The sequence below is a fragment of the Zingiber officinale genome, chromosome 1A, assembly GCF_018446385.1.
Source record: "Zingiber officinale cultivar Zhangliang chromosome 1A, Zo_v1.1, whole genome shotgun sequence".
Classification (NCBI taxonomy): Eukaryota; Viridiplantae; Streptophyta; class Magnoliopsida; order Zingiberales; family Zingiberaceae; genus Zingiber; species Zingiber officinale.
In genome coordinates this window covers 162,758,006-162,830,094 of record NC_055987.1, presented here as the reverse complement: position 1 = coordinate 162,830,094, position 72,089 = coordinate 162,758,006, and the positions used below count along the sequence as shown (strand labels likewise).

The 72,089-nt window shown below is 39.0% G+C and overlaps 2 protein-coding genes across 3 annotated transcripts; both read left to right on the top strand.

The window, feature by feature from the left end:
- Window positions 1-36,238: 36,238 nt before the first annotated feature.
- LOC122038236 lies at window positions 36,239-43,189 on the top strand. 2 transcript variants are annotated; one of them, XM_042597883.1, is made up of 2 exons: window positions 36,239-37,004; window positions 38,439-39,326. In XM_042597883.1, the coding sequence occupies exon 1, from the start codon at window positions 36,321-36,323 to the stop codon at window positions 36,984-36,986; it is 666 nt and encodes a 221-aa protein (XP_042453817.1). In that variant the 5' UTR covers window positions 36,239-36,320; the 3' UTR covers window positions 36,987-37,004; window positions 38,439-39,326. The 2 variants fall into 2 exon arrangements, with proteins under 2 accessions (XP_042453817.1, XP_042453816.1); XM_042597882.1 differs by lacking the exon at window positions 38,439-39,326 and adding an exon at window positions 42,778-43,189 and having other exon boundaries at window positions 36,250-37,004.
- A 3,466-nt stretch (window positions 43,190-46,655) lies between these two features.
- LOC122038235 (transcription factor HY5-like) lies at window positions 46,656-52,901 on the top strand. The gene is made up of 4 exons (XM_042597881.1): window positions 46,656-46,839; window positions 46,911-47,115; window positions 47,219-47,375; window positions 52,656-52,901. Exons 1-4 carry the CDS (start codon window positions 46,755-46,757, stop codon window positions 52,737-52,739), a joined length of 531 nt encoding a protein of 176 aa, XP_042453815.1. The 5' UTR covers window positions 46,656-46,754; the 3' UTR covers window positions 52,740-52,901.
- Window positions 52,902-72,089: the final 19,188 nt, after the last annotated feature.

Below are 72,089 nucleotides of genomic sequence, written 5' to 3'. Positions count from 1 at the left end.
CTACCAGTCGACTGCCAAAACATGCAGTCGACTGCCCTCAGTGGAAATTCGACCGTTACATCCCAACGGCTCGATTCCATACGAACAGAGACATTCTGTTCGCTGCCAGTCGACTGCTACAGTACTGCTACAGTGGCGCTGCAGTACTGCTACAGTAAAACCCTAAAAACTAGGATTTTACTCCGAGTACAATCGCTCGTGCACTCGTACCCTCACCCTTATGACTCACTTGATGCTTCCTTTGCAGCTTTGACCTTTTACCTTCAAGCCTACTTCCTTTGGCTCTCGTCCCTCGGATGCATTCAAGCCTGCGGCTCGTCCCCAATGCCATCCTTCGCGTATGCCTCGAAGTCGCTTCCCTCGGCCCTTGTCCTCGCTGCCTTGTCCATGGTCCCTCAGATGCTCCATCCTTCACCAGACCCGAAGCCATCAACCTGAGTCACATGTGTATCCTGCAAACCTACACAACTCAAATACACATATCAAATACAAGGGTGAACCTAACTTAAACCCTTTGCCCAAACACCAAAACACATGGTCGCACGGACCATTGGGATTGCTCCAACAATCTCCCCCTTTTTGGTGTTTGGTAATACGTTTAAGTTAGGGAAAAAAAATAGCAAATAAACATGCTAATATATACAATGGACTTACGATGCCAAGGCTACACACTTGAACTTAGTCCGTCGAATGGTCTTACGATGCCAAGGCTACACACTTGGACTTACAACGCCGAATGGTCTTACGATGCCAAGGCTACACACTTGGACTTACAACGCCGAATGGACTTACGTTGCCAAGGTTACACACTTGGCAACCGCCGTAATAATGCATCATGCATTTGAACCTATCCCAAGGCTCTCCCTACACCTACGCTCCCCATGAGCTAGGATTTTTACAACGGGCTTTTTAATAACCTATCCCAAGGCTCCCCCTACGCAAAGGCACTTTCAGGTTTTCCCAACTAAACCTTACTTCTCCCCCTTTGCCTAACATCCAAAAGGTCCTCCAACAATATCCCAATTGTTGAAAACTTGTCATTCCAATTGACCCTAAACTCGTGTGTTTATCCCCCATGGATTTCATACACTTGTATGAGTTGACTTGGTCAAAATCCAGTGTTGAAAACAATTTCAGACTGGTATCAGTCGACTGCAAGAAGTGCCAGTCGACTGGTCGCTACTGGTTGAGCGAACAGAATGCTTCTGTTTCCAGCCAGTCGACTGCAACTTTTAGCAGTCGACTGGTGCAGTCGACTGCTAAAACTAGCAGTCGACTGGCACAGTTTTTCAGCCTTTTTCAACATTTCTGACCCAATTTCAGAAATGCACCAATAATTCCACAGACCTCCAAAAATCCCCAAATTTTGTGGAGAGGTCTGTTTTAGCCATGTCTACTTGGGAAAAATACATTCAAAAATGTATCTATCACCAATCCCAAGATTGACACAAAACTCAAAACTAGCTAAAAAGTTCAATTGAACCTTGACCTAAAGTCCTAGTTTTGGCTTCCTCTTGATGTATTTGCCCATATTAACCCACAATGCATCCCTAGCATTGGTTTATATGGCATTTATACATCCAAAACCAATTTTCATGCTATATGACCCCAATTGTCATATTTCTTGCATGAAACATAAACTAATTGTGCCAAAACCCTAGGTTTGAGACTCAAGTCCGCTCCAAACCACTTGGCACATTCCATGGCTTGTCTAGACTCCCAAGTAAAACCCCCTTGAGATCCATTGGCCATGGGTCCCAAATTGACTCTTTGAGCTCCCCCTAGAGCCCTTAACCTTAGTCACCTCCCTAGGTGACTCATCCACAATGGCTAGGCCACATCGGTCCAGCCCTGGAGAAGCTTGGTCTACAAATCTAACTTTCTTAACCTTGGACACTTTGTCCTTGGTTAATTTCTCCTTACCATTAAATGGTTTTCCCTTGCCATTTATTGACTTCTCCTTGCTATAGTCATATGCAACCCTAGCATAAGACTTTCCCTTAGCTTTGGAGGACTCTCTCTTGCCATGATCATTTGCCACCCTAGCACATGATCTCTCATTAGCCTTAGAGGAACTAGATCGGTATCCCAAGCCCGATCTATCATTGTTGGGTCTTTGGCTACCCAACATCATCCTTAATTCCTTAGATCCAACATTGAATCTCTTAAGGAATTGTTCCAACTTATCAAGCTTTCCCCTTAAAGCTTGATTCTCCTTCTCTAGGTTTCTAACCCTAGAGTTAATTTGTCCAAATTGGACATTCCTAGACCTACCCTTCCTAGGCATGTGTCTCCCCTTCTTGGGATTAATGCCTTGGGTCTCCTTAGGTCTATTGTTTCTAGATTTTTCATGCATAGATTTCCTAGGGTTTTGATCTACATTAACCCTATTCCTATCATGATATTTAAATCCAAAATTTTGCATGGGCATACAATGATAATCACAATCATTTCTCCTAGCATGCATGGGAACATGAAAATTTGAATTGCATTTCAAATTAGGGTATACCTCCCTTACCCTTGAAGCTCCCCCTTGACTTGAGCTCCTCTTCTTCTTCTCCCACTTCTTTAGATGCTCCAACTTCTTGAACTCTCCCTTCCTTGAGCATCTTGTGTGGTAGTGTCCAAGTTCTCCATACGTGAAGCATCTAATGTGCTTCTTCTCCTTCTTCTTCCTACAACTCAAATTAGATTCTAAAGGAATTGAATTGAGTTTAGGAGATACCTTCTTCTTACTCATTGGACACCTACTCTTGTAGTGTCCCTTCTCATTACATCCGAAGCAAATTATGTTGTTCTTTGACATCACTTTGATGGAGGTGCTTGCTATGTTTACTTCCAAGACTTCATCTTCTTCACTTGTCTTGGAATCTTCTTCAATTCTTGAGGATGTAGATGATACCTCATCTTCCTTCTCCTCCTCGGATATTGAGCGTGACTCAACTTCTGTTTGCTCCACCTCCTCTTCTTGAGCTACTAAACTCAACTCCTTGGGCTCCACATCCGATTGGTCCTTCTTCTCCTCTTGGACCACTTCATCACTTTCTTCGGATTTTTCTTCTTCTTGTTGTGTAGGCAAAAATTCCTCCCATGGAAATTTCTTCACTTTACTCCACAATTCATGGGCGTTCTCATATTTACCTACACCACTTATCACATTAGGAGGCAATAAATCAATTAAAATTGCTATTACCTTTGAGTTTGCCTCCGATCGTGAGGTTTGCTCCTCCGTCCAATGTCGTGTTCGGAGCTTCTTCCCTTTCTTGTCTTTAGGGACTTCAAATGGCTATTCCACCACCATCATTGTGTCCCAATCCGTCTCGAAGAAGTTCTTCATCTTCACCATCCAAAAGGTGATATCCCATAAGCTTCCTCCTTCGAACTTTGGCGGATCTATCAAGCCGGTCATCTTTGCTTCCTCGGTGGTTAGTCCGACGGAGAGCGGCCTTGCTCTGATACCAATTGTAGGGGATCGGTCGGCCGGCTTGAAGGGGGGTTGGATAGACGGCACCCCCAAATAATCGCCTTCTACACTATTGTTAGTATACGCAGCGGAAATCTAATACTAACTACAAATATTAATACAAAGAAAGCTTAAGACAAGAATAAGAAATGCAAACCAAGCTAACACGTTGTTTAACGTGGTTCGGAGATTAGGGCTCCTACTCCACGGCTGTCCGTAAGGTGGATGATCCCGATCCTTCGGTGGATTACTCCCCGGAAAACTTCCGGCTAGCTCAAACCTCCTTGTGGGTGGAGAAACCTCACCACAACCCTCACAAGAGCTCCTTTGATGCTAGGGCACTGGTAGACTACTAATAGAGATTAACCACCTCTATTTCGTCAACTCAAACCAAGCTCCTAAGCTTTGGTTTTATAGGCCACGGGTTGGAAAACCCCGCCTACCAGTCGACTGCCAAAACATGCAGTCGACTGCCCTCAGTGGAAATTCGACCGTTACATCCCAACGGCTCGATTCCATACGAACAGAGACATTCTGTTCGCTGCCAGTCGACTGCCCCAGTCGACTGCACCAGTCGACTGCTAAAACATGCAGTCGACTGCTACAGTACTGCTACAGTAGCGCTACAGTACTGCTACAGTAAAACCCTAAAAACTAAGATTTTACTCCGAGTACAATCGCTCGTGCACTCGTACCCTCACCCTTATGACTCACTTGATGCTTCCTTTGCAGCTTTGACCTTTTACCTTCAAGCCTACTTCCTTTGGCTCTCGTCCCTCGGATGCATTCAAGCCCGCGGCTCGTCCCCAATGCCATCCTTCGCGTATGCCTCGAAGTCGCTTCCCTCGGCCCTTGTCCTCGCTGCCTTGTCCATGGTCCCTCAGATGCTCCATCCTTCACCAGACCCGAAGCCATCAACCTGAGTCACATGTGTATCCTGCAAACCTACACAACTCAAATACACATATCAAATACAAGGGTGAACCTAACTTAAACCCTTTGCCCAAACACCAAAACACATGGTCGCACGGACCATTGGGATTACTCCAACAATGCTCAAATACTAGTCCTAGGGGAACATGATTTCTAAGGGGATTTTTCTAGGCTAAGGCTAAAGTTGTTTTGAAAAAGTTGGAAGGTTTTAAAACAAATGAAAACACGTTTAACCTAGAATTTAAAAGCAATTTTGAATTTTGAAAATCCTAGTCTATTAAATTAGAGTATAACTAATCAGATTTGAAAATGAAGATCAATAAAATAATATGTACTACAAAAAGCTATAATAGTGTCATAACAATGCTACGTAATAATCACGACTACTGAGATGATGACGTAGGTGGTCCGGAACCCATCGACCGAAGCAGTGCCAATATCTTAGTGTGACTAGCCCGGTCGTCCTCTCGTAGGTCTCATCACAGGTCGGAGATCTCCTGCCGCACATCTCGCCATAAATCAGAGACCTCCTGTCGCACCTCTCGTCGGAGATCGGAGACCTCTCGTCGTATGTCTCGATGAAACTCGGAGGACTCCTGTTGGAGGCTCGACATGGCTCTCTCTAGCCCGAATACTCGATCGGCTAGAGTGCGAAGAGCGGGGAGTGGGGCTCGAGCTGGTGCTGGGGCAGGAGCGGCCTCGTCAGGGAAGAGTGCGAGATAGAACTCATCAGCGTCCTCCTGCTGTGCGTCTAGGTCAGGCTGGTGCTATGCCTCCCTCTGCCAGGTCATGATGCCCTCATCATCTATATGAATACTTGTTGGTTGCTACTCGGAAAGCCTAGAGGTTCCACTGTACAAAAATTTTGTACAAAGGTCTGAACCTTTTCCTAGCTACCATGTGTTCTTTTAAATTAAATTTTGGATCGCCTGCGGAACTTAACACGTTTGATCCAAAACTTAATCTATTTGTTCTTTTAGGTTTTGACTTGGATCTCCTGCGAAACTTAACACGTTCGACCCAAGTCACCTTAAGTTATTAATTCCATTAAATATTAATTTCCATAATCGGTTCCCAGTACTGACGTGGCGAGGCACATGGCCTTCTTGGATATGGGAGCAACCACCACCGACTAGACAAAACCTTTTATAGAAAGCTAATATTTAATTTCCTAAAATAACTTTAGGTTAACCGAAAAGAACAATCAAATCACAAGGAAAAAAAACAAAAGAACACTATATCGAAAACAAATTCGAAACTCTAGAATCGTATGCCTCTTGTATTTAGTATTATTTCCAAAAATAACTAGTATAATGCGGAAATAAAAATTACTAGTTATACCTTTTAGAAAAACCTCTTGATCTTCTACCGTATTCCTCTTCTAACCTCGGACGTTGTGTGGGCAACGATCTTCCGAGATGAGAACCACCAAGCACCTTCTTCTTCCTTGCAAGTTTCGGCCATCAAAACTTCTTCTAGGATGAAGAGGTTCGGCCACCACCACCATGCTCCAAGGGATGCTAGAAACAAAGCTTTCTTTCTCTCCTTCTTCTTCTTCTTCTCTAAACTTGATCCGGCCACCATATGAGTCTCCACAAGAAGGATGAGGTTCGGCCATCAAAGAGAAGAAAGGAGGAGAGGATGGCCGGCCACACCAAGGAAGAAAAAGAGAGAGGAAAAATAAATAGAGTTGTTCCCCTTGAAGGCACCTCTACCCTCTCTTTTATAATCCTTGGCCTTAGCAAATAAGGAAATTTAAATAAAAATTTCCTTAATTCTTTTGCCATTGATAAGGAAAATTTATTTAATTAAAAATAATTTTTTTCTCATCAATAATGTGGCCGGCCACTTTAAACCAAGCAAAAGAAATTTAATTCAATCAAGAATTAAAACTTTCCTAATTTGTTTCCGGAAATTTTATAAAAAATTTATCTAATAATTTTCCCTTCATGATGGTCAATAAAAAGGAAATTTTATAAATTAAAATATTTCTTTTAAACATGTGGATAAAAAGAAAGTTATCTTTAAAAAATTAAAATCTCTTCCAATCTACAAATAAGGAAAGATATCTAATCTTTTCTTAATCCTTGTAGAAGCTTTATAAAAGAGATATTTAATTTTTAAACTCTCTTTTAAATCATGAACATGATTAAAAGGAAAGTTTTTACCAAAATTAAAATCAACCTTTTAATCTACAAATAAGGAAAGAGATTTAACTCTTCTCTTAATCTTTTGTAGAATCTTATAAAAGGAAAGATTTAAATTTTTAAACTCTCTTTTAAATCATGTTATCCACATGAGAAAAATTTTAAAAATAAAATTCCTTTTTATTTTAATAGGGTCGGCCACCTAAGCTTGAGTTCAAGCTAGGGCCGGCCACATGAATTCACCCATGAACCAAAACATGGCCGGCCCTAGCTTGGTCTCCAAGCTAGCTTGGCCACCTTAAGATGGGTAAGAAGGTGGGTATAGGTGGGTATAGTACTCTATAATTAAGAGGCTACGATGGGGACCGAGAGGAGGAATTGGTTTTGGTCTCCCGATAAAATTAAGCTTCCCGTGTTCGCCCCGAACACACAACTTAATTTTATCAATAATAATTCATTCCACTAGAGAATTATTATTGAACTACCGCACCAATCCCAAATTACATTTTTGGGCTCCTTCTTATTATGAGTGTGTTAGTCTCCTGTGTTTAAGATATCGAATGTCCACTAATTAAGTAAGTTACTGACAACTCACTTAATTAATATCTAGTTCCAAGAGTAGTACCACTCAACTTCATCGTCATGTCGGACTAAGTCCACCTGCAGGGTTTAACATGACAATCCTTATGAGCTCCTCTTGGGGACATTCTCAACCTAGTATCTCTAGGACACAGTTTCCTTCTATAATCAACAACACACACTATAAATGATACCATTTCCCAACTTATCGGGCTTATTGATTCATCGAACTAAATCTCACCCATTGATAAATTAAAGAAATAAATATCAAATATATGTGCTTGTTATTATATCAGGATTAAGAGCACACACTTCCATAATAACCGAGGTCTTTGTTTCTTTATAAAATCAGTATAAAAGAAACGACCTCAAATGGTCCTACTCAATACACTCTAAGTGTACTAGTGTAATTATACAGTCAAGATAAACTGATACCTAATTACACTACGACCTTCTAATGGTTTGTTCCTTTCCATTTTGGTCGTGAGCTACTGTTTATAATTTATAAGGTACTGATAACATGATCCTTTGTGTGTGACACCACACACCATGTTATCTACAATATAAATTAATTGAACAGCTACATTTATCACAAATGTAGACATTTGACCAATGTGATTCTTATTTCTAGATAAATGTTTATACCAAAAGCTAGGCTTTTAGTATACACTCTAACAATCTCCCACTTATACTAAAAGACTAAGCTGCTATATCTGCTGCCATACATCTGATTCCTAACCCTTCAACATGTCCATCAAAAGCTCTTGCCTTAAGGACCTCGGTGGAAGGATCTATAGGTCATCACCTGATGCAATCTAGGCAGCAACAACTTCTCCTCGTTTATACGATTTCTCGTATTGGGTGGTACTTGCGCTATATTGTGTTTACTTGCCTTTATAGACTTATGGTTTCTTCAAGTTTGCTACTGCACCAATATTATTACAATAAATTGTAATAATCTTTGGACAAACCAGAAATCATATCTAAGTCTATCTTGAGATTATTGAGTCATTCAGCTTTTATAGCTACCTCAGAGGCTTGCCATATACTAAGCTTCTATGGTGGAGTCCAGAAAAACACCTATGACTTTACCTCCTAAAGTAAACACAAAACCCCGAGGTTGACTTATTATTGTCCCTATCCGATTGGAAGTCAAAATCCATGCAACCCACAAGGACCAAATTAACTGTCTTGTAAGCTAGCATATAATCTCTAGTGCCTCTAAGGTACTACAATATATGCTTTACTGCAGTCCACTGTCCTTGTCCAGGGTTACTTTGATATCTGCTAACTATGCCTTTGGCAAAACAGATTTCTGATCTCGTGCATATCATACATTAGGCTTCCAACAGCCGTAGCATAAAGAACTGCCTTTATTTCCTTTATCTCCTTTGATGTCTACAGAGACATATCTTTAGATAAAGTTACTCCATTCTGAAAAGGTAAGAAACCTTTCTTGGAGTTTTGTATGCTTAAAACGAACAAGGATTTTTCCGATGTATGAAGCTTGGGATAAGTAAAATATTCTTTTCTTGCGATCCCTTATTACTTTGATCTCAAGAATATATACATTCTCCCAAGTCCTTTATATCGAATTGTTTGGACAACCATACCCTTACTTCTGACAACATTTTGATATTGTTTCCAACTACCAAAAATGTTATCTAAGTATAGTACAAAAAATACCACCATGTTTCCATCACATCTTTTGTATACACAAGACTTATCCAGTTACTAAATCCATAGATCTGGATTACTTTGATAAACCGGATATTCCAAGACCTTGAAGCTTTGCCTCAGTCCATAGACTGATTGAGCTTACACACAAGATGCTCTTAGCCCTTTACAATGAACCCTTCTTGTTGCTTTATATGGATGTTTTCTTTAAGACTTCCATTAAGGAATGTTGTCTTGACATCCACTTGCCAAATAGATAAAAGAATCCGGATAGACTTAAGCATGGCTACCAGTGAAAAAGTTTCCGTTTTCATCTAGCCTTGCTTTGAAAGTTTCTACCTTCCTGTCTATCCCTCTTTTCCTAATATAGACCTTTTTACACCCAAAGGCTTTTATACCATTTGGTGGTTCTATAAGCTTCCAGATTTTATTAGAATACATATATTCTAATTCTGTTATTCATTACTCTTTGCCAAGATATTGCATCTTTATCTTGAAGTGCTTCGTCATATGTCCGGAGATCAGGTTCATGTCCTCCAGGGATCGAGTCCAAAAACTCTCCCAAAACATAAATCTTTTTAGGTTGCCTAACAACCCTCCCACTATGATGAGGCACTATCTGTAATTGTGTATCATTTATGATACGTATTGCAGTTTCTTGTGATATTTCATCTTGTACAGTTGGTACTAGATTAGACATGTCCTTTATTATTTCCTTAAGAACAAATTTACTTATGGGCATGAGGTTTATTACATAGTCCTTTTCTAAAAATTGGTCATTGATGCTAACAATAACCTTCTGATTTTTAAGACTATAAACCTACTTTCATTTCTCTAGGATAACCCACAAACAAGTGAATTCCTGTCCAACTTATTATTGTCTCTCTTCAGCATATGTGCTGGACTACCCGAATCCGAATATGCTTCAAAATAGGCTTACACCTATTCAGCAATTCTATATGAGTAGAGAAGGTACTATGTTCACTTCCGTTTCCAGAGTATATCCTTAAAATGAATTTGGTAATTTTCTAAATAACTCATCATCAATCTACTTATTTCCATAAGAGTCCTATACCTTCCTTTTTCTACACCATTATGTTGGGGTATACCAGGTGTTGTTAGTTGGGATTGAATCCCTACTTCTGATAAGTGACTCCTAAATTCTCCCAAAAAGGTACTTGCCACTACGATCTCACCGTAGTGTCTTGATACGTTTACTTTGACGTTTCTCTACATCAGCCTCGTACTCTTTGAACTAATCAAAGCACTTAGACTTGCGGCACATCAAGTAAATATATCTCAAATAGTTGTCTATAAAATAGACGAGATATTTGAAAATACCTTTTGTCTGGATAGTCATAGGATCATACAAATCAGAATGAACCAATTCCTATATATCTTTGGCTCCCTACCCCTTAGACTTAAAAGCTCCTTAGTTATTTTCCTTCCAAGTAAGACTCGCAGGTTGGAAAGATTTCCACTACTAATGAACCCAAAAGTTCATCAGCTACCAATGAATCCTACTTAAGTTAATATAACCTAGCCTTAGATGTCAAAGATATAATTGGTTCATTTTCGAAGGTTGCTTTCTCTTAAGTTAGAAGATGTGTTATTAATTTCCATTTGTTGCATCATGGGAGTTATTGGATTATAAATTGTCAACCAACATACCAGAATAGATAACTTGCCTATTTTTCTTGATAACAACTTTGTTATCAAAATAGACACAATATCTATTCTATAATAGTTTAGAAACTGAAATCAGGTTCTTTCTAAACTTAGTATGTAAAGACAATTCCTAATAATCCAAATTTTATTCCTATTAGAGAATAAACCTCTCCCACTGCAACAGCTGCTACTTTTGCAGTAGTGCCCATGTGGACGGTGTTTTTTATTTTCATTTAGTTGTCGGGTTTCCTGGAACCCTGCAATGAATTGCAGACATGATCAGTGGCTCCCATATCTACACACCAAGTACCGGTAGATAACTCCACTAAACATGTATCAACTAATGAATAAAATACACCTATATTGTTCTTAGTTCTAAGAGGACAGTCTACCTTAATGTCCAAATTCTATTTCCAATCAATTATAATTGGGACCACTAAGTCTATCCTAAAGTATATCAGCTAGGGATTGACCATCTTCCTAAGAATCACAAAAATATTTGGTTAAGACCAACTCCTTAAAAATCCCCATGAATTTTGTATGCCACGTTAGTGTGGACGTATACAAATTCAAAGAGGAAATTTTATCATTTAATTTTATTATCTCGTCAACCTTACTTTATGACGAATAAAATTAATAGTTGGTCTATCTTTAATCAAATATTTGGTCAAGACTCTAAATTTAAAATAATATTGATTCCTCTAACAATACTATTTAAATTTACCAACACCTCAAAACACCGTGAATTTTGCATGCCACGTTAGTGTGGACGATACAAAATCAACATTTGTAAGAGGAGGGTTTTACCCATTAACTATCTTGTCAACGTAACTTTATGACAAATAAAATTATCTCAACACCGTTAATTTTGTATGCCACGTTAGTGTGGACGTATACAAAATCAATCATTTGTAAGAGGGTTTTAACCCTTTAATTTTATTATCTTGTCAACCTAGTTTTATGACAAATTAATAGTTGGTTTCATTTGGTCACACAAATAATAGCAGCTCCGATGGGAGGATACTATTAGATGTGTCTAAGTGTATACCATTACTTGACACTAAGTCCATTAATAAGATTATGCCCTTCCGGTTGGGGAAGATCACACGCTCTTAATTAACTTCCTATAGTCATCCAAAATGGAAGTCTTCTAGTGATCCGCAAACAAGCTCATCCGTTATGGAGGAAGGCACTCGGAGCCAACGCCAAGCTTGTTTGCATCACTTACAAACCAATAATAGAGACCATGGGATTTACTTAAAATCCCTCTCCCACTTAGTTATTTATTAATGAGAAATTTTAACTATGCTAGCCTACTAAACTTGTAAACTAACATGCACAGACAATATAAAAGCAATAAATAGAAAATCTAATTTTCAACTATTATGGCTTTTATCTCTAGTTGTCCTCCGTGTTGTCATCCCAAGCTGCTGCCATATTTGGCCACCGCCATCGGGTCTAGTATCCATCTTGCTCCTTGTTCCGCTGTGCCTCTGGTCCTTAGAAGGTTCCACGCTTTGCAAGATTCGATCTGCGACATAAATAGAATTTTACAATTTTGATCCTATATTCCATAAAAGGAATGTACATGTATCTAGATCAAAAATAAAATCCTAATAAAACTAAATACAGCTCCTGCTGTATTTTATAATACAATCATGCACACACATATAAATGCCCTTGACATGTCCAAGGGTCCAATCACACACATAAAACTATAAGCCATAATAGTTGGATCCTGCATCCACAAAGTTAGCACATCCTACTATTATCCTGCCTAAATTATGTATGGCATGTGCATAATTAAACTAATACCAAATACACAGAGGCAAAACCCTAGCTCTGATACCAATTGTTGGTTGCTACTCGGAAAGCCTAGAGGTTCCACTGTACAAAAATTTTGTACAAAGGTCTGAACATTTTCCTAGCTACCATGTGTTCTTTTAAATTAAATTTTGGATCGCCTGCGGAACTTAACACGTTTGATCCAAAACTTAATCTATTTGTTCTTTTAGGTTTTGACTTGGATCTCCTGCGAAACTTAACACGTTCGACCCAAGTCACCTTAAGTTATTAATTCCATTAAATATTAATTTCCATAATCGGTTCCCAGTACTGACGTGGCGAGGCACATGGCCTTCTTGGATATGGGAGCAACCACCACCGACTAGACAAAACCTTTTATAGAAAGCTAATATTTAATTTCCTAAAATAACTTTAGGTTAACCGAAAAGAACAATCAAATCACAAGGAAAAAAAACAAAAGAACACTATATCGAAAACAAATTCGAAACTCTAGAATCGTATGCCTCTTGTATTTAGTATTATTTCCAAAAATAACTAGTATAATGCGGAAAGAAAAATTACTAGTTATACCTTTTAGAAAAACCTCTTGATCTTCTACCGTATTCCTCTTCTAACCTCGGACGTTGTGTGGGCAATGATCTTCCGAGATGAGAACCACCAAGCACCTTCTTCTTCCTTGCAAGTTTCGGCCATCAAAACTTCTTCTAGGATGAAGAGGTTCGGCCACCACCACCATGCTCCAAGGGATGCTAGAAACAAAGCTTTCTTTCTCTCCTTCTTCTTCTTCTCTAAACTTGATCCGGCCACCATATGAGTCTCCACAAGAAGGATGAGGTTCGGCCATCAAAGAGAAGAAAGGAGGAGAGGATGGTCGGCCACACCAAGGAAGAAAAAGAGAGAGGAAAAATAAATAGAGTTGTTCCCCTTGAAGGCACCTCTACCCTCTCTTTTATAATCCTTGGCCTTAGCAAATAAGGAAATTTAAATAAAAATTTCCTTAATTCTCTTGCCATTGATAAGGAAAATTTATTTAATTAAAATAATTTTTCTCATCAATAATGTGGCCGACCACTTTAAACCAAGCAAAGGAAATTTAATTCAATCAAGAATTAAAACTTTCCTAATTTGTTTCCGGAAATTTTATAAAAAATTTCTCTAATAATTTTCCCTTCATGATGGTCAATAAAAAGGAAATTTTATAAATTAAAATATTTCTTTTAAACATGTGGATAAAAAGAAAGTTATCTTTAAAAATTAAAATCTCTTCCAATCTACAAATAAGGAAAGATATCTAATCTTTTCTTAATCCTTGTAGAAGCTTTATAAAAGAGATATTTAATTTTTAAACTCTCTTTTAAATCATGAACATGATTAAAAGGAAAGTTTTTACCAAAATTAAAATCAACCTTTTAATCTACAAATAAGGAAAGAGATTTAACTCTTCTCTTAATCTTTTGTAGAATCTTATAAAAGGAAAGATTTAAATTTTTAAACTCTCTTTTAAATCATGTTATCCACATGAGAAAAATTTTAAAAATAAAATTCCTTTTTATTTTAATAGGGTCGGCCACCTAAGCTTGAGTTCAAGCTAGGGCCGGCCACATGAATTCACCCATGAACCAAAACATGGTCGGCCCTAGCTTGGTCTCCAAGCTAGCTTGGCCGGCCCCCTATAGGATGGGTAAGAAGGTGGGTATAGGTGGGTATAGTACTCTATAATTAAGAGGCTACGATGGGGACCGAGAGGAGGAATTGGTTTTGGTCTCCCGATAAAATTAAGCTTCCCGTGTTCGCCCCGAACACACAACTTAATTTTATCAATAATAATTCATTCCACTAGAGAATTATTATTGAACTACCGCACCAATCCCAAATTACATTTTTGGGCTCCTTCTTATTATGAGTGTGTTAGTCTCCCTGTGTTTAAGATAACAAATGTCCACTAATTAAGTAAGTTACTGACAACTCACTTAATTAATATCTAGTTCTAAGAGTAGTACCACTCAACTTCATCGTCATGTCGGACTAAGTCCACCTGCAGGGTTTAACATGACAATCCTTATGAGCTCCTCTTGGGGACATTCTCAACCTAGTATCTCTAGGACACAGTTTCCTTCTATAATCAACAACACACACTATAAGTGATACCATTTCCCAACTTATCGGGCTTATTGATTCATCGAACTAAATCTCACCCATTGATTAATTAAAGAAATAAATATCAAATATATGTGCTTGTTATTATATCAGGATTAAGAGCACACACTTCCATAATAACCGAGGTCTTTGTTTCTTTATAAAATCAGTATAAAAGAAACGACCTCAAATGGTCCTACTCATACACTCTAAGTGTACTAGTGTAATTATACAGTCAAGATAAACTGATACCTAATTACACTACGACCTTCTAATGGTTTGTTCCTTTCCATTTTGGTCGTGAGCTACTGTTTATAATTTATAAGGTACTGATAACATGATCCTCTGTGTGTGACACCACACACCATGTTATCTACAATATAAATTAATTGAACAACTACATTTATCACAAATGTAGACATTTGACCAATGTGATTCTTATTTCTAGATAAATGTTTATACCAAAAGCTAGGCTTTTAGTATACACTCTAACAATACTAGCTAGGGAAAAGTTCCTAGCTCCTATAATGTCAAACTTGGTTATATAGCAGATGTCACCTCTGGTGACATCAATGCCCAAAGAGGACATATATGCTGTCAGAATGTGACAGTAGGGCATATGAACTCGCCCACTCGTCACATATCCGCCCGAGTAAATGATGGTGGAAAAGATTTGCAGGCTAATGTCAATATCTAGCCTATGACACAGAGCATAGAGGAGAAAGGAATGGAATGGGCGCATTATCGCGATGTCGCGAGTGCTCAGTAGTAGAATGCAAAAGACTAAGACCCTATAAAGGGCGTAGTCCTGGACTCGAAGGGTAACTAACCTAAACTGGGTCACTGTGGGTACTCGCTCGCCCCCAAAAAAATACGAATAAATCGTATCAAGAGTGATATACGAATAGGGATCTCCAAAGGGTAGCTCCCTGGGAGGATAGCACTGAAAGGGACAGGTAGACTCTCGTAACTCCAAAAACTCTCGGATGGCAGTGGGGGACAACGTGATATCAGTCCCAACTGCCCTAGTAGTATAGGTGAAGTCGTCTACTTTTACTAAGTTGTTATAAAATTCTGCACACAAACTTATGTTTACTGAGCTAGTACATTCAACAAGGTTCTGAAGGTTGTAGTGGTTGATGGCCTCCATAGCTGGAATGCAAGAGCGTAAAAAGAATGCTTTATCTATACAATTGGTCCTAATGGCCATGTAGATGGTTGACTCAAACTTAATCCTAAGCTCATCAGTGGGAAACCTAGGATCAATACTGGGAGTAGAGGGCCCAACACCAGATTTAGAACGTTTCCTAAATCATATAATAAAATAATTCTAATTAAAGAAAATAAACAGGCAATAATAAACTTTAAATAGAAGACAAGAATTTTACCGAGGAGTCATTGCTAAAGTAATTTTAGAACTGACGACCTCGGTTGATTCGCGACCGCGTATTAACCGTAGAACGAGAGAAAATTTTAATTTTGAATGCTTTCGCAATAAAGCTTGGAGAAAGCTTGAACGAAAGCTTGGAGGTGTAAAGGAAGGAAGCGCCCTGCCCCCTATATATAGGGGAGTCCGGGCGCCCGGGGTCAAGTGGGGCGGGGCGCCCGGATCCCCACCGGGCGCCCCGGGTCCGTATACGACTCCGGTTTTGAGTTTTTTTTTTAAATTTAAGTTTAAATTTTAAAATAAATTTTTAAGTTTAAAATTATGAAGTTTTAATTTTAAAATAAGTTTTAAAATAAATTTTTAAGTTTTAACTTTAAAATACATTTTTAAGTTTTAACAAATTTAAGTTTTTTTTTTAAGTTTAAAAAGTTTAAGTTTAATTTAATTTAATTTAATTTTAATTTTAGTTTTAGTTTTAATTTAATTTTGGTTTTAATTTAATTTTAATTTTAGTTTTAATTTAATTTAAATTTTAGTTTTAATTGAATTTTAATTTTAATTTTAATTTTAATTTTAATTTTAATGGAGTTTTAATTTAATTTTTATTTTTAATTTTATTTTTAATTTAATTTCAATTTTAGTTTTAATTAAATTTTAATTTTATTTTTAATTTAATTTTAATTTTAATTTAATTTAATTTAATTTTTATTTTATTTTTATTTTTATTTTTATTTTTATTTTTATTTTTATTTTTATTTTTATTTTTATTTTTATTTTTATTTTTAATTATAATTATAATTTTATTTTTAATTTAAATTTTAATTTTATTTTAATTTTATTTTTAATTTAAATTTTAATTTTATTTTAATTTTATTTTTAATTTATTTAATTTTAATTTAAGTTTTAATTTTAATTTTAATTTTAATTTTATTTTCATTTTTAATTTAATTTAATCTAATTTAATTTTAATTTTAATTTTAATTTATTTTAATTTTAATTTAATTTTTATTTTTATTTTTATTTTATTTTAATTTTGATTTTAATTTAATTTAATTTAATTTTAATTTATTTTTAATTTAATTTTAATTTAATTTTATTTTATTTTTAATTTAATTTTAATTTTAATTTTATTTAATTTTATTTTATTTTTATTTTTATTTTTATTTTTATTTTTAATTTAATTTTAATTTAATTTTTATTTTTTTTAGTTTTAATTTAATTTTAATTTTAATTTAATTTTTATTTTAATTTAATTTTTATTTTAATTTAATTTTTATTTTTATTTTCTTAGTCATCTCACCCGATCTATGTTTTCAATCAGAGAATCCTATAATTTTGTGAGATGAATTAAATTCAATTTTGGAGTTTGTTTTTAACTTGTGTTACATTCAGGTTTAGCTTTGGGTTCAACAAATAGGCGTTCTCTGGATAAACTTCTGGGTTATGGTGAGTCACTCGGGCATCATCAAAGTCACCATGCCTTCGAGGTTTTCCAAATAGTCCTATCCACTGGACTTAGTACAAAACCTTGGTCTAACTGGTTAGGATTCATAAAGGGTAGCTTCGGTCAGTTCCACTTAGCTAAATGCACCAAGTCGAAGTCATATCTTCCTAGACATGCATAGACTAAGCTTCCCTAACGTACTATCATCCAATATTTCACCAGTACCATTTTTCAAGTTAAACTTGAACCCTTTTTAACTAATCCTAATTACCCTGTCGGGTAGGTTGGTTATGGTTACCCTGTCGAGTAGGTTAGTTTTGGAGGTGCCAGCTATTCTGGAGCCTCCCCTTGAATTAATTACCATTTAATTTAACTTTGTTCTCGGTTTATGTCTATTTCTTTTATAATTAAATTTCACTTGATGATAGTTTACATTTTGTTAAGTTTTAATATGTTTAGATTTTAACCCTTTTGGTTCAGGTTTGTATTCTGGTTTATTTGATTTATTTGACTTTATATAATATATTTTATCTTTAGGGATGTAGTATTGATTAAGTCCTACTTGCGTGATTAAACATGCTTTCGGAACCCAAGCTTGTTTTGTTGGTTTGTGTTCGGTTATTAATGATTTAAAAGTTTTAGTTGAACTTGATTTGTAACCAAGTCCAGTTTTGTTGTAACTTGCTTTTTGATTGTTTAAAATTAAATCTAAGTTCTTTGACCTCGTTGTGAATTTTTCTAATATTTCTTTTAAATTATTAATTTCTATTTTTAGTGATAGATTCTCCTCCTCAAGTGTTAGATCTTGAGTTGGACTTGAGTTTTTGATTTGTTCCTTGAGGTCTTGATTTCCCTCGAGGAGTGACTTATTTTCATTTTCTATTTTTACTAATTTATTATTTAAGCAGGAAATAATTTTAAAAAATTTTCTATTTAGATTTCGGTATACCTCTTCGGAACCTTCGGAAACGAGTACGAACTCGTGGCTTGATTCGGGTTCAGACCAGTCTTCCGATTCATCCTCCGATTCTTCTTCGCGGGCCATCCACGCGAGGTAACACTGGTTCTTTTGTTCTTCGGCTTCCGATGTCGTCCCACATCGCTTTGAGCGCCTTCTTTTTGATCAGCTTCGGTTTTTCGTTCTTCAGTTTCGGGCACTCATTCTTGTAGTGGCCCTTTTTATTACATCCGAAGCACGTCACGCTCCTTGATTCGGGGGAGTTGATTTTCTGAAGGTCTTTCTTGCTGAAGCCCCTCTTTCTCCTGGTGAACATTTTCCTTACCAAGTTCACCAGGTGCTCTTCATCTTCAGAGTCCTGGTCAGAATCTGCTTCAGGCTCAGGCTTGTTCTTCTTTTCTTTGGAGGGACCTGCAAACAAAGCAATTCCTTTCTCGGCCCCGATGTTAGTTTGTTCGTGTAGTTCTAATTCACAAAACAACTCGTCTAATTTAAGTTTCGATAAATTCTTAGAAATTTTATAGGCATCTACGATAGATGCCCACAAACTATTACGTGGAAATGTGTTTAATGCATACCTTATCAAGTCCCGGTTCTCCATTTGGTGGCCAATGGCGTGGAGCCCATTGAGGATGTCCTTGATCCTCGCATGAAGTTGACTTGCAGTTTCTCCTTCCTGTATTTTTATATTAAATATTTTATTTAATAATAAGTCTCGTTTTGTTACCTTAGCATCGCTCGTTCCTTCGTCCAGCTCGATCAGTTTGTCCCACAGTTCTTTGGCGTTCTTATGTGGTCCGACCCGGTTTAGTTCCTCTCTGGTCAATCTGCACTGTAGGGTGTTGATTACCTTGTTTTATGTTGACGCCTTCTTCTTTAGGTCTGACGTCCAATCTTTTGGGTCCAGTAGATTTCCGAAACTGTCTACTGGTATTTTATATGGTTTGGTGATGCTCATCCACTGGTCGAAGTCCGTTTTGAGATAGACTTCCATTCTCTTCTTCCAATACGGGAATTCATCCCCGTTGAAGAGGGGAGGACGCACTGTGTTGAATCCTTCAAGTTGAGACATTTTAATCCTGCACACAAGTAAAAAAAGAGACAAGAAAAAGTCTCAAGAATTGGTCTTGGATTAGCAGTGTGGGAAGAAAAAGATGATAGGAAGATCTAAATGAGTGTTGCACCAATTTAGATAACGAAGAAAAGATTTTTCCAAAAAGGTAAGATTACCGGTTTGGAATTATGCGAAAAAAAATAAAAACAAAAAAAAAACTTAACAGAAAGTTCACCCCCTGTCTGATTGGTGGTTGCACCAAATCAGAGCGTTACCTACTTTGATACCACTTGTTGGATCGTAAGCGTTCAATAGAGGGGGGGTGAATATCGATTAAAAACTTTCGTTGAGTAAGCGCAGCGGAAAAGTAAAGACAAAGTAAGAAGACAAGGCTCACACAGTTTGGTTTTACTTGGTTCGGAGCCTGTGTCGACTCCTACTCCAAGGCCCGCACTCATCGAGTGCTTTCGTTGGGCAATCACTATCAATTCGAAAGATATTACAAACAAAGTACAGGAATTAATAGAATGAAAATACCGATAAACTGAAAAGAAGTAAACTGAAGACAGCGCTTTGTCGGAGTAGCCTCAAGGCGTCGCAGGAGCACAGTAGAGCAGAGAGTTCTGAGTTGTGTTTGAAGCTCCACCCCTGCCCCTTCTTTTATATGAAGCTCGGGGCACCCCGGATCCCTTCCAGGCGCCCTGGTGAGACGTGGCAGGTCCAACCAGTGAGCTCCACGTGGTGACGCAAGATCGGGATAAAACTTGCCTCCCGGGCGCCCGGATCCCTTCCGAGCGCCCGGACCTACGGGCGCCCGGATCCCCTCCGGGCACTCGGACCACCTTTCTCCATAAACTAGTTTTCCTGCAAGACAAGGTTAGTCCGAGGTAAATAAATAGTATATATCCTGCAAAACAAAGTGTTAACACAGTTCATAAGTTTGACATAAAAATTATGACTTAGATTCCGTCTTTCCAAGACCGGAATCTAGTCACGATCTCGACTTAGATATCCGAAATGGATCTAATCCGGATCGACGCCTAATGTTCCCTTCCCGGGAACACGTCCTCACAGTCACTCCCTTCCAGTGACTTACCTTCACTTACCTGCCAGACGTCCGGTCAGCCCTTCGACCCGTCTGGACTTCTCGCCAAGCGTCCGGTTAGCCCGTTGACCCACTTGGACTTCTCGCCAGCTATCCGGTCAACCCATCGACCTAGCTGGACTTCTTGTCAGACATCCGGTCAGCCCGTCGACCTGTCTGGACTTCGTCTGCACACTCTGTCAGAGTGTTAGATTACAATAAACCTAACTTAACCCGATTTGTCATTCATCAAAACCCGAGTTAGATCATTAGTGATAACCGCACCAACATCTGTATCATGATTATATATATATATATATATATATATATATATATATATATATATATATATATATATATATATATATATATATATATATATATATCATGTTCATCATTCATTGCATCTGATGACCATTGTTTCCCTTGTGGTTGAGAGAGTCATCGGTTTGGTTTAGCTCCGCATACTCAGCCACTCATGGGTAGTAGTAGCTGGAGCAGTTACCGCTCGTCCTGTCGTGCCACCCGGTCACGAGGTTTAGTGAGATCCGGCGTTGTGAGCAATCAGGGGCCCTGATGCTATGTAGTTAGATAACTACTTAGCATTCCGTCTGCCTTAGCTGCTTTATAGCAGTTTAGAGTATGAGGCTTGTACGGTTGTCACAGACCCAAGCCTCTCGGCCATACTGGGGTCGTGGTGTCTGGAGAGGTGTCGGTGTAACGCCCGAAAATTCTCAAAACTATATTAGAATTATGGTACGATTTTTCTGGAATTATTAGATATTTTTCCGGAATTTTCCGAGTAGCGGAAGTAGCAAAAATAAATAGAATCGTAAAACGGCCTAAGCGGGAATTGAACCCGAGACCTTCGGTTTACGAATAATGTTAGAAACCAGTGAACCCAGCAGGGCCGTGCTGAAAGGAAGGAGAACCAAATATATTTATATTAGAGTTGGGTTCATTAAACCACTTAATATAAATAATAAACTTAAGTGGGGTTTGGTTTATTTTAGAAGTTTGGTTCGGCAAATCTCTCTTCACCGAAGCCCTCACGCCAATTTCTCTTCCAAACCTCACCGCCGCCTCTCCCTTCTTCTCCTCTTCCTCACGCACGGCACACCAAGGCAAGGGTCCATAGGATCATCTTCCGGCGACGACTCCAACACGAAAGAGGTTCTTCTTCGCGAGAGGAACGCGAAGACGTGAGCGGATCGTCGAAAGGATCAGTTTTCTAGAAAACCTAGCGGATAGAATCGTAAGAAAACCTTACGATTGAGGTAAGAAACCCCTCACCTGCAGTATAATTGCTCTCGCTTGTTAGTTTTAGCGTTAGTTCAGTAGTTTTACAGTTTTCAGTTTTAGGGTGTGCTTTCAGTGCACACCAAGCATTCGGTAGAATGCCCAGTTCAGAAGGATGCACTAGTAGGCGTCCTAACAGCATGTAAAATGTATTAGAAACATTTTATTCAGTTATTTATCAGTTATTACAGCTTTATGGATCAGATATCCATTGGGTAGGCTCCCACAGTAGCCTCTAGGTTCAGATAACCTAGCTCTAGGTTCAGATAACCTAGAACAGCAAAGTAAAATAAAACAGTATTCAGTATTTTACTTTTATTCAGTTGGCACTGTACTTGGATCAGATATCCATGGGCTGGACTCCCACAGTCGTCCCTAGGTTCAGATAACCTAGTAACCCTGCTGGATTCGGAACTTGCAATCCCGGGTCTCGTAGGGATGCGCGCACAGTAAGTACAGTTGCCAGGGCCCAACAGCATGTTTAGTATTTTCATCTATTATATGTATAGTTTTCAAATTTGAAACCAGTGATGAGAACACTAATTTAGCTTTCAGTTCAGTTCAGGTTCAGTTTACATGATTTGAGTTTGTGTACAGATTTAGATATATACTTGACTAGTTCAGTTTCATGCTTAGTTTGTAAGTATGCCATGATCAGTTTAAAGCATGTTCGGTTTATATGTTATGCCATGCTTTGTGTGATACCATGCCATGCCATGCTTGCATATTCAGTATATTTTTCAAATAGCATGATTTAAAATCATATTTGCATCGTATGCATGCTTTTGTGAGGTAGATGGTTTCTTACTAAGCTTATTGGCTTACAGATACTACTTTTCTTATACTGCAGATACCGGTAAAAGAAAAGTGGATTAGCGGAGGCAGGAGGGCGATGCTACGATGATGTGTGTGTGCAAGGGGTCTGGAATAAAGATCCTTGGGATCTATATGCTTTTATTTCAGTTTTAGCACTTAACATGTCTAGTTTCATATTTAGTCTTGTTACTAATTGTTCTAGCTTAGTAACTATGTTTGGTTTAGCTTATCACGTTTAGAACATTGGTACTTATGTGCTTATATGTGTTTCCATTGTTTTAGAACTATTGTGTGATGTTTTGGCACGCCAAAGTGTCAAATCGTAACTCGAGTGAAATCACCATCGATCGGTCCCCGCACCGATCGTGGTCTGAAGCTGTACATCGATCGGCCACCGACCGATCCAGAGATATAAGATGCTATCAGATCTCCGGATCGGCCACCGACCGATCCGAGAGATACAAGAGCCTCGAGGAGATTTCAGTGCCCGGATCGGTCCGCACCGATCCAGACACACCGGATCGGTTCATCCGATCGATCCAGCCTTTGCCGGTTCGGTCCGCACCGATCCAAAGAAGGCACGTAATCGAGAAGTTTGATCGATCCGTGGATCGATCGGCAGCTAGCTGGGAAGTAAATTCCGAGTTCCTAGCTCGGATGGGAGATCAAGTATTCTCCTTAGCACGTGTACACCAACAGAAAGGGTCTTGAATCCTTCCTTATAACAGCATGGGTGTATCGGTTGTCGACTAACCGAGTCGGTTAGTGAAATTTTATTTTACCCAGTTTTCACACAGTAGCTTCAGTAGTTAATGTAGCGATCCGGCTCACGATTAGTACCCAGGAGTTGGGTCGTTACAGAGTGGTATCGAGCAGGTTCCTTACTTCCTACACACACATCAGCATTGTGCCTACAGCTTCCAAGTAAGAACATCTCTCACTTTGTTTTCAGCTTTCATATCAGTTATATGTACTTTCATGTTTGCTCGCATGTTGGTAGTTAATTAATTCATGTTTACAGTAATAGTATTTAACATGTTACCAGTAGTTAACTCTAACATGATAGCCTAGTTATATATATGTGTTCTCTGCTATTTAGAAAATGGTACGAGGACGTCCAGCTAAGAAAGCCGCAGCGACTGAGCCCCAGCATGAGGCAGGCAGTTCAGTGCCTCCCCCAGACCTTACAGCACTAGTGGCTCAGCTACAGCAGCAGTTAGCTGAACAGCAGCAGGAGATAGCCTCCTTAAAGGCTAACCAGCAGACTACTCCCCAAGTCACTCTAGTACCGAACCTCACGACTCCAGTAATCACAGAGGTTGTACCAACTCAGCCTGCAGTACCAGTCCCAGTAGCCCAGTAGCAGGGGCTAAGAGAGAAGCTTACCTTATCCAGTGGCAGAGAATTAAGCCCGAGAACTTCTCAGGCACCAGCGAACCATGGGATGCTCAGGCATGGTTTAAAACACTGGAAAGCACGATGGAGCTTCTAGACTGGCCGTAGCACGAAAAGGTGAAGTGTGCCTCCTTCTGTTTAACAGGAGACGCACGCATGTGGTGGGAGCGGATTAAATCGAGCGGCCAGTGAATCGGATGACATGGGCCAACTTCGAGAAAGAATTCTTCGAGGAATTCTTTCACATGCAAGTCACGAACCGACACTATGACGAGTTTATGAATTTCGTCGGGCAACCTATCGGTTGAGAGGCCGTGAAGAAATTCAACAGTTGGCTCGTCTGTCCCGAACTAGTCAGCCAGAGAAGGAACGAGTACGCTTGATGTCAAGATGCTCGGACCAGAGATCGCAGTGAATGTGGCTGGTGGCGTTCATAGGCCTCAAACCACAGAGGAGTTAGTGAGTAGTGCTCGATCACCGAGCACTATCAAGACAATATCTTCCAGCAGACAGGTTTCCACAGAGCCCAAGGGACAAGCTAGCTCGTGTACTCAGAAACAACAGGACATAGCTCCAACTGGAAGGGGAAACGTAAGGCAAGCGGACCCAAAAGGAGGACCACCGAAACATTCCAGACACCCAAGTGTGCTACTTGGGAAACATCATCCAGAGTTTGCCGCAAGGGTACGCGAGGTTGTTTTGAATGTGAGGAAGGGCACATGGCTAGCAAAGGTTCGAACAAGAATCTTCCTCACCTCACCGATACAAGACGGAGCTCACCAATACACCGATGTATGCACTTTAGATGGTCCACAGATCGGGCGATTAGAAGCCCCACACTACCACGAATGCCGTGATTTTCTCACCGACCGAGAGGACGAGCAAATGCCTCGACAGCTTGTCACAGTGTCGATCAAGATATTACAAAGATGATGCAACCGTTTTATTCGACATCGGGCAACCCACTCTTATGTATCCGGGTGTTTGCCAAAAAACACCTCCAGATACTCAATAGTCAGTTTCTGACAACACTACCCTCAGGAGACATTATGACATCTACACACTGGCTCAGAGCAGTGCCAGTCATTATAGCAGACAGAGAACTTTTTGGTGATCTGATAGTGCTAGAAATGACTGACTACGATGTCATCTTTGGGATGGATTTTCTAATCAGATACGGCGCTTCTATAGAGTGCCGTAAACAAAAGGTTATATTCCAACCTGAAGAAGGAGTACAGTTTGAGTACATAGGAAAACCAAAGAGAAAAGCCAGAAAGTTTCTCTCAGCACTGAAAGCACAGCAGCTAATGGATTCAGGATGCATGGGATTTTTAGCAAATGTAGTCAACACCAGCCAGGACAAGAACCAACAGCTATCAGAGGTTCGAGTCGTTTGTGACTACCCAGCAGTCTTCCCTGAAGAGCTACCAGGCTTAGCACCAGACAGGGAGATTGAATTTGAGATAGAGCTCATTCCCGGCACAAATCCAATTTCCAAGGCACCATACCGCATGGCTCCAGCAGAACTGAAGGAACTTCAGGAGCAATTACAGGAGCTTCTTGACAAGGGTTTCATACGCCCTAGTCACTCACCATGGGGAGCACCTGTGTTGTTCGTGAAGAAGAAGGATGGAAGCATGCGTCTATGCATAGACTACCGTGCCTTGAACCAGGTCACAATTAAAAACAGGTACCCTCTCCCCAGGATAGATGACCTATTTGACCAGCTAAAGGGAGCCACAGTGTTCTCTAAAATTGACCTCAGATCAGGATATCACCAGGTTAGAGTCAAGGAAGGTGATATACCTAAAACGGCTTTCAGGACCAGATACGGACACTATGAGTTCGTAGTCATGCCTTTCGGCGTGACAAATGCTCCAGCTACTTTCATGGACCTCATGAACAGAGTATTCAGAGAATACTTAGACAAGTTTGTCATCGTGTTCATCGATGACATTCTTATCTATTCAGGCACTCAGGAGGATCATGCAGAGCATCTGAAGACAGTTTTGCAGATCCTTCAGCAGAACCAGCTGTACGCCAAATTCACGAAATGTGAATTTTGGCTGGACCAGGTAGCCTTCCTAGGTCACATCATCTCCAAGGATGGTGTTATGGTAGATCCCAGCAAAATAGAAGCAGTAAGTAACTGGAAGAGACCCAGGAACGCCAGTGAAATCAGAAGCTTTCTGGGATTAGCAGACAGGATAGCCTCCCCACTGACAGCTCTCACCAGGAAGAACAAGAAATTTCAGTGGACAGAGGACTGCGAGAACAGCTTCAGTGAACTAAAACGGAGATTGACCAGTGCTCCTATTTTAGCTATACCAGAAAACACAGACAGCTTCGACATCTACAGTGACGCCTCTAAATTGGGATTAGGAGCAGTACTGATGCAGCAGGGCAAGGTGATCGCCTATGCCTCCAGACAACTCAAGGATTATGAGAGGAACTATCCTACTCACGACCTTGAGCTTGCAGCAGTGGTGTTCGCTCTCAAGATTTGGAGACATTATTTGTACGGAGCTCAGTGCAGAGTGTATACAGATCATCAAAGTCTGAAGTATTTCTTTACTCAGAAGGATCTGAATATGCGACAGCGCAGATGGTTAGAGCTGGTCAAAGATTATGACATAGATATCCTCTACCATCCAGGGAAAGCTAATAAGGTAGCAGACGCACTCAGCAGGAAGTCCAGTGCTACCTTATTATCTTTAGCAGCTATGTCACCACCCCTAAGGAAGGAGATTACAGCCTTTAGTCTCGAGCTTATAGTCGGACAGCTTTCCACTATGTCCTTAGCATCTACCTTGCTTGATGATATCCAGACAGCTCAGGAGCAGGATCCTGAAATCCAGAAAATCAAGCAAGGGTTAGCAGAATCAGAAAATGGAGAGTTCAGAGTGTCCGCCAGAGGGGTAGTGTACTGTGGTGACAGACTTTGTGTTCCAGATCAGGAGGAACTACGAAAATAGATTCTAGACGAGGCTCACAGGACTCCTTACGATGCATCATGGTTCCACCAAAATGTATCGTGATCTAAAGAAACGATTTTGGTGGCACGAAGCGAGATGTCGCCAGACACGCCAAGATCCGCCTAACTGCCGAGGGTTAAGGCGTAACATCACGACCGGAGGAGTTCTGCACCGATCCAGATTCCGTAATGGAAGTGGAGGATATCTCTATGGACTTCATAGTGGGATTACCCGAACCACGAATGGTTTTGATGCCATCCGGTAATAGTCGATGTGTGACTAAATCACCCACTTCTTAGCTATCGAATATCCTATTCCATGGAGCAGCTATCAGTTATATCTCAAGGAGATTGTCAGGCTGCATGGAGTGCCACGAACCATTATATCAGATAGAGATAGCAGATTTACATCACACTTTGGAAGTGTGTGCAATACCATGGACACCCGCTTAAAATTTAGCACCTTCCATCCTCGCATGATGGTCGATTGAGCGAGTAAATCGTGCACTCAAGATATGCTCCGAGCTTGTGCCCTAGATTTCAAGGAAGTTGGTGCAAATATCCGAGTCTAGCGAATTTGCATACAACAACAGCTATCGTGCCACTATCGGCATGGCACCTTATGAGGCACTCTATGGGCGGAGGTGATCACCAACTCCGGTATGAGAGTGGTGAATGTATGAACTAGAGCTTGCATGCATCTAGTAGCGTATACCACAAAGCCATACACAGATTCGCCAGAGGATAGAGACAAGACAGAGCCGCCAAGAGCTATACTTGATACACCACGCACCCTAGAGTTTTTAGTCAGATACAGCTCGAGTAGCTCCCATGAAGGGAGTCATGCGTTTTGGGAAGAAGGGCAAGCTAGCTCCCAGATATGTGGGACCATACCTTATCACGAAGAGAGTGGGCAAGGTAGCATATGAGCTAGAGCTACCTCAGGAGATGTCAGCAGTCCACAACGTATTTCATGTTTCCATGCTGAAGAAGCATATTCCAGACGCCACCCAGGTGATTGAGCCCCAGTTGGTACAGGTCCGTGATGATCTCAGCTATGACAGTCGGCCTATTCAGATAATAGACCGAGCAGTAAAGAAATTACGGAACAAGGAAGTACCATTAGTTAAAATCAGCTGGCAAAATCACACAGCAGCAGAGGCGACTTGGGAGACAGAGGCCAGCATGAGACAGAAGTACCCAGAATTGTTTTAAGTTCGGGGACGAACTTTTTATAAGGTATGGGGATTGTAACGCCCGAAAATTCTCAAAACTATATTAGAATTATGGTACGATTTTTCTGGAATTATTAGATATTTTTCCGGAATTTTCCGAGTAGCGGAAGTAGCAAAAATAAATAGAATCGTAAAACGGCCTAAGCGGGAATTGAACCCGAGACCTTCGGTTTACGGATAATGTTAGAAACCAGTGAACCCAGCAGGGCCGTGCTGAAAGGAAGGAGAACCAAATATATTTATATTAGAGTTGGGTTCATTAAACCACTTAATATAAATAATAAACTTAAGTGGGGTTTGGTTTATTTTAGAAGTTTGGTTCGGCAAATCTCTCTTCACCGAAGCCCTCACGCCAATTTCTCTTCCAAAACCTCACCGCCGCCTCTCCCTTCTTCTCCTCTTCCTCACGCACGGCACACCAAGGCAAGGGTCCATAGGATCATCTTCCGGCGACGACTCCAACACGAAAGAGGTTCTTCTTCGCGAGAGGAACGCGAAGACGTGAGCGGATCGTCGAAAGGATCAGTTTTCTAGAAAACCTAGCGGATAGAATCGTAAGAAAACCTTACGATTGAGGTAAGAAACCCCTCACCTGCAGTATAATTGCTCTCGCTTGTTAGTTTTAGCGTTAGTTCAGTAGTTTTACAGTTTTCAGTTTTAGGGTGTGCTTTCAGTGCACACCAAGCATTCGGTAGAATGCCCAGTTCAGAAGGATGCACTAGTAGGCGTCCTAACAGCATGTAAAATGTATTAGAAACATTTTATTCAGTTATTTATCAGTTATTACAGCTTTATGGATCAGATATCCATTGGGTAGGCTCCCACAGTAGCCTCTAGGTTCAGATAACCTAGCTCTAGGTTCAGATAACCTAGAACAGCAAAGTAAAATAAAACAGTATTCAGTATTTTACTTTTATTCAGTTGGCACTGTACTTGGATCAGATATCCATGGGCTGGACTCCCACAGTCGTCCCTAGGTTCAGATAACCTAGTAACCCTGCTGGATTCGGAACTTGCAATCCCGGGTCTCGTAGGGATGCGCGCACAGTAAGTACAGTTGCCAGGGCCCCAGCAGCATGTTTAGTATTTTCATCTATTATATGTATAGTTTTCAAATTTGAAACCAGTGATGAGAACACTAATTTAGCTTTTAGTTCAGTTCAGGTTCAGTTTACATGATTTGAGGTTGTGTACAGATTTAGATATATACTTGACTAGTTCAGTTTCGTGCTTAGTTTGTAAGTATGCCATGATCAGTTTAAAGCACGTTCGGTTTATATGTTATGCCATGCTTGTGTGATACCATGCCATGCCATGCTTGCATATTCAGTATATTTTTCAAATAGCATGATTTAAAATCATATCTGCATCGTATGCATGCTTTTGTGAGGTAGATGGTTTCTTACTAAGCTTATTGGCTTACAGATACTACTTTTCTTATACTGCAGATACCGGTAAAAGAAAAGTGGATTAGCGGAGGCTGAAGGGCGATGCTACAATGATGTGTGTGTGCAAGGGGTCTGGAATAAAGATCCTTGGGATCTATACGCTTTTATTTCAGTTTTAGCACTTAACATGTCTAGTTTCATATTTAGTCTTGTTACTAATTGTTCTAGCTTAGTAACTATGTTTGGTTTAGCTTATCACGTTTAGAACATTGGTACTTATGTGCTTATATGTGTTTCCATTGTTTTAGAACTATTGTGTGATGTTTTGGCACGCCAAAGTGTCAAATCGTAACTCTCGAGTGAAATCGCCATCGACGGTCCCCGCACCGATCGTGGTCTCGAAGTTGTACATCGATCGGCCACCGACCGATCCGAGAGATATAAGATGCTATCAGATCCTCGGATCGGCCACCGACCGATCCGAGAGATACAGAGCTCTGAGGAGATTTCAGTGCCCGGATCGGCCGCAGACCGATCCAGACACACCTGGATCGGTACCGACCGATCCAGCCTTTGCTGGTTCGGTCCGCAGACCGATCCAGCAAGGCACAGAATCGTAGTAAGTTTGATCGATCCGTGGATCGATCAACAGCTAGCTAGGAAGTAAATTCTGAGTTCCTAGCTCAGATGGGAGATCAAGTATTCTCCTTAGCACGTGTACACCAACAGGAAAGGGTCTTGAATCCTTCCTTATAACAGCATGGGTGTATCAGTTGTCAGACTAACCGAGTCAGTTAGTGAAATTTTATTTTACCCAGTTTCCGTACAGTAGCTTCAGTAGTTAATGTAGCGATCCGGCTCACAGATTAGTACCCAGGAGTTGGGTCGTTACAGTCGGGGGTGACCATGAAGCATGCATACGCAGTTATTATTCTTACATTTGATGCGCGGTGCATCTGCATTTGCATACATGCGTAGTAGATACTAGTTGCATGTGATTGTCGTTGTTGCACTTGTTTGAGATATAATTGTTGCATATGGTTGTCATGTTGCATACATGTCATTTATTTTACATGTATATATAGTCGTATTTATATTGCACAGATGTCACGGGTATGTCTGTTGTAGATCCTGTGAGTTTACTGATCTTTGTACCTTGCGTCGATTTCAGATTAGGTATGTATTTATCATTATGTCAGCAGTGGTTTGTGCAGTTTGTATGTCAGTTATGATTATGTCTGGTTATTACGTCAGGTATGTTCAGATGCATGGATTATGATAGTATGATCATGTTCTTTATTTCCTTACTGAGACTGTATACTTGTGATCTCCATGTTTTATTTGTAGACCGTGCACTGTCTTTTCTATTACCCGTTGAGTTACCTATACTCACCACCGCATGTATACATTTATGTTTTCAGGTAGCTTGTAGATGGTTGGTGTCGCTCGGAGTATCCTGTCTGTCGGATCCTACGTCACATCTGAAGACGATTTCACCTAGTGTTTGCTTTCTTTTGTATATTCTTTTCTTATTTTTGGCATTGTATTTGTGTTTAGCCATGTGGCTATCTTATTCTTTTGGTGTTGTATTTGTGTTTAAACCGTGTCGGCATGCATTGTATTTATTTGGTTTGGGTGGGCTTTCCTTCATTTTTTTCCGCTGTATTTTTAGTACAGCCGTGTGGGCTGTTTTATATATAACTGCGTGGTTGTGATTGTTTCATTCCAGCAGAGTGGGTTGTGATTATAACTGCGTGGTTGTGTATATAAATATTCCAGCCGCATGTGGCTGATGTATTTTGTTTGTATTGATGCTTCAGATTATCACTGGTACAGGGGAGATGCTACCGGATTTTTGTCTGGCACAGACTCCTTTGGGGGCGTGACATAGGTGAGGGTGTGTTCCTTGAAAAGGGAATAGTAGGCGTCGGTTCGACCTAGAGTTTCGACAAAACTCAAAGTCAGAATCGGGCAGTCAAAAGGTGTCAAATATCATATTATATATATTGTTTTATGTCTGGACTAACTTTATTTTGCAGAAAATAAGGCGCTGGAAAAAGCTGGTCCATGCGCCTAGAGCTGGTCCGGGCGCCCGAAGTCGGTCCTAGCGCTTGAAAATCAAAAGTTATCTACAAGTTGATGTGGCGCACGTTGATTGGTCGAACCACGTGTTCCAAGCGCCCGGAGGGGTTCTAGGCGCTCGGAACAACCTATAAAAGTAGGCTTCGACCAGGAGCTTCACAAAAAGATCATGAACAACTTTTGCTTCTTCGAGCTGCTTAGAAAACACTTCTACGATGCTCTAAAGCTCCGACGATGATTCTACTGAAGATCTCCTTATACAAAGTTGTTGGTATTCTTTAATTTTTAAATTACTTGTAAAATTGTATTTGTACTCTTTCCGACTGATTAGTGATTGCCCATCGAAAACACTCTCACGTGCGGGCCTTGGAGTAGGAGTCGCCATAGGCTCTGAACCAAGTAAATTCTTGGTGTTTGTGTTGTTTATCTTTATTTTCCGCTGTATATTTACTCAAAACTAATGAATTAGCCACGAGCGCTATTCATCCTCCCCTCCTCTAGCAATTAACGATCCTACACTCACTGGAAGCGCGAACACGGAAAGTGTTCAATCGAAAGAAGGAGGAGTCGGTAGACTGGTCGCCCTCCTTGGGAGATTAGAAGAGGAACTTTCACCTCGCTTGGATGGAGGTCTTGGAGATGATGCAATAACAAAGGTCTATAGAACGAAAGTTGCAAACTGAGAAGAAGCCTCCAGCCGGAGCCTTTTGCGGTGATGAATTATTGGTTCGCTAGAGTTGGCGAATTCTGACGGAATCGCTATTGGTGCCATGGAAGGCCGCTCGGGAGGAAGCTCAACAGCGTTAGCTGCCGCGTCGATTCCTGTCACTCAACTTGCTTTGCCTTCACTGGTCTACTCTTTGGAGGGCCCGACTGGCAGGCGCCCGTGGCTCTCCAGCTCGGCCACCCCCTGGACATTAACTTCCACATCACTTAGCTTGTTGGAGACACTGAGTAATGCTCTAAACATGACTTGGACTATCAAAAAAGAGCGATAGAAAGAGAAATGGCTTACCAAGAGTGCCGAGTAGCCAACCTCGAATGAGGCTCATCCCGAACATATATAAGATGCCCTCTAGTAGCATCATGTGTATATCATACTTCAGATCGGCCAACTGTGCAGCGACTTGGAGGCAGGTCGACTCCCACTAGTATTTTCCCAGAGCGGGGGCACTCGGTAGATCCATCTGCCAGCTGGTCAGAAAAGAAGGTCGGTCAGGGAGACGAACATTGAAGTAGTGTGACTTCCAACCCTTATTGGACGTGGGCATCTTATCAAAATACACAACACTCATTCGAGCTTAAAAGAGGAAGGTGTCTGACTAGGACAAAATAAAAGTAATGGAAAATATGATACAGGAGAGGAATTTCATTTAAATGGAATAGTATCACAACCTACAGACTTCAAAAAAGAAATGATGGATAGGAAAATGCAGACCGACATATCATTGGTCCTTAAAGAATGGAAGAAAATTATCGGGAGGAATGTGGGGACAATCGTAGGCAGAAGGAATGGAGATTTAGTGGTCATTGGGAATGTGATAAGTCATTCTCATCTGATCCACCTTGTCATCGTTAAAGTCTAACTCGATGGAGATATAACACAGCTCGGGGATAGCCGCCGATGGAGAAGGAGAGTGCGCCATAAGGAAGAAGATTAAAATAGAAGATTGGAAAGAGAAAAAAGAGGGGCACTTACTGAAAGAAAATCAAATGCGATGAGAAGAAAGCAAAGAGAAAGGAAGTCAAAGACAAAGGTGAATGCAGTGTGTTGAAAGAAGAAATACAGGGTTTAAAAAACCCTATCAACGATGACTCTGAGCCGTCCTATCAAGGGCTTGAGACAAGCCAAGCTTAATCTGAGCTGTTAAATTTGAAAAGGCAGTTATCACATCAAATCTAATAGTTGCCTGTCACATCACATATTCGGCAACAAAAGATCACGCCGCGTGACATCCAATCACAGGTGGCATTAATGAGGAATGGAAATTATCTATCGATAAATGATTACAAAGTATGTTTGGCACACTTTGCATTAATGGCGAAGGATTTGAGCAATTTTCAAGAAATCATGGTGACATCAGCAACAATTAAAAGACACTGAGCATGAGTGGCCACTCAAAGAAAAGGCCAGAAAAGAGTTAACAAATAGTTAAGTGTCGCATGCGTTTTATCTAAGCAAGGTTAACCCCGGAGTCTCCCGATTAGGGAAAAAAACAATTTCTTGAAAAGTTGTGCGAGCCGTGATTGTGTTAGCCGAGCAGTGTCTAGGATAACAAAACACCCGACCAGGAAGAAAAGTTGCAAAATATATTTATCATCCAGTCACTCGAACTTGCAACCTCTTTCAACTAGATTTAAGGGAAGGCTTTTGATATGATGATAAAGATGGACCCTCCAAAAGCTGGTCAAAGCAGTGAAAACCAACTGACGTAGAGTTCAAAGTCAAACGATCTAAATCGCAAGGCCAAGCATGCCATCTGAGCCGAGCGGACGTAGAAAGCCGACCGGATGTCAAAGGCCAACCGAACCATCTAATTGGTCGCTCTCTCTGCAACTTGCAGCCAGGGTTCAGAGCCCAATAGTAAGTTATCCAGCCCGCCGCCCTAGACGACCGGGCCTTATGTTCGATCGGGCATAATGCCCCCCCCCCCCCCCACAATAGTAGAGCCGAGTGGAGAACATATCGGTCTCTTCATTTGGTACAGCTGAGCTAGTGACGTCTAGGCTGAATGGCTTCCGATCAGTCTATAGCGTGACCCACATACATGTTTTATTATACTTTATTGAAAGTTTGTGCCGAAAAGGGCAGGGAACATCCCGCAAGCAAATCATACTTTAGAAGCATCTAACCTGTCACATCAGAGATTTGCGTGCTCATTTAAGGAAAGGTGTCAGAGACATTTTTTGACTTTGTCTTTTCTTAAGATGCTTTAGAAAACATGCACATGCTTTAGATACATGCGCAGACGCTACAGTGACAATATAAAAGGGGGTCTCCGTCTACCAACGAAGATATGCGACACTTCACTATTCGACACACTCTTCATTACTGTTCATTGCTACTATTTTTCTCCACTAAATTGGATACTGACTTGAGCATTGGAAGACCAACGTCGGAGACCCCCTCCCTAGCCCGGTACTAATGCTCTTGGTTTTACAAGATTGAACGGAGTCTTCTTCTAGTCAACACCAAAGTCACATTCCTAACTAGCCGTCTTCTTAATTTTCAGACATGATCACGATATAAAAGCCAAACAAATAATCCTCATCCGCAGTGACCAATTACAGCGCCTTAATTTATCTCTTTATAAATAGTCATGAAGTCAACAGTGTAGACCGCTGGATGATAAATTTTATCTTTTTGCCACAATTGATCTTTCGTTATATCTTAGATGACGGACTAAACTCCAATGCGCAGAATTCATCTATGCCTAATTCTTAAAACAATGCCCTTTCAGTTTTAGAAGAGAAATATTTTTTTCACAAAAATAAACTTTTTTTGTGTTCATTTATCGGTTTCATTTTTAAATTCAGGTGTATGAACCAACCGTGAGTGATCAATTTGACTATGAAAATTTTGATCGAGAAACACAAATGGATATTAATAAACGGTTTAGCATCACAGTGATTCGGACATCCTAGACATATAAGACACCTTTCTGAGTTTCAATTCCAACATCGTATAGGGTTATAATTTAGGCCTGCTGAATCGAATTTTGAGATATTTAAATTTATTTAATAAGATAATCGAGCCAAGTCAAACTAAGTTTAGAATGAATCAAGTCTTTAAAATAATTATTCAAACTTAGCTTGATCTATTTTTTATGAGCTTAAGATTCTTTGAAACTTATCTTGAGCTTGGTTCGATTAGATATTATTGAGCTCTCAATTCAAACTTGATTTGAAATTAGTTTAAGTTGAATTTGAGCTCGATTCAAACTTGATTCATCTAGATAACATCTAGATGTTATCGAGTTTTCAATTTAAACTTATTTAATTGTTTGAATGTATAATTATGTGATCCGACCCGTTTAGTGCTTTTGGGTCTGAAGCAAGTTACGAATAGGATTGTAAATGAATCAAGTATTCGTGAACAAGTTTGGTGTTCGGATTGGTAAGAGCTTGTTTATATTCGTTCAATATACATAACATTAATTAAACAAACAAGCTTGAACAACTCGTTAAACTAAACAAACAAACTTAAACATATATGTGTTCGGCTCGTTAACGTTCGCGAACAACATTCGTGAACAATATTCACGAACCATATTTATTAATAAATTTTTTTTCAATATGCTAAATAAATAAATAAAATAAATAAATTTAAATTATCAATCTTAATAACCAATCAAACAATTTAAAGTTTCAAACAATCAAACAAACTTAAATTGAGAGATTGATAACATCTAAACGAACCAAGCTCAAGCCAAGCTCGAACCAAACTCAAGCCAAGCTTGAATTGAGAGCTTAATAACATCTAAACAAATCAAGCTTAAGTCAAGCTTCAAATAAGCTCAAGCTCATAAAAAATAAACAAAGTCAAGCTTAAACACTCATTTCAAAAGTTTGGTTCATTTTAAGTTTAGCTTGACTCGATTATCTTATTAAATAAACTTGAACATCTCAAAATTTATCTCGGCTCGACTTATTTACAAGCCTAGTTACGAATGTGGCGTAAATCAAATTACACGGACCTATCCTAAAAGTCAGAACCCGATCCAAATCTATTCAGTTCAGTACCTGTCGCGGTCTCGCAGCCCGCGGACGTGAGCTCGAGGGAAGCAAGTCGACGATGGTGGCGGATTCGTCGATATGGGTGCACGCTTTGGTCCTCCTCCTCGCCTTGGCCGGTTTCTTCGGTCTCCGATCCTTCCCTAAGCACACCAGCTCCCGCCTCCGCCGCCCCTCTTTCTCCCTCCAGTCCCGCCGCCATTTCGTCAACGGCACCCAGCTACTCGGCCGCGCCCGCGCCTCCAATAACAAAAGCCACGGAAGCCGATCCACCCCTGCCCTCGCGCGCTCCGCCTGCGACGAGGCCGACCGTGCCATCGCCCTCGATCCCCGCGACGCCGCCCCTCACATCCTCAAGGCCCTTGCCCTAGACCTCCTCGGCCGCCGCCATCCTGCCCTCCGGTCTCTCGACACTGCCCTTGCGCCTCCGGCTTGCAAGTCCCTCGAACCCCGTGAGCGCGGCGACGCCCACTTCAAGCGTGCAGAATTCCACCTTGCCCTCAATCGCCGCCGCCGCCTCGATCAGGCCATCGCCGACCTCCTCGAGGCGGTTCGGCTGAACCCCGAAAATGGCAAAGCGTTCTGCGTTCTAGGTGAGTGCTACGAGGAAAAGGGTTTGCTGGATGAGGCGAGAACGGTTTACGAGACTGCGATTGGGATTGACGATTCACTGATCGTTGCCGATGAGGCACTTCGTAGGATGTCCTCCGCAAAAGTTGGGTCTTGATCGGCCTCAGCCACTCAGGTACCAAAACTCCCATTCCACCCTTTATTCTGTGATCTTCGCCGTTGTATCTTTGTTGGGTTCGAAGTATCAATTTGCCTTTGCAATAGTATTGCTCTGTTTCTCTTTGCGATTAGATTCTCGTCTACCTGAAAATTTCTTAACTGTTTAGAAAATTTGCGCCATGGCTCTCTACGTATCTTTGCTTGACAAATCATAAACAGTTTAAGTGCCTTTGGTGAAATATAGGGATATATTTTCAGGTTCCTCAATCGCTTAAAACATGGAATTTTTTCTTGTTGAATTAACCTTCAATTCTAGGTTAAAGATGGTGCATTAATGTTATTTCTATAATTACTTATATTAGAAATGTGTGATAAAATATTAAGTACATATGATATCTATGTTTTTCAGAAATATGAGATTTTATTTATATTGCGTTGCTAAAATATTGTGGTTAATTGAAGTTCATGCTAAATGTTGACATGTTTACAAGTTATAAAAAAAATTGTAGTTTACTTGATGGGAAAATAGGAGGAAAATTTGAAGGATTCCTGATGATTGCTTTCCTCACTAAGCTCTCTCTTCCAGGTCTCCATCCTTCCAAAGAGTAGAATTTATATACTCTTTTCCCTTTACCATCATTCTAAATCAATAGCATAGGAGTTGGTATTGAGAAACATGATTTCGCCTAGGACCCACATGTGATGCTTGTAGTCTTGATTAAAATCATTTTTTTCTATTATCAAAAACTAAATTTCAACTGTCAGACCAGACTTCATGTTCAATTCCATGTGTTAATTTTTTCTTGTTTAGATAGACCTTATTTTCATCTTGTACCTCTCAAATTCAGACTTTTTGGTGGATAAGTATCAGATCTCTTTAGTTGTCAAGCTAAGCTGGACTTTGTCCTGCTGAGATTGAGAACATGACTAAGGCTGTAAAATTGCTAGAAGATGCCTAAGAAAATTTATTAGGAATGACAAGTGAACTTTGCTCAATTAAAATTATTAGGAGCTATCTGATATTTTTTTTTCTCACAGATTAAGATGTAGTCCAGCGATTGATCTAGGCACTCACAGTAAATTTGTTGTTTTGGCGATTACTTTTGAACAAGCTCTTGTGAGAAGCACCAAATTGAGTTGTAAATCTAACATAGAAGTTCTAATCAGCAGTTTGATTAATAACACGCCTCTTTTTACATTGTGGCACTTTTGCTCTAAATTGTGCATGTTCTCATAAAATTAGTGGCATTTAAAGATAAAATATAGTCTTTTCTTCTGATTGCCCGATACATCCTCAGATACATCACTTTCTTAGATCCATTTCAAAGAAAATTTGACAAGATATTGAAAGTGGGAAACACATTCATTTCAAATAGTGAAATCTATTTTTTTCCCCCAAATGAAACTATTTTCAATCAGCTAAGCACTGCAACCTAGTTACATTTTGCAGTATCCTGGCTCATCCTTAAATTCTGAAGTATGCTGTGCAATGAATCCTTTTACTATTTCTTCCCGTGAATCTATCAAACAAAAATTGGTAAGCCAGCTAAATTATTCTCTCAAATCATTATTCTGTCAGCATGTTACATTAGATTGCATACTAGGAGCCACTGTAAGACAATACCATGAGATTGTAATTGCATTTTAATCATAAAAGTATTGCTTTGGAATTCAGCCACACTACTGCAGCATCCCCTGTAGCTTTCATTCTTGTAATACTAAAAAGTATGAAGTAATCTATTTGACACTGTTATTCCATCAATTGTCCAATTTTCTCGCTCCAAATATATATTGATCACTCAATCTATCATATTTTTCCCTCTTCCTGATTGTATTGTTTCTGTGTGAAGTTGGGGAAAAATGAAAAACGACCTAAAGCATAGGTAAATCTGACAAAGTTTGCTGTTGGAACATGTTGCAACTTACTATTTCAGACTGGTTTCAGATTTACTACTTTTCTGGAAACTTTGCATCTTGATTAGATAAAATCTGTTGCCAATTCTTTGATTATGGCTAAAGGGCCCTTTGATAAGAACTCGTGCATGATCTCGACTATGTTTTCAAGTACTTAGTTTGTCAAAAGTTTAGGATGGATAGGTTATGCAAGTTTTAAACAACTTAAGCATGTGTTATGTATACAGTGGAGCCACCGCATTATATGGTTACATATATGGTTTAACATGATTTCTATTGACAGTAATACAAATCATGATAACAAATGTAACAGATGTGTGCTATATAACATATCAAACTAGTCAATCTAATTCATATAAAAAATGCATTTGTGATTTAACAATTTAATCACCCTAAGCAACCATAATTTCATTATATATATATATATATATATTGTCTGACGCTTCCTGTGTGATCGTGAGCGACATTCGACGTGGGCGATTTGACGAGGCCAAAATTTAATTTTTTTAATACCTCTCTCATTTGCATGCAACAATTTTTTCTCTTTCCTCTTAAATTAAGATAAACAATCTCTCTTCTTAAATTAAAATAAAATTTTCGCTTCTCTCTCCTAGGATTGCATGCAACAATCACTGTGGTGTTGATTTTTAAAGATGGTGTAGCTACTACAACATATAGCAACTACTACACAATAGTTGTTACAACGTTGTAGCTGCTACTACGTTATAGCATCATTACCACAGTGATTGTTGCCTACAATAATAGGAGAGAGAAGAGAGAATTTTATTTTAATTTAAAAGAAAATAGAGAAAAGTTGTTGCATGCAGATGAGAGAGAGATTAAAAAAATTGGATTTTGGTTGTGTCAGATTGCCCACGTCGGATTTTGCCCACAATCGCGCAGGAGGCATCGGACATCATATCATCTCTCTCTCTCTCTCTCTATATATATATATATATATATATATCTTGATGGTGGAATGAGAAAGTACAAGAGAAAATGAAGGAAAAACGAATAGCTTATAAGGAATTATATATTTGTAAGAACGATGAAAACTTAAAAAAATATACAATAGCTAAGAAAGAAGCTAAAAAAGTAGTGAGTGAAGCAAAAAAATGAAACTTTTGAACAGTTATATCGAAAATTGGATACAAAAGAAGGGGAAAGAGACATTTATAGAATAGTTAAAGTGAGAGAAAGGAAAACAAGAGATCTTAGCCAAATAAAATGTATTAAAGATGAATGTAATAGGATATTAGTAAATGATGGAGAAATAAAAGAGCGGTGAAAGAGGTATTTTCATCAACTTTTTAATGAAGGTTTAGGTGACCAACTTAACTTAGGTAATTTAATTAGGTCAAATGAGCATAGAAATTTTAATTTTTATCATAGAATTCAGACGTCAAAAGTAAAATAAACTTTAAATGAGATGCATAATGGAAAAGCTGTTGGACCAGATGATATTCCGATAGAGGTATGGAAGTGCTTAGGGAAACAAGGTATTGAATGACTTACAAAATTATTTAACATGATATTGAAAACGAAAAGAATGTCTGATCAATGGAGGATATGTACTCTAGTTCCCTTATATAAGAACAAGGGAGACATACAAAATTGTGCAAACTATAAGGGTATTAAACTAATGAGCCATACTATAAAACTTTGGAAAAAAATAATAGAAAAAAGATTAAGGAAGGAGACCAGTGACAGAAAATCAATTTGGGTTCATGCCTGGAAGGTCGACAATAAAAGCTATGCATCTCCTTCGACAATTAATTCAAAAATATCGGGAGCAAAAACAAGATCTACATATGGTATTCATTGACTTAGAAAAAGTTTATGATAGAGTCCCAAGAGAAATTATATAGAGAATTTTAGAAAAGAGAGGTGTTAGCGTAACATATATTGAACTAATTAAGGATATGTATGAGGATGTAACGACCAGAGTAAAGACTTAAGCTAAAAGTTTCTAAAAAGATAGGGTTACATCAAGGATCAACCCTAAGTCCCTATCTTTTACACTAATTATGGATCAACTCATCAGGCACATCTAAGACATGTTACCATCGTGTATGTTGTTTTATATTGTTTTCGTAGATTAGACACGTGAATAAATAAAAGCTAAACTTGATTTTTGGTAGGAAACACTGAAAGTAAAATGTTTTAAGTTTAGTAGAATAAATATAATATATAGAATTTATGTTTAGCAATATAGTAGACATAGTAAGACAATTGCTAAGATAGAAAATGACGAGTTATGAGATTTCAAGTATTTAGGATCATTTTTACAAAATGATGGAGAGATTGAGAGACGTCTTACATAGAATACAAGCAGGATGGGTGAAATGGAGGAGAGCGTTAGGTGCTTTTATGTGACCGTAAAGTACCTCTTAAACTTAAAGGTAAGTTCTATAAAACGACGATATGGAGCTGAATGTTGGACTATGACTCGAGCACATGAGCATAAGATAAGAGTTGTAGAGATGAGGATGCTAAGGTGGATGTGTGGACATACGAAGATGGACAAAATAAGGAATGAGAGCATTAGAGAGAAAGTTGGAGTTGCATCTATTGAGGACAAACTCCGAGAGACGCGTTTAAGATGATACGGACATGTACTTAGACGATCAATAAATGCTCCAGTTAGACGATGTGAAACTATGATAAACATGCATATCAAACGAGGAAGAGGAAGACCAAAAAAGACTTGGTTAGCAACAATAAAACAAGATAAAATTTATTTAAATATAGATGATGATATAATAGGAGATAGAGCTCAATGGTGTAAAAGGATTCATACAGCCGACTCCACCGAGTGGGAAAAGGCTTGGTTGTTGTTGTTGTTATATATATATATATATATATATATATATATATATATATATATATATATATATATGTGAGCAGCTAGTGTTAATTTTTTTTTAGAACTTAGGGTTTAAGTTTTTGGATATCTTTTGAAGTTAGTTTAATCAAATTAGTAGTAACTTGGATCTTAACTGACAGAGGGTGACCAGCTTTTGGCACCCTCATTAGGCTGCTTATTTTAGTATAATGTGATTGCTTGATGAACCAAACTGTAAATGCATTATGCAGTCTCTCTGCTGCACATTGTTACACGGCTACATAAACAGCATATGTGGACATTTTTTATAATAATATTATTATGGATGGATAGATAGGTAGATAGTTGTCAGACTTGGTGGTGACATGATGTTGTGAATAGGATATTGATTGATCATCATAGGAGGCATAGTAGGGATACTTAGGAGTCATTGAGGAGCAAGGTTATTGGTTGGATTTACCCTTACTGGATGACAAATTTAATCACTCATAAGGAGTGAGTCTTGGAATGTGAACAGTGTGCAAGCATAAGCCTTTAGGTGTTAAACTCATTTATATGGGCAATTGCTTAAAAAAGCAAATGCGCCTCTTGGATGATACCTCATCTAAGGGAATTGGCCATGGAAGCAATCCTTCACATGTGATAAGGGAATTGGCCATGGAAGCAATCCTTCACATGTGATGTTTGAGGTCTTGATCCAAAAAATGTTTGTCTTCACTCAGATGAGCTAAGACCTGTCCATTACTTATAACACTTCACCTTGCACAAATGACTGGGAAGAGTTAGTGGATTGTATTCGTAACGATTAGCTTGCGCCTTGTGAAAGGTGATTACGCTTGTGCCTTGGTACAATGAAGTCTAGGTTATTATTTTACCCAGTTTGTACCTTGGATTATGAAGCCATAGACCCAATTTTTAAGTCGTGACTCAAGAAATCTCCTTCATCTGCAGTAAAAAATATCAGTAGTTTCAACAGTGGAGCCTTTTATCAACTACTAAATGCCCCTAAAAAAACTTTATAATTGTCCAGGTTTAAGAAGATGAGGCTTTGCAGTGGACTAGCACCAGAAGATTGATTTTTGCGTGGAAGAAAATTATGGGATGCTAGAGTTTGATATTGGAAGGCCACTTGTGATGCTCCTTCATGTAACTTACTCGGTGATTAGATTATTGTGTGTGCATATTCTTGTTCGTAGTAAAATTTGATATCTCGAGATAAATAGTAGCATATATAGTTACTTCACAAATTATTATTTATTTGTTATGCCAGTAGATACGCATCAGTCCAATTGTTTGTTTGTTTGTTTGTCTTTGTTTAAGCAAGGTTGTCGTGAGATGATTACTTGTAAATGCATCTAATTTTGATCACTATTAGGATGACGATGCATGTAATGTCCAGTTTGTAATATTATGTTGGTTCTTAAGGCCTTGTTATTCCCAAATGTAGACAAAGGAAAGAATTGTATTGCACAAGAGTCTACACATCTTTTCTTATTTATCTAATCCTTTGGTGGATCTGTTTTCATCCGCCCAAAATTGTGGATAATTAGTTCTCACCCTTCATACGGCAAACATTAAAATCCCCGAGTCTTCTCACAGTTTGATGGCACTACATGAGAATTATAGCAGCCATGATTTCACGTGATTGTCAAGTTCATGGCACGGCTGTGAGCTCACGGTGGCCTAACCACATGCTTATGGCCAGGCCACGAGCTAGCCTAATTGTGAATCAAGGCCATGAGCTCTAGCCTGGTTGCGAATTTATAGCCAGCCTTTATGAGCTCAGTGATCCTTTATTACTAGTAATTTTCTTTTGTCTCCCTTCTTTTTCTCTCCTTTGTTTTTTCTCTTACCTTTCCTCATATTTTTCATTATTTTTGTTGTTAATACAGGTCAATGGGTCAACGAATTATGTCATCTTGATTTCACGATTCATTACTCTAATCCTGATATGATCCTTTTAAAAAAGTATCAAAATTTTTAATCCAGATGTACCATAATTTTAAATGGGTTGATTCAACCCAACCCTGTTTAATTAAACAAAAATTTGACAGGTGAAACAATTCGCGTCTATGCATTATACAGGGTAAAAAAAGTTATAAATCGACGTAATAATGATAATAAATGACACAACTAATTTACTCCGCAAATGCCTAAGTTTCAATTATGATACAAGTGTATTTTTTTATTGGGACGGTAAATAAATTTAACTTGATAAGAATTTATTTGTGTTTATTTAATATAGAAAAATAATTAAATACATAAACTTAAATAACTCATTAAAAAATTATATTCAACTCATTAATATTTATAAACAATGTTCATAAATAGTATTGGTGAATGTCACTATGAGGTCTGGAGTTCGAATTTCAGTAAAATTTAGGTAAATATCTCCCTTATATGCTAGTCATTATTCTAAAGGTTAGTAGCCGCCCGTGATTTACCTCCTCCATATTGATCCCGGGGCAGATTGACGGGGGCACTGGGGGCGAAGTATTCGCCTTTTGCCCCTATGAATAGTATTGGTGAACAATATTTATGAATAGCATTGGTATTTCGACGCTTAAATCAGTTCTCGGTTCAGTGAAGAAAAATAGTAGAAAAATTATAATAGTGAGCGTATTGAATAGTAAAGTATCACGTACTTTTGTTTGTGGATGGATACTTTTACAGTGTCATCGTAGCGTCTACACATGCATCCAAAACATATGCACGTTTTCCAAAGCTCCTTGGAAAAAAATAAATCAAAAAGTATCTTTGATACCTTTTCTTAAACGAACACACAATTTTTTGACGTGACTGATTAGAACCTTTTAAAGTACTATTTGCTTTTGGGACAATTTCTATTGTCGGTGGTACAAATTTCCAAAAGAGTATGGTAAGGTGCATATATGGGTTCCACTACAGATTGACCGGGAGCCACTCAGCAGGGACGTCACCAACTCGGTTGCACTGAACGAAGCTATCGGCTTGTTCTTCACTCGGCCTTACTGTAGTCGGAGAAGCGTATTATTCCCGATTGGATCTAAGCTCCGATCAGTTAGGGAGGTGGACCATGCAACTTAGTATTTAGTTCTAGACCTCGATTGTAAGTTGTGGAGAACGGCCGCTCAGACGGTCCGGTCGGCTTTTCACGTCTGACTAACTCTTATGGCTCCCTCGGCTGACTTTGCCCGATCTGCATTCCATAGTCTTGTAATCCATGTGGCCTTGCAACTCCGCAGTCTCATAATCCCTATGGCCCTGCAACTTTGATCCTTTATATCAACCGATCTTCACTGCTTTAACCTATTTTGGGAGGCCGTGTTCGTCACCATATATCACCAACAATTCAATCCAAACTTCTAGTTAATTTATGCACCAATTTGATGAGTCAAATTAGTTTGTCAGACCCGTCGGTTGTCTTAGTCAGTTAATTTGCATATCAATTTAATTCGATTGTCTTGGACTCTCTCAGTCTCTCTCTCGCTTTCTTTCTTTCTTTCTTTCAGATCTTCTCCTGTCTTAAAAACGCTAGCCGCCTCAAATCCAAATCTAATGCTAAAAAAATGCACCTCGTCACGTGCACTGACTTACAATGGCAGACAAAACACGATAAATTAAGTAGTGCGAGAAGACTGCGATTACAAGGCTAATCTTTTCTTTTTGGATGAATTACAATTTACCCCCTGAGATTTGACTTAAGTACGAAATAATTCTTATGATTTTAAAAATAACAAAAAAACCCCTGACCAATAACATTGTAATATTATAATCCTTTGACGCTGGGAATGCACATTAAAATACTGATGTCATCATAAATTCCTTTTTTCTGGACAATAATACCCTTATTATACTGTGAATTTAAATCCGGGACAATACTACCCTTTAACAAAAGAAAGGTAATTGCAAAACAACCTCATATATAAAATCATTGGTCAATAATACCTTGGTCATTCGGATGTTTCTTAGTCTTGTCGATCGGACGCTACCCGGTTGACTACTTGATCGGGCGTTGCCCGACCGGAGACACCACTCCCAATCGGGCGTTGCTAGGTCAGATGCTTCTCGCTTTTGCAGGGCGGATATCCATTGGTCTTCTCGACTGGGCATTGACCGATCGGAGGCAACCTTCCTATCGGCTACACGAGCCCAGATCGGCTACGCAGGATTAGTTCATCAGGTTGTTTTGCAATTACCTTTCTTTTGTTAAAGAGTAGTATTGTCCCGGATTTAAATTCACAGCATAATAAAGGTATTATTGTCCAAAAAAAAAAGAATTTATGATGACATCAACATTTTAGTGTGTATTCCCAGCGTCAAAGGATTATAATGTTACAATGTTATCGGTCAGGAGGTTTTTTTGTTACTTTTGAAATCACGAGGATTATTTTATACTTTAATCAAATCTCAAGGGTTAAAATGTAATTCATCCTTTCTTTTTCCAAAAACATGCAAATTGTGTCGGTAGAAGTATTTTTAAACACGGTTTAAGGAATTTATATCTGCCTTCTTGTCGAAAAGTTATTTTTATTTTGCAATCAACGCAGAATTTAATCAAGTTCAAAATTATCGATCTCGTTCAAGTAACGTGCTGGCCATCCTGTTTAGTAGTCTTTGCCATAAATAAAACAATCTACGAGCATTTAATTTTGTCCGCGTCGAAAGGTCCACGCCGTCGTGATGAACCCATTCCCAGCCGAATCCACGCCCGTCCAAATCCTCTCCCCCGCTCCTGTCCGTCCTGCACCACACACCTCCCCCGATCCGACGCTCCAAAACTCGACGCGTTCTCGTCCCCTTCGCGTTTGGATCCCCGGCCCTCTGCATGGCTCCGCCCACGTCCACGCTCGACGGCCGATCGCCAACCGATCCCTCCCCCATCCAACGGCCATCCATCGCCACGCCTCCAGAACCTAAACTTCCCTCATGCCTTTACGAATGACGCAGCAGCAGCAGCAGCAGCAGCAGACGCTGATCTCGCTCTGCTTCTTCTCCGCTAACTAAGATTTGGAGAAATTAGTCAAAATGCTTCAAGAACAAGCCACGAGTTCCCTCCCTTCTAGCAGCGACAGATCCTCCAGCTCTGCTCCTCAGATGGACATCAAAGAAGGTGATTCGATCTATGGAGATTATCTTTGATTTATGTTTTAATTTTTATTTTTCTCTCAACAAACTGAAAAGGAATGGAGAGCGACGAGGACATAAGGCGGGTGCCGGAGTTGGGGTCTGCCGAAGCAGCCGGCCCATCGAGCTCTCGTCAAGGATCCAGTTCGGCAGACGTCATTGCGGGCCGAGCTCAGTCATCATCGGCCGGCCACTCCGGACAGCAGCTGATGACGCGGAAGGGAAGGAGCGCCGCTGAAAAGGAGCACAAACGCCTCAAAAGGTTAAGCGTATTAATTAATTATATAATTAATTAAACCAGTAATAAAAAATAAGAATTAGAAAATAGTTTATTGATGTTTATTTAATTATTTGCTCGATGAAAGGTTGTTGAGGAACCGAGTGTCGGCTCAGCAAGCGAGAGAGAGGAAGAAGGCGTACGTGAACGAGTTGGAGGCGAAGGTGAAGGATTTGGAGAACAGGAACTCGGAGCTGGAGGAGAGGCTGTCCACGCTGCAGAATGAGAATAACATGCTACGACAAGTACGTAAAAAATATCATTAATTTTTGTTTAATCACGTATTATTTTACTAATATATATTTATCATAATTATTGATGTTTAATATGTTCTAATTAAGTTGTCATGATTTAGTTGGATCCTGGTTCTTCTAATTAAGCTCTAATCCATGCATGTGCAGCCCTCTAAAGGCCAATTGCAACCTACAATAATCTCGATAATTAATTTAAAGAATAAGTTGGCTAGTAAAAAATAATATTATCATCACGTGATCTGGGAGATCAAATTCTAACTAGCTAGTAGCTGAATGTCTATCCTCTTTCTTATATTATTATATTATCCAAGATTAATAATCATCCGTGACTTACTTCTTATTTGTTAGTTTGGGGATATACTAACGGGAAACTGAAAATAAGCGAATCACCTTTTACCATTATGAGAACTAAATTTGATAGAACTTTTGGGGTCTAGAAAATAGCTTCAAAATAACTCTCGAAGAAGTGTCTCAATTGCCATTCCAACATTTGCTATATCACATTTCAAGCTGATATGGTGAATAGGAAAGGCCCCTAAGTAGGGTCGATGATCAAAAGCAGAGTATACGCCTATAGAGCCCTGCCCCCCACCATCTCCTGATCGGCTAAGGTATAGACCCTTGGAGCCCAGTTCCTCGTCTCTACTAGACACCTACAAGGCTTTGCTCTCCACCTTCTCCCAATCGGCTAAGGCTAATTAGACAACTCTCAGAGGCCCAACTCCCTAGCTATGTCGGACATCTACGGGGCCCTGCCCCCACCATCTCCCAATAGGCTAAGATCAATCAGATAAGCCCTCAGGGGGCCCAGTTCCCAGGCTCTACTGGATACCTACGGGGATATGCTCCCCACCTTCTCCCAATCGGCTAAAGCCAATCAGGCAAGCCCTTAGGGGCCCAATTCCACGACTATGATGGATATCTATGGGACTCTGTTCCTTAGCTTTTATCAATCCACTAAGGTCGATCGAGCAGACCCTCAGGGGCCCAGCTCCTCGACTATGGCAGACACCTACAGGGACCTAGCCCCCACCATCTCCCGACTGGCTAAGTCCAATCGGACATGCCCTCAAGGACCCAGATCCCCAGCTATGTCGAACACCTACGAGACCCTGTTCTCCACCATCTCTCGATTGGCTAAGGTCATCGGGCAGACCCTTAGTGGCCAAATTCCCTGACTTTGCTAGACACCTACAGGGCTCTGCTCCCCACCTTCTCCCGATCGCCTAAGGCTGATCAAATAGACCCTGAAGTGTCCAGCTTCTAAACTATATCAGACACCTACAGGGCCCTACCCCCCACCATCTCCCGATCGGCTAAGATTGATCAAATAGGACCTTAGGGACCCAGTGATTCGATTTGATAATTGTATATCATTATAAGGCTCAACTCCCCCTTAAGATATTATCATAGCTCATTCACTCCTTAAGGGAAACTGAACTCTCTTTGCCTAGCCCATCTTTTGACTAGCTGCTCAACGAGCCTCCTAGCCCATGAGTCCATCTCTCCATTAATGCAGCACGTGGATTTGTCAAAAAGTCAAAAGATTATATCCTCATATAGATATGCAATACTCTCCCATACTTATGATGTGACTGCAAGATACAGTGAAAACATGACAATTTGACAAGTTATTAAAAAGTGATATGATGACTCATTAAATGTGAAGATTATAAGAGGCATTATAAAGGGATCCTTCTCCGTTGGCATAGATAGGCAAGTCCAGAGCCTTTCTCTCATTACATCACTATTCTTCTTTCTTCTTCGATCTTAACTAGATCGTTAGAGTAGCTACAGCAGGGACCCCTCCCCTGGTCTGCTTACTGATAATTTTCTCTTTCCCCTCCTATTAGTGTTTGTAGGCATCCCCCAATGCTCTTCTCGTCAAACTCCCAACTAGCTTACCGACAATCCACAACTTATCACTTTCAAAAAGGATCAAATATGGCTTCGTCTATGGGAACCTCTCCACTTGATTTAAAATATGAAGATGGACAACGTCGAAAAATTTACAACAGTTACCTTATCACAAGATGATTTAGACTTATTGATAATGGCCAAAGCGCAAGTGCTAACACAAAAGCAACAAGCAATACAGTCATCCCTCTCCAAAGCGCTTGCAGCATCATATGAAGGACCACAAGCCACTGATAGAAGATCCAAGCCAAGGCAGTAGATTGAGTTCTCCAAGACCTTGTTCCAAGCACTTGCAGAGGACTCAGCTAAAGTCGAACGGTCCTAAGCATATTCGACAGGAGATTTGCCTCCCTGTGACCATAAGCGTGGAAAGGCCCTTGTCACTAATAATTCACCTGAATGGCTAAGCGTGCCCTTTAGTCGGGAAATCCTTGAAGATAAGTTGCCTATGCATTTCCGACCTTTGCGGTCGGAGAATATGGAAGCTCCACAGATCCTGAAAATCATCTTCATAAATTTGAAAACAAACAACCTTAACTGGCTCGACGCAGAGGTGGTTCGACCGGCTCTCTACTAGTTCCATCACATGCTTCAAAGAGTCAACCCACTAGCCTCCACCTCATTCACGTTATTGTCGTTGGCAGAGTTGGCTGGCTCTCATCTCAATCTCAACTTTACCTCGCTGGTTCAGCTCATCTGGCAAGAAGGAAAAAGGACCTCAGTTAGCTATAAAGTGAAATTAAGGTTGCAATTCCTTACCAAAGTTGAAGGGCAACCCGACTTTGATTGGAATTAGCACAAAAATGTAGAGAATGCTCTCTTTGAGCAATTTTTGGATATTAAACTTCAAACTGACCAATGTTTTTGTTTCTGATGCTAAGATGAAGGTGGGCTCCCAACGGTACTCTCCTAGACTAGCACAAGCGGCAGATCCATTTGCTAGCCAATCGGCTAGTATACGGGCAAGTCCGGTTGGATGAAAAAGTAATGGAGTTTCTAACCCTTATTGGAAGAGGGCATCTTATCAAAGAAAAGTGCTTTTATGCGAGCTTACAGAATAAAAACTCTCACCTCTAAATTTTTAGATAATAAAAAAAGTAAAAAACATGGGGGGTCAAGGGATACGATATAATCAAAATAGGATAATGACCGCATACAGTAATTAGATATAGTTTGGAGCCAATTGTTGAAGGAGAATACAAAAATATTGGGATATTTCCAAAAAGAAGTTGGGAATGGGGAAGTGAAGACCACCCAGAATCTGGTCCTTAAAAAAGGTGATATAGTCAGGTGGAGGAAGATAAGGACGATTGAGAGCATTGAGGATCATAATGTGATAATCCTGAGAAAGCTCAAAGGTGAGCCAAATCTGATCCACCTTCCCACCACTAAAATTAGAGAGAGTGGATGTGTATCATAAGGTAGGAATGTCAAGAGGAGCTTCATGGGCCATAATTCGAAAGGAGCTCTAAAGAGTTAAGGAGAACTTATAGACAAAGAAGGAAGTCAAAAGCCTAAATGAAGAATTGCAACAGCAGACAGTGAGTGCTGGAGAAGGAGAAGAATGTGTGAGCCAAAAACCCTAGACCAAAAAAACTTATAAACCTAGAAGGTTAAAGCTCAATCATCTAATCTCAAGGGCAAAAGGGCGGGCTAATTATCACGGTTGTCCGATTAAAAAGTCAAAATTGACAAAAACCTAATCATCAGATGTCAGACGTCTCTTCAAAAATTAAAAAATCAAGCATGGGTGGACCATGTGGCGGTATCATAGGAAAGGACATTTATGATAGAGGTAACTAGTGAATCATTGCCATGATATGCTATCACACATATTATTGCACATTACAATGCATTTATGACATATGACATGCTCCTTTTCAAAAAGGATAAGTTTTAATGGTAAGCACAACAGAGTGACGTAAGCTAGGATGGGGAAGTCAATTAGAAAATTAAAGATTGAAGAGGTCAAGTCAGTTGGTCCTAAGCCTCCTTTGACTAGACTTGAAGGGGAGACTTATGATACGATGAATAGGAAAGGGCCCCTAAGTGGGGTCCACAGGTCAATGAGACTGCAATCAAAGTCCAAGGTAGGTCAAAAGATGAGTAGTTGACCTATCGAACGGCTATGGAGCCTTGCTCCCTACCATCTCCTGATCGGCTAAGGCCAATAGACAAGCCCTCAGGGGCCCAGTTCTCCAACTCTACCAGACACCTATGCAACTTTGCTCCTAGCTTCTCCTGATCGACTAAGGCCAATTGGATATACCCTTAGAGACCTAGTTCTCCGACTCTCTGGACACCTACAGAGTTTTTCTCCTCACATTCTCCCGATTGGCTAAGGTCGATTGGGCATGCCCTCAGGGGCCTAACTCCTCGGCTATGAAGGACACCTACAGAGCCCTACACCCCCCCCCTCCCACATCTCCCATCGACTAAGGCCGATCAGACAAGCCCTTAGGGGCCCAGTTCCCCAGCTTTGCCGAACACCTACGAGGTTGATTTGCTCCCCACCTTCTCTAGATTGGCTAAGGTAGAACGGGCATGCCCTGAGGGTCCCAACTCCTTGGTTATGTCGAATACCTACAAGGCCCTGCCCCCCACCATCTCCTGATTAGCTAAGGCTGATTAGACATACCCTCAGGGGTCCAGTTCCCGGTTCTGTCGAATACCTATAGGGCTCTACTCCCCACTTTCTCTTGATCGACTATGGCTGACCAGATAGACCTTCAGGGGCCCAACTCCTCGACTATGCCGAACATTTACGAGGCTCTGCTCCCTACCTTCTCTTGATCAGCTTCTTTCTTCTTCGATTCTGACTTGATCGTCGGAGTAGCTGCACCTAAGACCCTCCCTTAATATGCTTACTGACGGTTTTCTCCTTCCCCCTCCTGTTGGTGTCTACAGACTACAGGTGTCCCTGGTGCTCCCCTGTCGAAGTCTTCTTCCCGTCAAACTCCTAGCCAGCTCACCGACAGTTCGTAGCTCATCGCTTCTAGACACGCAGGATCACAAACTAACTTGAAAATTAAATTACACAAGATCAAGATCCAGTAGATGCTCATTTTTGTTCAGTTGTTCGATTCAATTCGATTCGGTCAAAATTTGGAGAGAATCTTAATCTAGATCGACTGCTAGATCATAGTCTTCTTACATATTACAATGTCCTCACACAAGCAGTAGGTAGTCTGAAGTCCAGTACAAGTTACAAATTACCTAAGGACCAAAAACTTCTACCGAAATAAACATGTATAAAAATAATACAAATTTGTTTGATACATGTATTTATTTTATTTTATTTGGTTGATAATCCAATGAATAAAATGATATCGAACTAAAAGATTTTTTTGGCAGATACTGAAGAATACTACTGGCAGCAGGAGGGGGGCAGCTAGTGCCAGTGCCAGTAGCGTTAATCCTGACGGCTCGGCAGACTAATAATAATCATTACTTATTAAGTGATCAATTAACTGACGAATTTCAAGCGTAATTATATTAATTGAACGAAATATTATGACACCTTTCGCTGTTTGTAATTATATGTGTGTGGATTGTAATTATATATGGGGCAAAATATCTCAGGAAAATTTGGTGATTAAATTACTAGATTTAATTATTATCAGTGATAACCTCAATAATTTTGGACGAATAATGGTATAATTGTAATAGAAAACATTGTCACACAGTAAAGCCACCTAACAACTGCAACTTTGACAGAAAAAACATTTTAATCGTTGGAAACCTTCTTAATTTTTCTAAGACCTTAAGTAAACCAAATATTTGTGATAAAATTTGATCATTAATTTCGTTAAATTTTATTTATATTTGTTCCATTGGAAAAGTGAATAAAAAAAGTATGGAAAATAGACTCCAATCTATCTGGGAGTTTAGTCCCGAATTAAGAGTTTTATGACACAAAAACTGATTTATATTGAATTACAACATGTAATTTGTGAACATGGATGCATCCGCACATGCTCTAAATCCAGTTGCTCTTGTGTAGGGACGGAGTTAAGAATTTCATATCGAGGAGGCGAAATATATGTGTTTATGTTTAGAGGAGGTGACCATGTAATTACCTCCTATTCGCCTCTCTTTTATCCCTATTCCTATATTCCATACACTTGTTAATACTTAAACCCCTTTGACTCTGTCCCTGGTGGCAAAAGACAAATACGCTCGCCCCCAGCACCTTCGCCAACCCGTCCCAGGACCAACGCAGAGGAAGTAAATCACGGACGGCTACTAGCCTTTGGAATAGTAACTAGCACATAAGCCTTTGACTCAGTCTCTGCTCTTATGCAAGAGTGATCGACAGTTATTGCTCACATAACATATCTAACTTTAACCTATTTGTCATTCATCAAAACTCAGGTTTGACATTGGTGTCAACTGCACCAACAATCTTCTCCTTTTTGATGTAATGACAATCTGGATTAAAATTAGAAAAATAATGCAACAAAAAATAATAATATGAAAATGATTTAAGAGAAATAAATTGATTTTGAATTTCTATTTTATTCTCCTGATGATATCAGGGTTAAGTTTTTTTAGATGTTTCTAGATTTGTCTTAATTTTTTTTACTTAAACTCTTACCTTCCCCTTTTGACATTCATCAAAAAATATATAACTAAGTAAGAGAAAGTTTAAAACAAGGAAATAGAGCAAGTGAGCAACTCAAATATTTCAAAGAAATGTCAGGTCTATATTAGGGAGGATTTTTTTTCAATGTAAGTCCAACGTAGCCAAATATTTAAAGATAATTGTTTTAAAAGACCATTTTTCAAAATAGATATTTAAAAAGCATAAACGTAATTTCTACAGTATGTTTCAAATATTTTCAAAGTTATTTTGAATGTCTTTCCAAGTATTTTTTTTTAAAACATTTTGTAAGCATAAATTTTGGTAAGTATTTTCAACCTTTTTTCTTAAAGAAATTAAATCTAAATAATTTTAGAAACCTTTTTAAAAAAATTTGCAAAGCATTTCTTAAAGAAATATTAAAAATAAACTTTGCAAAAAAAATTTTGCAAACCCTTTTTCAAAATAAGTTGCAAAGCAAATTTTGCAAAGTAGTTTTTAAAGTGAATTTTCAAAGCAAATTTTGTAAGGTAATTTTCAAAGTTATAAAGTAAGTTTTATCTTTCAAAGTATTTGCCAATGAATTTTTCAAAGCAATTTTGAAGTATTTATTACTTTTCAAAATATTTTTAAAAAAAAATTAGGTAAATTTCAATTTTTTTTTTAAAAACCACCAGTTTGTAAAAAGTAGCAAAAAAAAGAAAATGCTTGAAATAAGACACTTTGAAAGTAGTTTTCAAATAACCTTCCCCTTAACCTGATATTATTTTTTTTTTAAATAATATTCATCTAAAAATTGTCCTTAAATGTCTAACTTTCAATTACTAACTAACTATAAGAATATAGCAGTGCTCACTTGGTTAGTCAAGTTAAGAAATCATGTCCAGCGGGAAATTTACTAAAAAGGGAATGTTTAACTTGATCAATGTACTTTTATATTTTTTGTCCATACTTATATCAATATACTGATATAAGTATAATAAAGTGATGTTTGATTTTAATTTATTTAGTTTTTGAATGATACATTGAATTCTTAGTTAAGTTAAGTTAATTAAACTTACATTATCAATCAAGATTTTTACATTTTATGCTCTAAGTTAAAGTCTTTTAATGTGTGCATCATCCATAACAATTGTGTCACACACTTGCCCATTGCTATGCACTCTACTTCAGTAGTAGATAAAACAACACAGTGTTATTTTCTACTAAACCAGATGATGATCTAAGTAGTTGATATCCACCACTTGTCTTTTTTGATCTAGTTTACAACCAGCATAATTTGAATCAAAGTAACCTAGAAGTTCAAAATTAGGTCTTCTAGGATACTAAATTCCTATATTTTGTGTGCCTTTCAAGTACCTAAAGATTCTTTTTACATTAGTTAGGTGAGATTCCCTAGCACAGGTTTGGTATCTAGCACACATAATAAGTACAAATAAAATATCAGGTCGACTTACAGTTAAGTATAAAAAGTTGTTATAGCACTCCTATAATATTTTAAATCTACTAGTTTTCCATTTGGATTATTATCTAAAGTTATGTTACTTGTCATTGGTGTTTTTATTTCTCTAGTATTTTTTATTCTAAATTTTTTAAGTAATTCTTTTGTGTATTTTTGTTGATAAACATAATTTTGTTGGTGCAACCTTAGGTCAAGGTTGACCTGGTTGACCAGACTCGAGTTGACTTGACTCGAGTTGTGTTTTGATGTTTGACGAGTTATGTTTGACAATGTTTGACGTGAACAGAAAAGTTGTATCTTGATGTTTTACAAGGATACAAGCTTGGGAGATTGTGGGTGCAACCCGTGGTCAAGGTTGACCTGGTTGACCCGAGGTGAGTTGACCTGACTCGGAAAAGTCCAAGCAGGGAGCTTGGCATGGGAAAAGTCCAAACAGGGAGTTTGGCATGGTGAAAAGTCCAAGCAGGGAGTTTGGCATGGTGAAAAGTCCAAGCAGGGAGCTTGGCACGGGAAAAGTCCAAGTATGGAGACTTGGCACGGAGAAGTCCAAGTATGGAAGCTTGGCACATGGGAAGTCGGAGAGGGCTCGGTAGCTCGTTCTCTGGACTGTGGTCAGAGAGGGCTCGGTAGCTCGTTCTCTGGACCGGATGGTGAAAGTCCTGGTGAGTGAAGCCAAGCAGTGGGAAAGTCCTGGTGAGCGAAGCAGGGGAAGGTCCTTGTGAGTGAAGCTAGGCGGTTGGAAAGTCCCGGTGAGTGAAGCCGGGCAGTTGAAAATTCTAGTGAGTGAAGCCGGTGAAAATCCTAGTGAGTGAAGCTAGGTGAAAGTCCCGTGAGTGAAGCCGCAGGAAAAATCCAGATGGATCAAGGCCGATCGGACATCGGTGTTGTGAAGGTCAAGAAGGTCAAGGGAGTGACCGGAATTGCATAAGAGAAAAGTTCAAGTGGGTCAAGATTGACCGGACACTTGGTGGGGAGTCTTAGCAGTCAAGGGAGTGACCGGATGCTAAGCATGATGTACCAACAGTCAAGGTTGACCGGATGTTGGTTTGAAGGCTTGGGACTTGGTTTGGGCAAAACCAAGCTCGATCGATTAGTGGATCGATCCGGATACATTGGTATCCGGATCATCCGGTGACCGATCAAGAACCAAACAAGAGTTCATCGAGTGTTATCTCGATCGGCACCGATCAGAAACAACGATCGAAGGCAAGAAGTTCGGAGAAAAAGGAAGGGATGATGCCGATCGGTCCTCGGCCGTCGCTGGATCGGTCCCGTGACCGATCAGGAGCTCTCTGGACCGATCAGAAGGACCGATCAGCCTAGGTCCTAATCGGTCCCCAAGACCGATCAGGATGTTGGACCGGGTTGGAGCCTGATCGGTCCAGAACTATCCGTTGGCTCACAACGGTCTTCTGTCTTCTGCTGTCTTCTGGCTTCTTCTTCGCAGGTGGATGCAGGTTATAAAAGGAGATCGAGGGCTGCTATAGTTTTCTTCTTCTCCTCCGAAGCTTCTGCTTCTTCTTGATCTTCTTCTTGCTTCTGCAAGTTATTGCTTCTGCTGTTCTAGAGCTTTGTTAAGCTCGCTTCCGAAGCTTCGCGTGAGCTTCCTCGACTTCTTCGACTGGTTTCAGCTGTTGCTGTGATTCTGTGAAGTTGGTGCTTCATCTACAGATTTCAGTCGACGACGAGAAGGCAAGCAAGAGTTGTTACATTCATCTTTATATTTGTATCTTGCTGTGCTTCTTGTACTTGTACTCTAATCTTGCTGTTGCAAGAGTTTGTGGTGAGGTTTCTCCACCCAAAAGGAGTTCTTATTAGCCGATTTTCCGGGGACTCATCCACCGACGGATTGATAGGCTTCGTCCACCTTACAGACACGCCGAGGAGTAGGAGTTTCATCTGCGAACCTCGTTACATCGTCGAGTTCGAGTTTGAGGTTTGATCTTTCCTTTTTGCGTTTCTATTTAGTTATTTCCGCTGCGCTAACCCTAATCGTAGGAAGAAACGTGAAGAATTTGGGGTCGGCTATTCACCCCCCCTCTCTAGCCGAGTACGACGATCCTAACAAATTTCTTTCATTTTTTTGTTTAATTTGTAACAATTGGTATCAGAGCTAAGGTTTGCCTCTGTGTGTTTGGTTTTTAGTTTAATTATGCACATATCATATATAATTTAGGCAGGATAATAGTAGGATATGCTAACTCTGTGGTTGCAGACTCCAACTATTATAGCTTATTGTGATTGTGTGTAATTAGACCCTCGGACATGTTAAGGGCATTTTATGTATGTGCGTGATTGTATGTATTAAATACAGCAGGAGTTGTATTAGTTTTAGGATTTTACATTTTTGTTTCGATCTAGATTACATGTATATTCCTTCGTAGAATATAGGATCGATAAATGTAAAATTATATTTCTGTCGCGGATCGTATCCTTGCGAGGTGTGGTACTATTGGAGGACTAGAGGCGCAGCGGAAAAGGAAGCTCGATCAACACGACAACATGAGCCCTAGGACAGGCGGCTAGAGTTGACGACTGCTAGGGCTAGCGGCACACGAAGAAAAGTGATGGAAGAGGTCATAATAGTTGGAAATTTATTTTTCCATATTTATTGCTTTTATTTGATGTGATGTGTGTATGTGTGCTTGCATGATAAAATTTCTCACCTTAAATAACTAAGTGGGAGAGGGATTAGTAAATAAATTCTACGATCTCCATTACTAGTTTGTAAGTGATGCAACAAACTTGCGTGTTGGCTCTGAGTGCCTCCCTCCACAACGGATGAGTTTGTTTGCGGATCAGTAGATCAAACTTCCTTTATGGATGGTTATAGGAAATTATTTAGGAGTGTGTGATCTTCTCCAACTGAAGGGGCACAATCCTATTTAATGGACAAAGTATCAAGTAATGGTATACACTTAGACACATTCAATAGTATCCTCCCCAATGGAGTCACTGCTATTTTTTGCGTGACCAAAGGAAAACCAACTATTAATTTTATTTGTCATAAAGTTATGATGACAAGACAATAAAATTAATAGGTAAAACCCTCCTCTTACAAATGTTTGAATTTGTATACGTCCACACTAACGTGGCATATAAAATTCACGATTTTTGAGGTGTTGATGAATTTAAATGATATTGTTTTGAGGAATCAATATTATTTTAAATTCTAAATTTTGACTAAATATTTGATCGAAAGGAAGACCAACTATTAATTTTATTTGTCATAAAGATAGGTTGACAAGATAATAAAATCTCCTCTTACAAATGTTTGAATTTGTATACGTCCATACTAACGTGGCATACAAAATTCATAAGGATTTTTGAAGTGTTGGTCTTGACCAAATATTTTTATGATTCTTAGGATTTCAAATGTTTTTTAATCCCCTAGCTGTTATACTATAGAATAGACTTAGTAGTCCCAATTATAATGATTGAAAATAAAACTTGGACACTAAGGTGGACTGCCCTCTTAGAATTGAGAACAATAAAGGTGTATTTCATTAATTGTTAAAATATGTTTAGTGGTGTTATCTATCGGTACCTGGTGTGTAGATACGGGAGCCACTGATCATGTCTGCAATTCATTGCAGGGGTTTTAGGAAACCCGACAACTATATGAAGGGGAAATCATCGTCTATATGAGCACTGCTGCAAAAGTAGCAGTTGTTGCAGTGGGAGATGTTTATCCTCTGATAGGAATAAGACATGGATTTTGAGAAATTGTCTTTACGTACCAAGTTTTAGAAAGAACTTGATTTCAGTTTCTAAACTATTCAAAGAACTTGATATTCTGTCTCTTTTGATAATAAAGTTGTTATCAAGAAAATAGGGAAGTTATCTATTCTGGTACGTTGGTTGGCAATTTATAAATCCAATAACTCCCATAATGTAACAAATGAAAATTAATAACACATCTTCTAACTCTAATAAGAGAAAGCAACCTTCGTAAATGAACCAATCATATCTTTGGCATCTAAGGCTAGGTCATATTAACTTGAGTAGGATTCAAAGGATAATAGTCGATGAACTTTTGGGTTCATTGGTGGTGGAAAACTTTCCAACCTGCGAGTCTTGCTTGGAAGGTAAAATGACCAAGAGGCTTTTTAAGACTAAGGGGTATAGAGCCAAAGATGTGTTGGAATTGGTTCATTCTAATTTGTGTGGACCTGTGACTATCCAGGCAAGAGGTGGTTTCGAATATTTCGTCTCTTTTATAGATGACTATTCGAGATACGGGTACATTTACTTGACACGCCGCAAGTCTGAGTGCTTTGATAAGTTCAAAGAGTATAAAGCTAATGTGGAGAAATGTCATGGTAAAAGTATCAAGACACTACATTGTAGTGACGAGTACCTCTTAGGAGAGTTTAGGAGTCACTTATCGGAAGTCGGGATTCAATCCCAACTGACTGCACCTGGTACACCCCAACAGAATGGTGTGGCAAAATGAAGGTATAGGACTCTTATGGAAATGGTTAGATTAATGATGAGTTATTAAGAATTACCAAATTCGTTGAAAGGATATACTCTGGAAACGATAATGAACATAGTACCTTCTAAGTCAGTACCCTCTACTCCCATAGAATTGTGGAATAGGTGTAAGCCTAGTCTGAAGCATATTTGGATTTGGGGTAGTCCAACACATGTGCTGAAGGGAGACACTGATCACGTACAGAAGTTCACTTGGTTGTGGGTTATCCTAGATAAACGAAAGGTGGTTTATTTTATAATCCTAAAGATCAGAAGGTCATTGTTAGAACCAATCCATGATTTTTAGAAGAGGACTATGTTGGAACCCCAAGGTGTTTTGATGTGATCAAACAAGTTAAGTTAGGTCCTGCGTTTGTTTAACCCTTGTGTCTAAGTGTGCAGGAGCTTAGGAACACAGGAAGTCGAGCGGAAGACGTGGCTAGCGAGAAGGACGGCACGGGAAAGAGCCGACGGGCTCGGTGCGTCCGAGGGACGAGGTGTCCGCGGAAGAGTACACCGGCGGACGAGAAGAGCGTGCGCGACGCTCGAGGGACGAGAAACCGGGAAGGAAGGCTGCTCGAGGATGTTAGGGTGTATACTAAAAGCCTAGCTTTTGGTATAAAGATTTATCTAGTAATAAGAATCACATTGGTCAAATGTCTATATTTATGATAAATGTAGTTGTTCAATTAATTTATATTGTAGATAACATGGTGTGTGGTGTCACACACAGAGGATCATGTTATCAGTACCTTATAAATTATAAACAGTAGCTCACGACCAAAATGGAAAGGAACAAACCATTAGAAGATCGTAGTGTAATTAGGTATCAGTTTATCTTGACTGTATAATTACACTAGTACACTTAGAGTGTATTGAGTAGGATCATTTGAGGTCGTTTCTTTTGTACTGATTTTATAAAGAAACAAAGACCTCGGTTATTATGGAAGTGTGTGCTCTTAATCCTAATATAATAACAAGCACATATATTTGATATTTATTTCTTTAATTTATCAATGGGTGAGATTTAGTTCGATGAATCAATAAGCCCGATAAGTTGGGAAATGGTATCACTTATAGTGTGTGTTGTTGATTATAGAAGGAAACTGTGTCCTAGAGATACTAGGTTGATAATGTCCTCAAGAGGAGCTCATAAGGATTGTCATGTTAAACCCTGCAGGTGGACTTAGTCCGACATGACGATAAGGTTGAGTGGTACTACTCTTGGACTAAGATATTAATTAAATGAGTTGTCAGTAACTCACTTAATTAGTGGACATTCGATATCTTAAACACAGGGAGACTAACACACTCATAATAAGGAGCCCAAAAATATAATTTGGGATTGGTGCGGTAGTTCAATAATAGTTCTCTAGTGGAATGAATTATTATTGATAAAATTAAGTTGTGTGTTCGGGGCGAACACGGGAAGCTTAATTTCATCGGGAGACCAAAACAAATTCCTCCTCTCGATCCCTATCGTAGCCTCTTGTATATAGAGATTTATACCCACCACATACCCACCTTCTTACCCAACCAATAGGGGTCAGCCAAGCTAAGCTTGAAGCTCAAGCTTAGGGCCGGCCAAGCCTAAAGGGTGGCCTTAAGGTGGTCGGCCAATAGCTTGGAGCCCAAGTTTAGGTGGCCGGCCACATCATATTAAAAAGGATTTTTTATTAAAATTATTTCTTATGTGGATATCATAGTTTTAAAAGCGAGTTTAAAAATTAAATCTTTCCTTTTAAAACTTTCTACAAAAGATTAAGAAAAGATTTGAAATCTTTCCTTATTTGTAGATTGAAAAGAGATTTTATTTTTAAGAAAAACTTTCCTTTTTGACCATGATAATAATTTAAAAGAGAAGTTTAAAAATTAAATATTCTCTTTTATTAGTTTCTACAAAAGATTAAGAAAAGATTTGATATCTTTCCTTATTTGTAGATTGAAAAGAGATTTTAATTTTTAGAGATAACTTTCCTTTTGGAAATTATCCACATGTTTAAAAGAAGAATTTTAATTTATAAAATTTCCTTTTTATTAACCACCATGAAGGGAAAATTATTGGAGAAATTTTTTATAAATTTCTGGAGACAAATTAGGAAGTTTTAATTAATTAAAACTCTCCTTGTTTATAGCTTGATGGTGGCCGGCCATGTAAATTGAGATAGGAAAATTGTTTTTAATTAAATAAATTTTCCTTATCAATGGCAAAAGAATTAAGGAAATTTTTATTTAAATTTCCTTATTTGATAAGGCCAAGGATTATAAAAGAGAGGGTAGAGGTGCCTTCATGGGTGATCAACTCTATTATTCTTCTCCTCTCTTTTCCTCCTTGGTGGCCGGCCCTAGCTTCTTCCTCTTCTCTTCTTCTTATGGCCGGCCTCTCTTGGAGCTCTTGATGGTGGCCGGTTCTAGCTAGGAGAAGAAGGAGAGAAAGGTGGTTTTGTTTCTTGCATCCCTTGGAGCTTGGTGGTGGTGGCTGGACCTCTACTTCTCTTGGAGAATTGTGGTGGCCGAAACTTGTAAGGAAGAAGAAGGTGCTTGGTGGTTCTCATCTCGGAAGATCGTTGCCCACACAACGTCCGAGGTTAGAAGAGGAATACGGTAGAAGATCAAGAGGTCTTTTAGAAGGTATAACTAGTAATTTTTCCTTTCCGCATCATGCTAGTTATTTATGGAAATAATACCAAATACAAGAGGCTTACGATTCTAGAATTTCGAATATGTTTTTCGATGTTGTGTTCTTTTGTTTTTCTTATCCTTGTGATTTGATTGTCTTTTCGGTTAACCTAAAGTTATTTTAGGAAATTAAATATTACCTTTCTATAAAAGGTTTTGTCTAGTCGGTGGTGGTTGCTCCCATATCCAAGAAGGCCATGTGCCTCGCCACGTCAGTACTGGGAACCAATTATGGAAATTAATATTTAATGGAATTAATAACTTAAGGTGATTTGGGTCGAACGTGTTAAGTTCCTCAAGAGACCCAAGTCAAAACCTAAAAGAACGAATAGATTAAGTTTTGGATCAAACGTGTTAAGTTCCGCAGGCGATCCAAAATTTAATTTAAAAGAACACATGGTAGCTAGGAAAAGGTTCAGACCTTTGTACAAAATTTTTGTACAGTGGAACCTCTAGGTTTTCCGAGTAGTAACCAACAATTGGTATCAGAGCTAGGGTTTTGCCTCTATGTATTTGGTATTAGTTTAATTATGCATACATGTCATACATAATTTAGGCAGGATAATAGTAGGATGTCCTAACTTTGTGGATGCAGGATCCAACTATTATGGCTTATAGTTTTATGTGTGTGATCGGACCCTTGGACATGTCAAGGGCATTTATATGCATGATTGTATTATAAAATACAGCAGGAGCTGTATTTAGTTTTATTAGGATTTTATTTTTGATCTAGATACATGTACATTCCTTTTATGGAATATAGGATCAAAATTGTAAAATTCTATGTCGCGGATCGAATCTTGCAAAGCGTGGAACCTTCTAAGGACCAGAGGCGCAGCGGAACAAGGAGCAAGATGGATGCGACAGCTAGACCCGGTGGCGGTGGCCAAATATGGCAGCAGCTTGGGATGACAACACACGGAGGACAACTAGAGATAAAAGCCATAATAGTTGAAAATTAGATTTTCTATTTATTGCTTTTATATTGTGTTGTGTGTGCATGTTAGTTTACAATTTTAGTAGGCTAGCATAGTTAAAATTCCTCATTAATAAATAACTAAGTGGGAGAGGGATTTTTAAGTAAATCCCATGGTCTCCATTACTGGTTTGTAAGTGATGCAAACAAGCTTGCGCGTTGGCTCTGAGTGCCTTCCTCCATAACGGATGAGCTTGTTTGCGGATCACTAGAACAGACTTTCATTTTTGGATGACTATAGGAAGTTAATTAAGAGCGTGTGATCTTCCCCAACGGAAGGGGCAAAATCTTATTAATGGACTTAGTGTCAAGTAATGGTATACACTTAGACACATCTAATAGTATCCTCCCCATCGGAGTCACTGCTATTATTTGTGTGACCAAATGAAACCAACTATTAATTTGTCATAAAACAAGGTTGACAAGATAATAAAATTAAAGGGTTAAAACCCCTCTTACAAATGATTGATTTTGTATACGTCCACACTAACGTGGCATACAAAATTAACGGTGTTTGAGATAATTTTATTTGTCATAAAGTTACGTTGACAAGATAGTTAATGGGTAAAACCCTCCTCTTACAAATGTTGATTTTGTATACGTCCACACTAACGTGGCATACAAAATTCACGGTGTTTTGAGGTGTTGGTAAATTTAAATAGTATTGTTAGAGGAATCAATATTATTTTAAATTTAGAGTCTTGACCAAATATTTGATTAAAGATAGACCAACTATTAATTTTATTCATCATAAAGTAAGGTTGACGAGATAATAAAATTAAATGATAAAATTTCCTCTTTGAATTTGTATACGTCCACACTAACGTGGCATACAAAATTCATGGGGATTTTTAAGGAGTTGGTCTTAACCAAATATTTTTGTGATTCTTAGGAAGAAGGTCAATCCCTAGCTGATATACTTTAGGATAGACTTAGTGGTCCCAATTATAATTGATTGGAAATAGAATTTGGACATTAAGGTAGACTGTCCTCTTAGAACTAAGAACAATATAGGTGTATTTTATTCATTAGTTGATACATGTTTAGTGGAGTTATCTACCGGTACCTGGTGTGTAGATATGGGAGCCACTGATCATGTCTGCAATTCATTGCAGGGTTTCAGGAAACCCGACAACTAAATGAAAGGTAAATCACCGTCCACATGGGCACTACTGCAAGAGTAGCAGCTGTTGCAGTGGGAGAGGTTTATTCTCTAATAGGAATAAAATTTGGATTATTAGGAATTGTCTTTACATACTAAGTTTAGAAAGAACCTGATTTCAGTTTCTAAACTATTATAGAATAGATATTGTGTCTATTTTGATAACAAAGTTGTTATCAAGAAAAATAGGCAAGTTATCTATTCTGGTATGTTGGTTGACAATTTATAATCCAATAACTCCCACGATGCAACAAATGGAAATTAATAACACATCTTCTAACTTAAGAGAAAGCAACCTTCGAAAATGAACCAATTATATCTTTGACATCTAAGGCTAGGTTATATTAACTTAAGTAGGATTCATTGGTAGCTGATGAACTTTTGGGTTCATTAGTAGTGGAAATCTTTCCAACCTGCGAGTCTTACTTGGAAGGAAAATAACCAAGAAGCTTTTAAGTCCAAGGGGTATGGAGTCAAAGATATGTTGAAATCGGTTCATTCTGATTTGTGTGATCCTATGACTATCCAGACAAGAGGTAGTATTGAATATTTCATCTATTTTATAGACAACTATTCAAGATACAAATAAATTTACTTAATGTACCGCAAGACTAAGTACTTTGATTAGTTCAAAGAGTACAAGGCTGATGCGGAGAAATGTTAAAGTAAATGTCACTATGGTAAGATCGTAGTGGCAATTACCTCTTGGGAGAATTTAGGAGTCACTTATCAAAAGTAGGGATTCAATCCCAACTAACTGCACCTGGTACACCCCAACAGAATGGTGTAGTAGAAAGAAGGTAAAGGACTCTTATGAAATAATTAGATAGATGATGAGTTATTTAGAAAATTACCAAATTTGTTTTAAGGATAAACTCTGATAACGAAAGTGAACATAGTACCTTCCAAGTTAGAACTCTCTACTCATATAGAATTGTTGAATAGGTGAAAACCTATTTTGAAGCATATTCGGATTCGGGTAATCCAGACATATGTTAAAAAGAGACAATGATAAGTTGGATAGGAGTTCACTTGTTTGTAAGTTATCCTAGATAAACAAAAGTAGGTTTATAGTCTTAAAATCAGAAGGTCATTGTTAGACTGATTTTTTAGAAAAAGACTATATAATGAACCACGTGCTCATAAGTAAATTTCTTCTTAAGGAAATAATAAAGGACATGTCTAACCTAGTACCAACTGTACAAGATGAGATACCACAAGAAAACTGCAACACGTATCACAAATTGATACACAATTACAGAAAGTGTCTTGTTGTAGTGGGAGGGTTGTTATGCAACCTAAATAGGTTCATGTTTTGGGAGAGTTTTTGGACTCGATCCCTGGAGGACATGAATCTGATCTCCGGTCATATGATGAAGCACTCCAAGATAAAGATGCAGCATCTTGGCAAAGAGTAATGAATAAAAGAATTAGAATATATGTATTCTAATAAAATATGGAAGCTTGTAGAATCACCAAATGGTGTAAAAGCCATTGGGTGTAAAAAGGTCTATAATAGGAAAAGAGGGATAGACAGGAAGGTAGTAACTTTCAAAGCAAGGCTTGATGAAAAAGGAAACTTTTTCACTGGTAGTCATGCTTAAGTCTATCCGGATTCTTTTATCTATTTGGCAAGTAGATGTCAAGACAGCATTCCTTAATGGAAGTCTTGAAGAAAACATCCATGTAAAGCAACCAGAAGTGTAACGACCCGCCTTCTAACTACTAGGCTGTAAGGCGAATCGCTACATTACTGCTAAGCTATACTGTGCGGAAAGCTGGGCTAATTAAAATTTTGCTAACTAATTACTGTACCCGTGCTAGGAAAGACAATCTATGCCTCTCGGATATTCTACTAACTGTAATCAGACATTTCAATCGACCCGTGGGTCGATTGGGCTATCGAAATGATCCAAAGATCATTCCAGCTTACTACTGGCACGGAAGAAGGGTTCTGGAACGGTCGGCTGACCGATCCACAAAGCTCAACTTCTGTTCAGGGCTGGATCGTTCCATCGACCGATCCCCAAACTATACTGCGACTCTGTACGCTACTGGATCGGTCGGCAGACCGATCCAGGTATGCCTGGATCGGTCGGCTGACCGATCCAGGAACCTGTATAACCCTGGGTTCGCTACTGTCCCGTGCTAGATCGGTCGGCAGACCGATCCAGGAATGGCTGGATCGGTCGGCTGACCGATCCAGGCACTCACAGTTCTCCTGGAGGCTACTGTACATACTGCGAATCTCAGTATGCTCTTGTATCGATACTGATCGGTCTCGGGACCGGTCAGATTGAGACTGATCGGTCCGGAGACCGATCGGCTTGTTCACTCGAGAATTCTGATTTCAGCACTTTGGCGTGCCAAAATTCCACATAACACCTAACTAATGCATCATAAACTATTCTAACAACATGTAATAACATTCTAGCATGAAAGTACTAATGTTCTAAGCATGTTAAGCTAAACAAGACATAGTTACTCAGCTAGAACAATTTAGTAACACGTCTAAAAGTAAAACTAGACATATTAAGTGCTAAAACTGAAACAAAAGTGTTTAGATCCCAAGGATCTTTATTCCAGACCCCTTGCACACACACATCATCGTAGCATCGCCCTCCAGCCTCCACTAGTCCACTTTCCTTTTACCTGTATCTGCAGTATAAGGAAAATAGTATCTGTAAGCTTAACGCTTAGTAAGAAACCATCTACCTCACTAAATCATGCATACGATGCGAATATGATTTTAAATCATGTTATTTGAAAAACATACTGAATATGCAAACATGGCATGGCATGGTATCATACAAAGCATGGCATAACATAAGCTGAACATAGAGCTAACATGGAAAACTAAACTGAAGCATAATGCTGAGCTAAGCTGAACTAAAACAAGCTACAATCAACTCAACTGATATAACTATTTTGAGTTTTGAAAACTAGTACATAGTAAGTGAAAATACTAAACATGCTGCTGTAGGGCCCTGGCAACTGTACTTGCTGTGCGCGCATCCCTACTAGACCCGGGGTTGCAAGTTCCGAATTTAGCAGGGTTTACTAGGTTATCTGAACCTAGGGACGACTGTGGGAGTCCAACCCAATGGATATCTAATCCAGTACAGTGCCGCTGCTGAAAGTAAAATACTGATATGCTAGTTAGCTGAATCTAGGTTATCTGAACCTAGAACTAGGTTGTCTGAACCTAGAGGCGACTGTGGGAGCCCACCCATTTGGACATCTAGTCCCATATAAGCTAGAATAAACTGATTTACTGATCTAAATGCTTCTAATGCATTTATCTACGCTGTTTAAAATGCCTAAGTTGCATTTTAGCTGGTCTAGTCATTTTATCGAACACTTGGTGTGCCTAAACCCTCCTTTCCCTTAGGGAAATCACCTCTAGGCACCCAACAGCGTCTATGACCTCCAACTGAAGGAGAATAAACGTGTTCGGCCCATCTAAAGGTGCTAACTAAATCCCTAAATCTGAGAGGAGGGTTAAAACACCCTACATGTCAACAAAATCTGCATATTACTAATCTAATGCATAGAAAATCCAAACGGAGCTATTATACTGCAGGTGAGGGGTTTCTTACCTCAATCGTAAGGTTTTCTTACGATTCTATCCGCTAGGTTTTCCGGAAAACTGCTCCCCTCGACGACCCGCTTACGTCCTCGCGTTCCTCTCGCGGAGAAGAACCGACTTCGTGCTGGTGTTGCCGCCGGAAAGTGCACACACGGTCCTAGGAAGGAAACCCTAGGTGTTCCCTTGCTTTGGTTTGCTGCGCCGAGAGAAGGAAACGGGAGAGGGAGAGAAAGGTTGCCGTGAGGATAAGTGCCGAACCCCTTTCTTAAACCAAACCCAACTTAAGTTGATATTTATATTAAGTGGTTTAATGAACCCAACTCAAATATAAATATATTTGATTCTCCTTTCTTTCAGCACAGCCCTGCTGGGTCAACTGGTTATTGGCCTTGTCCACTAAACCATAGGTCTCGGGTTCGATTCCCGCCTAGGCCGTTTTACGCTTATATTTATTTTTGCTACTTCCGCTACTCGGAAAATTTCCGGAAAAATATCTAAAAATTCCAGAAAAATCATATTATATTTCTAAAACAGTTTTGAGAATTTTCGGGCTTTACAAGAAGGGTTCATTGCAAAGGGCTAAGAGCATCTTGTGTGTAAGCTCAATCAGTCTATAGACTGAGGCAAAGCTTCAAGGTCTTGGAATATCCGGTCTATCAAAGTAATCCAGATCTTTGGATTTAGTAACCGGATAAGTCTTGTGTATACAAAAGATGTGATGGAAACGTGGTGGTATTTTTTGTACTATACTTAGATAACATTTTTGGTAGTTGGAAACAATATCAAAATGTTGTCAGAAGTAAGGGTATGGTTGTCCAAACAATTTGATATAAAGGACTTGGGAGAATGTATATATTCTTGAGATCAAAGTAATAAGGGATCGCAAGAAAAGAATATTTATCCCAAGCTTCATACATCGGAAAAATCCTTGTTCGTTTTAAGCATACAAAACTCCAAGAAAGGTTTCTTACCTTTTCAGGATGGAGTAACTTTATCTAAAGATATGTCTCTGTAGACATCAAAGGAGATAAAGGAAATATAGGCAGTTCTTTATGCTACTACTGTTGAAAGCCTAATGTATTCTATGCACGAGATCAGAAATCTGTTTTGCCAAGGGCATAGTTAGCAGATATCAAAGTAACCCTAGACAAGGACATTGGACTGCAGTAAAGCATATATTAAAGTACCTTAGAGGCGCTAGAGATTATATGCTAGCTTACAAGGCAGTTAATTTGGTCCCTGTGGGTTACACGGATTTTGGCTTCCAATCGGATAGGGACAATAATAAGTCAACCTCGGGGTTTTGTGTTTACTTTAGGAGGTAAAGTCATAACTATGGAAGAGTGATAAGCATAGGTGTTTTTCTGGACTCCACCATAGAAGCTTAGTATATGGCAAGCCTCTTAGGAAGCCATAAAAGCTGAATGACTTAATTACCTCAAGATAGACTTAGATATGATTTCTAGTTTGTCTAAAGATTATTACAATTTATTGTAATAATAATGGTGCAGTAACAAACTCGAAGAAACCATGAGTCTATAAGGCAAGTAAACACAATAGAGCGCAAGTACCACCTAATACGAGAAATCGTATAAACGAGGAGAAGTTGTTGCCACCTAGAATGCATCAGATGATGACCTATAGATCTTTTCACTAAGGTCCTTAAGGCGAGAGCTTTTGATGGACATGTTGAAGGGTTGGGAATCATATGTATGGCAGCAGATATGGCAGCTTAGTCTTTTAGTATAAGTGGGAGATTGTTAGGGTGTATACTAAAAGCCTAGCTTTTGGTATAAAGATTTATCTAGTAATAAGAATCACATTGGTCAAATGTCTACATTTATGATAAATGTAGTTGTTCAATTAATTTATATTGTAGATAACATGGTGTGTGGTGTCACACACAGAGGATCATGTTATCAGTACCTTATAAATTATAAACAGTAGCTCACGACCAAAATGGAAAGGAACAAACCATTAGAAGATCGTAGTGTAATTAGGTATCAGTTTATCTTGACTGTATAATTACACTAGTACACTTAGAGTGTATTGAGTAGGACCATTTGAGGTCGTTTCTTTTATACTGACTTTATAAAGAAACAAAGACCTCGGTTATTATGGAAGTGTGTGCTCTTAATCCTAATATAATAACAAGCACATATATTTGATATTTATTTCTTTAATTTATCAATGGGTGAGATTTAGTTCGATGAATCAATAAGCCCAATAAGTTGGGAAATGGTATCACTTATAGTGTGTGTTGTTGATTATAGAAGGAAACTGTGTCCTAGAGATACTAGGTTGATAATGTCCTCAAGAGGAGCTCATAAGGATTGTCATGTTAAACCCTGCAGGTGGACCTAGTCCGACATGATGATAAGGTTGAGTGGTACTACTCTTGGACTAAGATATTAATTAAATGAGTTGTCGATAACTCACTTAATTAGTGGACATTCGATATCTTAAACACGGAGAGACTAACACACTCATGATAAGAAGGAGCCCAAAATATAATTTGGGATTGGTGCGGTAGTTCATAATAGTTCTCTAGTGGAATGAATTATTATTGATAAAATTAAGTTGTGTGTTAGGGAGCACGGGATGCTTAATTTTATCGGAGACCAAAACCAATTCCTCCTCTCGGTCCTATCGTAGCCTCTTGTATATAGAGATTTATACCCACCACATACCCACCTTCTTACCCAACCAATAGGGGCTAAGCTAAGCTTGAAGCTCAAGCTTAGGGCCAACCAAGGTTGGCCATAGCTTGGAGCCCAAGCTTGGGTGGCCGACCACATCATAAAAAGGATTTTTATTAAAATTATTTCTTATGTGGATATCATAGTTTTAAAGAGAGTTTAAAATTAAATCTTTCCTTTTAAAAGCTTTCTAAAAGATTAAGAAAAGATTTGAAATCTTTCCTTATTTGTAGATTGAAAGGAGATTTTATTTTTAAGAAAAACTTTCCTTTTTAACCATGATAATAATTTAAAAGAGAAGTTTAAAAATTAAATATTCTCTTTTATTAGTTTCTACAAAAGATTAAGAAAAGATTTGATATCTTTCCTTATTTGTAGATTGAAAAGATATTTTAATTTTTAGAGATAACTTTCCTTTTGGAAATTATCCACATGTTTAAAAGAAGAATTTTAATTTATAAAATTTCCTTTTTATTAACCACCATGAAGGGAAAATTATTGGAGAAATTTTTTATAAATTTCTGGAGACAAATTAGGAAGTTTTAATTAATTAAAACTCTCCTTGTTTATAGCTTGATGGTGGCCGGCCATGTAAATTGAGATAGGAAAATTGTTTTTAATTAAATAAATTTTCCTTATCAATGGCAAAAGAATTAAGGAAATTTTTATTTAAATTTCCTTATTTGATAAGGCCAAGGATTATAAAAGAGAGGGTAGAGGTGCCTTCACGGGTGATCAACTCTATTATTCTTCTCTTTTCCTCCTTGGTGGCCGGCCCTAGCTTCTTCCTCTTCTCTTCTTCTTATGGCCGGCGGCAACCTCTCTTGGAGCTCTTGATGGTGGCCGGTTCTAGCTAGGAGAAGAAGGAGAGAAAGGTGGTTTTGTTTCTTGCATCCCTTGGAGCTTGGTGGTGGTGGTCGGACCTCTACTTCTCTTGGAGAATTGTGGTGGCCGAAACTTGTAAGGAAGAAGAAGGTGCTTGGTGGTTCTCATCTCGGAAGATCGTTGCCCACACAACGTCCGAGGTTAGAAGAGGAATACGGTAGAAAATCAAGAGGTCTTTTAGAAGGTATAACTAGTAATTTTTCCTTTCCGCATCATGCTAGTTATTTATGGAAATAATACCAAATACAAGAGGCTTACGATTCTAGAATTTCGAATAT

What these genes read in the sequence shown, in the direction of transcription:
- LOC122038236 (XM_042597882.1), top strand. Translation starts at nt 36,321, where the DNA reads ATGGTGGCGGATTCGTCGATATGGGTGCACGCTTTGGTCCTCCTCCTC.
- LOC122038235 (XM_042597881.1), top strand. Translation starts at nt 46,755, where the DNA reads ATGCTTCAAGAACAAGCCACGAGTTCCCTCCCTTCTAGCAGCGACAGA. An exon ending in TCAGATGGACATCAAAGAAG is followed by an intron (nt 46,840 to 46,910) that starts GTGATTCGATCT and finishes CAAACTGAAAAG; the next exon opens with GAATGGAGAGCGACGAGGAC. An exon ending in GAGCACAAACGCCTCAAAAG is followed by an intron (nt 47,116 to 47,218) that starts GTTAAGCGTATT and finishes GCTCGATGAAAG; the next exon opens with GTTGTTGAGGAACCGAGTGT.